Consider the following 72,089-nt stretch of genomic DNA (forward strand, 5'->3'; position numbering starts at 1 on the left):
ATAAATTTTAAGATGACATTCCATTTCCATATTTAGGACTGGAGAAGACACTTGGCCCATGTACCAAAACCTTGGCTATATGACCAGGGATAAGTATGCTAGTGATAGGAGAAAAATAGCATAATTATACTGTTTATCAAATCTGAATATTGCAAAGTAATTCTAACTCCCATAAGAAATCTAATAATAACTAGAAAGAAGGAATTTAACCTACAAAAACCTTATGATTTGGCATTTTTTCAATTGACAAATAATTCCACATCTGCACACTAATAATATATAGCTCTATTCTACCTTCAGGGCAGACAAGAGTTTCTGTGTTTAACTCTGCCTCTGGCTATATTGGCTGGCCAAGTGTCATAATAAGAATGGTAAAGCATACCATGAAAATTCAAGACCAGGATTAGAAGTAAAAAATGCACCATAGATTAGCTATCAGATCAATGTTATTGTTTAATAATATTGCCTAATCTTGGGCAGAAATCATCAATTTGGAAACAAAATTGATGGTTCCATAAGACATTATCAGACTCCTGAGTGAGCCAAAATTTTATATTTTTCTTGGCTCAAACATCACATTATCAAAGTAAAGCTTTATGTGTGTTTGAGACCAATGGTTTAAAATCCAGTTTTGCACATTTAAGCTCATTGTATTGTCTTACTTCAAGACTTAAAGGAAAAAACTTTACACATTTAATAAGACTTTAAATGTTTTCAATTTAATAATTGGTTTATTGTACTAGTCCTTAGTAGTCAATCTTCATATCCACATTTTTATTTCATCAACAATCATCTCAGACACACCTTCTAACAAGACTGACTTAAAATATTACGACAGGAAACTATGCCTTCGGGAGCATGTTTATTGTGTTGAGATGATACATCAGGTGCTCTCTGAGCTACAAAGGGTAAAAGGAAATCCTCTCATTACAAACTGACAAAGGTAAAAGGTAAAACATTTTTCACAACAGCATGAACCACATACTCAGAAATAGATCTGGGCTTAATACAAATGACATAATTCCTAGTCATCTACGGCTACTTTTATAACTTCATACAGATAATGAATTAGGCTAAAATGCACTATAATATTTGGTAGACTTCAGGACCAGTATCCTTAGTACATCACAAAATACATTTTGATATCCCAAAGAAGCAAGACTTGCAAGTAGGCGTTTTAAACATAACTAATCTACAGCTACAAAGTTCTACTCTTGATAGCATTTACCTTTTTTGGGAGTCTCCCAGTCTCCAAAGGATAAAAGCAGAGAGTAGAATCAGTATAACATATACACAGAAGTCCGTATTGTAAAGGCTATAAAGATTTGCAGCACAGTGAGAAGATGCCTTCTGCTCCTTCACACTGCATACAAATTATGTGAATTATGTTGCGTATCTCTTGGTCCACTGTCTGGCTATCCTGTCATGTTCTGCTCTGTTGGTCAAATACTGAGTGGCTATGCTTCCAACCAGAGGATCCGCAGGGTTGCAGTCTGTCAAAAGGGAACAAATAGACAGCAAAACCTTTGAAATAGTCAAAGCAGGACTCCAGTTGTCTTTAAGGATGTCCAGACAGATGACTCCCTGACTGTTGATGTTGCAGTGATAGATTCTGGTACGGAAAGTGACCTTTGGTGGCTTAAATGGATAATCTGATGAAAATGTGATATCCAGAAAAAACACACCACCTTCATATACAGAACCTGGTGGGCCAAGTATATTTGATCTCCATTCATATATGTTATCTCCTTTAGGCCCAGCACTGCAGTTAGGAGGAGGATCAAGAGTTATTTCAGCTAGCTCCTTCTGAATTCTTTTAGCACTAGTGGATAACTTAGCAGTGGTTTTGCTAGAGAGTTTGGTGTTTTTCTTCTGTTGGGTGGCAGAAGGTTTTCTTTCTTCTTGTTCTTCAGGCTCTGGAGCGGCTGAGTCTCGCTGGTCCGCATCTGAACTGCCACTGCTGGTGCTGGGGCTCTCATCATCGGACCTTTGCCTATCACTTGACATCTTGCTGAAGTTGTCTCTTGGAAAACTTCTGCAAAGCTCCCAATGCCACCAAGGTTCCTCGCTCAATTTTTACATCGCGGACCGACATTTTGTCCAAAATAACGAAAAAAAAAAAAAAAAAAAAAGGAAACAGAGGAAAAACAAACAAACAAAGCCCCAAGAAGTACAACAAATTTCCGCGCCCGCGGAGGCGAGCCGCGGCCGGCGGCCACGCAGCTCCGCGGCCCTTTGTGGGGAGGGCCGCGCGGGGGCCGGGGCAGCGCTCGCCGCGCCGGGCGCCAAGTGATGCTGGCAGCCTGGCTGGCCCGGCCGCGGCTCGCGGACACCTGCGGCGCGGGCGCCCGGCGCGAACCGGAACATGTGCTTTGTAGACATCAAAATCTTCCTCCAGGGAGAAGAGGGTAAGATTTCTGTGGTCTGTGCTGCCTGTAGCTGTGCCTTGCCGGTGGCTGGGCATGGGTCTCTTCCCGGGCTTTCTAGAGATCTTGGGCTGCACGTGTCAGTGACTCAACTGTTGCCATTCCGTCCAGAGGTGCCCAATCAGCAGTGTCTCGCCTCCTGCCTGTGGGGTCTTCAGCATGTGCAATTCACAGAGGCTCCTCTCCTGGTGTCCGCCAGTGGCTGGAACTTTATTTACAGCCCTCCTATTGCCCTGTGTGTGTAAGGACTCTGTCGCCCAGTTGGTTGCTCCCACCCTCCCAGGCTCACCTTGGCCCACACTCAGCATACTGTCCCCACAGCAGGTGCCTTTCTCCTAGGAGCTCTTGGAAATGGGTTCTGGGTGGTGACTTCATTTCAGCACTGACAGAGCCACTGGTGGCCACAGATGGCCTGCTCAAGCTGGTGTTGGGGTGTTGGGATTCTACCAATAGATCCCTGTTGGGCAAAGATGATTGAGGAATTCATGAAATGTGGCTCATGGGATCATTATTTCATTGCATTGCCCAATATTGTTATATTAAAGACAGAAACAGCAGTTTGCAGGGTTTTGCCCTGAATGAATATGTGAACTCATTAGTTCGCCTACCAAGGGCTGCCTCCCCTTGGGAGGGCTCTCAAAGCTCCAGTACGGATGTCTTCCAGGAGGCTTCCCGATTATCTCAGGTCTGTGAGATCTTCTTGTTCTTGAAAGACAAGACAGGTAAATATCTGGCTCACAGGATGGGAGGCAGAGACAATGAGTGCCCTAGGCAAGAGACACACCCCTGTGGTTATGAACAATTTGTTTTGTAGAGATGGGCTTCCTGCTCTCTCCTGACTGTCTGCCTTAAGTCCACAATAACTAGATCAAAGATAAAAGAAATATAGAGCCACTATACCTCTTTGTTATTCCTCTTATAGGGCAGAGGAATTTGTAGGACAGAGGAAGGGCAGAGGAGTTTTTCCAATTGTCGGGAATTTACTTGGGTGGGGCAATGAGCTAACCGCAAACTTTTCCTTCTGGTCATTCCTTGCTTGCTACGCCGCTGTATGGGGAATTATGGGATGAGGTCATTGAAGCACGGGCGACTGGCCCATCAGGCAATAGAGGGCAACCAACCCGCCAATTATTTCAAAAGGCAATAGTGGGCAACCAGTCATTTTAAAGGTCAACGCATGATCCATGCGTAGTCAGCTTGTGCGCAGCTTGTGCACCATGGGGATAAAAGGCATGCCGTTGTTCTGGTCGGGGTCCTTGCCTGTGAGAGTGGCCACTGCGTTGGTGCTCTGGGGCTTGGACCCTGGCTAGTCAGAAAATAAACCTCCTCTTGTGTGATTGCATCCTCGATGTCTCCGCTTTTCTGTCCGGTGGGGCTGTGGAAGGTCGGTCCCTAACACTCTGTTAATTGATAACTATCTCTTAGAACTTAGAAGTTAGTCCTTGAAAGACTCTGTAACAGTTTGTTCACCTACATAAATTAGAAATTATTAGAAGTCCTTTGAAAAGACCCTTAACCCTAACCAAAACTACCTGTTACCCATAGCAACTGCATTACCTGGTATGTAAATCTGCTATTATGGCAACTGGTAATTGATATCTGTGATTATAAAAGCCTATGTGAATGTAACGTTAATGCTGCATTACCGGGGGAGAGTAGTGCAGACTCCTGAGTACCCTGCTTTATCTTAACTTCTTTATATAAATCTGTAAAACTATAACTTAGTCTCTGTGTATTCTTTTATTTCTATTATTCTCTCTATTTCCTATTAATTACTTATCCTCTGTGATGACAATTACCTAAGGGACCTGGTTTTACACGGGGGGAAGTAGCGGATCTCCTCGCAGCCTGCCCCCCATTCTCCCCCGCAGATCCCTGTCGCAGATCAGATGGGATCTGCAATACCTGTTCCCCTGGTTTTTTCCTCTCTCTGGATTAACTCCAAAAGAGTTGGTTTAGACCAGGCAGGATCCCTGTTTGCAGCCAGACAGGCCAAGGGAGCATGGGGAGGGGCCATACTTAGGTGGGTCACTGTCCTCAGACAGAAAAGCCTGAAGGAGATTCAGATCATGGCCAGCCCAGGGGCCGTCACAGCAAACTCCAGGAGAAGGAAATGTACGTTTGGGGTCCCGCTGTCCATCCTTCAGAGATCTCGCCACTTCCCCTCAGCGCCTAGGCCCAGACGCCCTGTTGCACCACCTTACGTTACAGAACCCTATTTCCCCAACTGCGTCAGGAATTACCAGACCTCTGCGATGCTGCGATACGGATCGCTGTTCTGTAGTAAAGTACTCCCGGGCCCGTGTTCCTCGGGAGCTGTGGACTGCGCTGCATCCCCTGATGGGGATGTGCAGTGTCCATGGGCTGGAAACCCCAGGAAGCCCTGCTCCACTCCTCCACCTCGCCTCCATTCTCACCTGCTTTGTTCTCTCCATCTTCCTCTCTCCTTCCCCATCCTCCTCCTCACCTTCCTCTTTGTCCTCCTCATCCTCTCCACGGAGGGATCAGGATGCAGAGGGAGGCCACGTAACATGATTACACAGGCAGGACAGACCTGTTGTTCTGTCCTCTTTGACCTCTCCGCTCCTTGGTCTTCGGATGTTGGCTGTCGTCTCGCCTGTGCCTCTGGTCCCACCTAACTCTCTATCTGTTTAAGACATTTCAAAGTTTGAAAGTGGAGAAGTACAAGTGGTTCTGTCTGGCCACAGGCACATGCCCGCATCTGATGCTGATGTCTGTGGTTGCTGCTGTGTCTCCCAGTGAGGAGAGTTGCACACTCGGGGCCTTCCTCTCCCCTGGCCCAGGCCTCGTCGTGTTGGCCAGTTCTCTCAACACCACTGTGCAGCCTTTCTGGAGTCTACAGCTGGGACTCGTCCATGCTACACATAAGCCACAAGCAACGTAGTGCCACTGCATCAGGACCTCTCTTTCCACATGCCAAGCTGTCACTTCTGACCTCCTCTCGCACCCTGCTCTTGGTGTGTGGCACTGAGAGCAGGTCTCCCTCCCAGGGCTCCAGGCAGGATACGGGCCTTTCTGCTCTCGGACTCCCATCCTGTCTTGAACCATTATTGATACTTCCTGTCCCAATATTCTCCCCTTCCTATACAAGCCTCCAAGACTTCGCCTTTTCTCTCCAGTGTCACTGCATATAGTTATGCGTGTATGGGTGTGTCTGGGCAGAAGCTCCGGAAGGCCATGGTGGCTGAAGTGGGAGGGGTATTGGAGCTGCGGAGCCACCAGGTACATGGGTGCAGGCCAGTGGCTTGAGTGGGGCTTGAGGGCCCAAAGCAGCTTCTGGGAGCTGTGCCAGAGGAAGGGGACAGGTGTCCAGTGGGAAGGATAGGAAGGGGCAGTATGCATACCACTGAGCTTTCCAGGGACTACGGAAGCAAATTCTCTGATTAACATATTTCAAAATTTGAAAGTGGAAAGGAAAATATAATTAGTAATCATGAGGAAGACTGAAGACAGAACACTGTACTGAGGCTGGTGCATTCTCATGGGGGTATAGACTAACACTTCTGAAACCACTTTAGTGTACACTGGGTTGAACACAAGAATTAATGGATGGCGGGGGCAGGAGCCAAGTGTCTCACTGTGGGTGAGGACAGTTAGTCAAGCAGGAAGGGTCAGCTACAATGACCCTTTTACTAATAGAGTAGAGCTGGACACACCAGTATAAACTCATGTTTATCTTATATGTCCACACAAATGGCAGATGTAGAAGTATTTATACACAAGTGTGTATATAAGGTGTATTAGTTTCCTGTTGCTGCTGTAACAAATCACCACACATTTAGTGAATTAAAATAACATTTTTTTTTCTCTTGGAGTTCTGGAAGGTAGAAATCTAAGATCAAGTTTTTGGTTGGGCTACATTCCTTCTGGAGGCTTCAGGGGACTGTTCATTTCCTTGCTGTTCCCAGCCTCCAGAGCCAGCCTGCATGCCTTGGTTCCTGACCTCTTCCTGGCATCACTCCAACTTATTGTTTCCATAGTAGCATCTCCTACTGTTCACTCAGATCCTCCTGCCTGGCTCTTAAAAGGATGTGTGTTGAGTTCAGGGATTTGGGGGCTGATCGAGCAGGAGACAGTACCATGGAAGGCAGTAGCACACAGGCTGTATCTGGGCAGTATTTGGACGGGGATGTATGAAAGGGGAAGTCCCTCCTAGCAAGAGAACTTCCAGGGACAGAAGCATGGGGCCACCACCAAGAAGGGGAAAAGGGCATAGGAATTCCCGAGGAAGACGGGGAAACAGGACAGGGAGCTTATTTGACAAGGTGATGTCAGTCAGATTCAAGGTGAGCAGTCTCTGGGTCAGAGAGCTCTCAAGGGCAGCAGTTGTTTGGGGTCTCTTATAGCTATAGAGCTTGTCTTATCTATGGTGGGTAGATGTTAGGGGCAGTTCTATGGGGTATGTAAACTGGTTCTAAATGTCTTCAAATATGTTTTTTGTACTATATTTGAAGTTACGGGATGTATGACAATTTGAGTTTGGCACCAGTGGTGTTTGAGCTAATAGTCCTATCCTGCTGTGAAGAATTAAGAACTTGGGGACCATTTCTAGGGCAATACACAGGTGCATTTCTGGCCCATTTCTATAACAGGACTCTTGTGATTACATTAGACCCACCATCATTATCCATGATAATCTGGCCATTCCAAGATTTTTCACTTTTTTTGTGAAAATTATAAAACTTTATTAAAATATATTTAAAAAGCCTAAATGGAGAGCTATACCATGTTTATGGACTGGAAGACAACATTGTAAATATGACATGCTTCACCAAATTAATTTATAAATTTATAAATATATATAAATTTATAAATAATTTATAAATTAATTTAACACAAATACAATAAAAATTCCAACAAGTTTTTTGGTTTCTTTGTTTTAGAACTTGTCAGTGTAATCCTAAAAATTGTATGGAAGAGCAAATGGCTAAGAATAACCAAGACACTCCCAAGGGGAAAAAAAAACAGTGATAATGTTGGAGGTAGAGGTGAGATTGGTCAACACTATCACAAAATGTGTAGGCATCTCATTTTTATCAAGATCTTTTTCTAAAGTAGTAATCAGGACTGCATAGTAGTTCCACAAGATTAGACAAATTAACAAGTGAGTCAGCATAGAAACCATCAACAGACCCGCACATAAAAAATCTTAATTTATGAAATATCCAGTGGTACAGATCAGTGGGAAAAGGTTGATCTTTTCAGTAAATATTGCTGAGACAATCACTTATCCATATGGAAAAAATATTAAATTGAACTTATACCTTACACTTTTCATAAAAATCAGTTCCGGTCAGACTCAAGACAAATGTGAAAAGCAAAACTACAAAACTTTTACAATGCGGTAAAGAACATCTTTATGGCTTTGGATAGGAAATGATCTCCCCAAACCAAACTGTAGTCAGCTTTATAAGATACTTTTCAAAAACAGTTACATCCTGCAGGACAAGGGACAACCTATAACATTTTATAACTTCCAAACTTCCCTCCCACGAAAGTCACTGTAAAAGTCAACAGTGTCTTTTGTTGCTGCTTTGAACAGGAAAAGTTTTCAGAGCTGGTGGACAGTTCAAATGAGGCATATATAAGCTTTTCACAGGCCAACCCTGACATGGAGGAAACAAACTAAAACCTTCAGGGTTCTCAACAGGATGAATTCACAAACTAAAAATAGGAATGTTGGCTCTTTTGAGTGACATCTGAATGTCATCACCAGAGAACCTGAGTTTTGTTACCTAACACAGTTGATTTCAGGGGTGGCAAGGACAAGTCTATGCTGATGGCATCACGGAAGGAGAAGACATGAAGTTTAGCTTCCCTACACTGTAAGGCTTCTGTGCCAAAGTGGCTAACGCGTGAATGTCAGAGAACTTCTCCTGGGAACAAGAACAATCTTCAAAAACAAACACAGAAAGTCCTATTTTCCCCCATTTCAATTCAGTTTCTGAGACGCACTCTATTAGTGGTATTTGCCCTTTCCACAAAAAACAACAAAGTGCCCTGTGCACTAACAAGATAACTTTAAAAAAATCCAAATCCTACATTTTTATAAAACTTGACTAAAATAATAGCATTTCAAACACTAGAATCACTAGAAGTAGAGAGCTATTAAAAACGTACATTCACTTGGCATCCCCAGTGCCTTCCACATTCTTGGACTGGACTGTAGAGGCATCTTGGTTTCTTGCAGGGTTGTTCCCATCCTTGCCAGCACCTGCTTTTCCCTTTCTTCCTTTGGGCAGCTTCTCTCCCTTGTTTGCAGGGGCCTTTTTAGGCCTGGGCTCTGGTTTTGCAGGGGCAGGTTTAGCAGACAACCGTGCTGATCTCTGTGGTTCATCCCTCATCTTGGCTTTATCATCTTTAGCATCTCCTTTGTGCCTTTCTCTTGGGCATGGTGGCTGTAGTGCTTGGCAGGTGGCTTTGCCAGTCCAAGGAGGGCTTGTCCTACTCACACTGCTCCTGGAAAGATTTCTTTAAGAAGCTAATCAGGAGAACAGGTGGCTGACTCTTTAGAGACTCGAGTCTCACGGCCATCTGAGGGGTGCTGGAATCCCAGCTGCGGCTCTGGCTGCATTGCTGCACTTGGCTTGGGAAGGGCCCACACAGACGCTGGGATAGTGGGAGAATATTCTTAACTTAACCATATGTTCAAAGTCCCTTTTACCATGTAGAGTAACAGACTCACATGTTATAGAGATTGCAAAGCAGATATCTCTGGGGGATCACTATTCAGGCCATCACATGTGATTCCGTGTGCACAGATATAATTCCTCACTCTGTCAGCTGAGAAAGCCTATAAGTGATGATATTCTGGGAGCAATGAGCAGCCCTAGAGCCCCGATGTTGGCTTCTAATATCATTCTCCAATAAAAGGAACCAGGGTTCCTTGGAGAAATGACTTATTCTGAGGAGGCAGGGATTGTACAAGATGGGCCTAGAGCACCTTGTAGTGCCAGTAAACACCCCCGCCCCAAACATACACACAAAATGATGGGAGTATGCCAAAGGGCACAGGAACACACTGAAGGAGCTCCCAATGGCTAAAGCTGAAATAATTTGAGCAACAGAATGAATGAAGTAGTATTGGATTGTAACCCAAACTAACAAAATAAATATCCATGAGTCCATACTTATATATAAAAAATGATCAGATATACAAATAAATAGAGAGAAGAGACAAATCAACTGTGTAGAATAATTCAAAATTTTGGGAGATATTCTACCCTAAGGAAGGTAGACAGTAACTGTCCCCTCCTTAAGTGTGTGCTGTGCATGGTAACCTCCTTCCAAAGAGTAGGGGGAAAAGAGCAACTTTACAGTTGAGAAGTGTGATAAACACTACCGGAGCCAGGTGATCAAGGTTAAGATGAACTGTGACCTCCTGTTGATCATATGCTTCCTTGATGCAGTGAGATGAGAATGGCAACTTACTTTGTTGATCGTCCTCTCAGAACCCTATAACCCCATTCTGATCATGAGAAAATCAACCAGCAAATGCCAATGGAGGGACATTCTACAAAATACCTGACCAGCACTCCCCAAAACTTTCAAGGGTCCTCAGAAACGAGGTAAGTTTGAGAAACTATCACAGCCAAGAGGACATGTCTATGAAATATAATGTGACATCCTGGACGTGATCCTGGTACAGAACAAAGACATTAGGTAATAAAGAAGGAAATCTGAATAAAGGATGGACTTCAGGTAATAATAATGTATTAATCAATATTGGTTCATTAATTGTGATAAATGCACCATACTAATGCATGATGAATAGGGGGAAACTGGCTGTGATATATTAGGGACCTCTCTGGACTTTCTTTACAACTTTTCTCTAAACTTAAATCTACTCTAAAATAAAATGTTTATACAACACACACACAAATAACCAACAAGAAGATCACTCCACAATCAGGTCTGAACACAGACAAAGCAAGAACATTGCCCAAGCCACAAAAGTCACCAAACATCTGCCATCCTAGCTAATGTGAGTTACTATTCCTGTGTACCAAATACAGCTTTAATCTCTTTCTAAGTCTTCACTCTCTTCACTCCTCCTTGATAAAATTTACTAACATATGCCATCATAAAATGACCTCCACTTCCTGATGGCATCCATCCAGAGCCAAGCCCTACTTCATTAAACCCTCCCCCGAATCACCCAGCTTAAGCCCAAATCCTATGAGTCTTTCCTGACACTCTCTTCCTTAGGGGCCCCATGTTTCCCTCATGGTGTGCAGTCTCCTTTTCTTCATTGAGTAATAAATTCATCATTAATAAATTCAACTCAACAAGTTCAGCTTGTTTAACCACAGGTGTGTTCCTGGTGGTTTGGGCTACAGAGTCTTGACAAGATTAAGAAGACTGCTCGAGTTTCTTGAAGAATGTTCTTCCCTCTCTGGAGACCTGTTCACCCTTCATAATGCCGCCACACCTCAGGGGGTCTGTTCCACCCATAGTCCTGGACCTATTTCCCAATTACCTTTATTCTTGGAGCATCAACCTTGCTCCCACCTCCAACTTTGCCTTCTCACAAACTGTTCTAGAAAAGGCGTCTAGCATGGTATCCAACCCCACGTGTTCTGCTGTAGAAAACTGCTCTCTGCTGTCCCAGCTCATTCAAGTTCACAGGAAGCTTGGAGGGTTTCCTGTGCATGGGCAAGCTCCACTGACAAAACGATTGGCAGTACCAGTGGTTTGAGAAGGCATTTTGGTGTTGGATCTCCCCTGTGGGCATGTAATTATGCAGCTATTTTTCCAGAATTCCAGAAAAGGCCTTTGAAGTGGAGGAAGTACTCCCACTGTTCAATGCCTGAGATGTTACACCTAGAGAACAACCTGTTCTAACTGAAGCTTCTGATCTACGTGCAAATGTCCACAGACCGAGGAGGATTCCCACTCAACTACACTTTAGCACTCATGAAGGATCTGAGGGTGGGTTTGGTATCAGAGAGTAGGGAAAAGCAGGGTCCTGAGCCCACAGGTAGGGGCAGGAGGGAAGTAGATCCGTAGGAGCGAGGGGGTGGGGATCAGGGTGAGTTGATGGAGATCAATGTGTGACTTTCCTGTGTTGCACAGGGTCCATCTGGCCCTGAAGTGTTGATGTGTAAGTATGAATGCTTCCTCCTTTTCTTGTCACTTTATGTCTGGTATCAAGGGGCAGGAGGATGAAAAAGGTGCAGCTGTTTAACATCCAGTTCAGGTTCCTTCTTCTGTTTCTTTGTTTGACAGGGCCGATTTTTTGATCATTAATTTTGTTCATTTGTAGTATTAAATATTTGCTGCATAAAGATTGGGCACAAATACCACATTAGTGTATTATTGGCGTCTCTCTTTTCATATCCTGCATGTTGATTGTAAAACCATCTAGAGAGACTGATAGCTGTCATATATTACAGTTTTTCAACTTCAAATTAATTTCATAATAGTACTAGAGCCAGAGAGGCTATGCTCCAAGAAGTATCTCTAGGTAGGTAATATTCTTTTTCTTTGAAACCCTGGGTCTGGTTGTTTTATTTATTGGATAACCTATCTAGACTTCACTTCCTTATGATCCATTCCCTGCTTCAGTAATTACCACCACCTCTGAGATGCCAAAGCCCCCCAGGTAGATTGAATGCCTCTCTGCACACGCCTCCAGGGCGAGCTGCACACGCACAGTGTGAGCGGGGACTGTGTGTGAGATGGGAAATCCGTGTCTCCGCAAGTCCCACTTCGCATTCAGAGCTCTGGCTTGAGTCGCTGGGCCTGTGTAGACACAGCCTAAACCAATGACCACATGAAGGAGCAAGCCAAGGTGCTGTCCAATGACTACAGGGGCATTAGTTCAGCCCATCTAAGACCATCCCCTCCCTCTCTCCCACAGCCCGAGCTCCCCGACCTGAAGTGGATGGGCAAGAGCACTCTGTCCTTCTTGTCTCACGCTTGGGGGAAGACAGTGTGAAGAAAGGGACGTGGCACCCTCCTGTCTCACCTGTGGGTCTCAGGATCCCTCTAGCTGACACAGTGTTAGAAGGATCAAAAATAGATCCCATTCTTCCAACCCTTTTCTCTAGAGCTGTGCTGTCCAATGCGGTAGACACCAGCCACATGTGGCCGTTTAAAGGTAACTTAAGGTCACATTGAATAAAACTTACTTAACATTAAGTTGGATTAAAATTTAGTTCCTCAGTCACACTAGTCACGTTTCAGGTGCTCAGTAGCTACATGCAGCTAGTAGCTATTGCACTGGAGAACATTACAATGATCACTCTACCAGTCTGAATTTCTGGCTGTTGCATTCACAGTCAGTGATTCTATGTGTAGATATAATAATCTGGCAACTTCATGATGCCTTCTGGTACAGTCAAACCCAAACATGTATATGTTAAAATTCATATCAGAGTATAACATTATAAATTACTATTTATCCTTTTCACTTTATATTTTTTCTAGACTTTACTTCACTGAAGGTTGGCAAACATTTTCTGTAAATAGTCAGATAATAATGTTTTAGACTTTGTGGGCCATGTTCACTCTATCAGTAGTTCCTATTCTTTTTTACTTGTAAACAATGTTTCAGTCAAGTTAAACTCATGAGGTGTGCAAAAACAGGCCATGGGCAGATTCGGCCTGTGGGCCATAGAGCAATATAGTGATGCTTTTGTTTGATGAATACAGGTGGGTTATGTTATCCTTCTTTTCTTTTTTTGTTTTTTTTTTGTTTTGTTTTGAGACAGAGTCTCACTGTCTTGCCTGGGCTACAGTGCTGTGGCATCAGCCTAGCTCACAGCAACCTCAAACTCCTGGGCTCAAGCAATCCTTCTGTCTCAGCCTTCCAGGTAGCTGGGACTACAGGCATATGCCACCATGCCAGGCTAATTTTATACATATATATATTTTTAGTTGTCCAGCTAATTTCTTTCTATTTTTAGTAGAGACAGGGTCTTGCTCTAGCTCAGGCTGATGTTGAACTCCTGAGAAATGATCCTCCTGCCTTGGCCTCCCAGAGAGCTAGGATTACAGGCATGAGCCACCAAGCCTGGCATGTTATCTTTCAATTTCATTGAAGAATAGTACCGGGTACATTATATACTCTTTATTATAGAAGGGGAACTGTGTCTTACAGGGATAGAAGCAACTGACCCATGTGCTGTTTCCAGCAGAGGAGAAAAATGAAAGGGACTGTGGGGAAATCCTAGGGCTGGGGAACCGCACAGAGACAAAATGTCTGGTCCAGTCCTAGCTGCCTCAGCTATTTCCTTGGGGCTAATTACAAAGATCCTGAACTCTTATCTTACCTGTAGCTCTGGTATCTCAAGGTCTCTCTATAAGTCTTCTATCAGTGACACAACTCTTTTTCTATTCTCTGGGCAGTGTTCCCTCACCCAGGTCTCTATCTCCATGGGCAGGATAGTTAGGAATTACTCCAATACCAGCAGCTCTAGGATTTGTTCCCTAGAGTGCACCTTTGGCTTCAGACATTGACAGCAAAATTCCCAGAGTTTGTTGAAAACCTCATGTGGTCTGGCTGCTTCTCTGTACGGGAAGTGCCTGAAGTGCTGATGGAAGACTTCACTATGGAGCCCTGATTCAAGGAGGCCTGGATTGCATAGCCCAGGGCCACAGCTGTGTCCCCCTTCTAGCAGCTTATAGTTCACTTGAGGCCTGAAATCTCAGATTCTAATTTGTTTCTCTCTGAAATTGTCAGGGGAAGGGAGAACCACCTATAGCTGAGGACAGGAAAACATGAGAAAGGAAAAACAATAGGGGTTACAAAAGGTCATATTTACCACCCTTAACTGACTTAAGTTTCACCAAAGCCCTAAAATAGCCATTAGTAACCTTTCAGGTCGTTTTGAGAATCTGATGAAAGCTACGGACTCACTTCTTAGAAAAATATGTGTACACATCCAGTTCTGCATTCAGTTTCCAGAAGGCTTACAAAATGCCCACATTTATCTGTGGACACTCTAGAACTGTGCTGTCCAATATGGTAGCCACAAGCCTCATGTGGCCATTTAAGTAAAAATTAGTTAAAAGTAAACATTTAGCTCCTAGCCGCATGTCAAATACACTGTAGCCATCATCGCAGAGACCTGGATTGGACAGCTTTGCTCTAGAATTCCACAGACCCCAGGCTAAGAACACTTGCCCTCAGGAGAACCTCGTGCAGATGTGCTGACCTGAGATCCCACTTCCAGTCTAATACTTGTGGTGGCCTTGTGTTTTTGAGTATAGGAAGGCCATAAAAGAAATGGAGAAGGAATAGCCCTGACAGTACATCTAGCTTTGAGTCACCCTTAGTGGCCTTCAACCAAAGAGACCTCAGCTAGAGCCATGCGTTGCAAGGACAGCAAACCATCAATCCCTCATTCTTCTTCAACGTATCTTTTTAGGGGCAACATTCAACCACACCAACTGCTCTTGTATATTTTAATTAGTCCAATATTTTATGTTTACTAATAAAAGCTTACTAATAAACCAACATTTCCTCTTACTTCACTGAGAAAATAAAGGCCATGTGACAGGAGCTCCTGAATGACCCTCCCGGCAACTGTCCTGGCTTTCTCTGCTTTTCCTCTTGTAACAATGAAGGAACATCTGAGCCCTCACCCAGGGCTGATCCCTCCACTGTGCACATGGTACCATTCACTCTTGCCTCCATGAGGACTTTGCTTCTACAGCTATTGCTCCTCTTCCTCCTCCATCAGCAATCTTTCATTTTTCTTCTAATGGATTAACATACAAACATACTCTAGAATCACCCATCTTAAAAAATAAATAGATAAATAGCTCCCATCTTTAAAAACTGCATAGATAAGTAAAGCTTCCTTGACCTTATCTCCTCTTCAGTTTCATTCCTCTGAACCCTTCTCCCCACAGCAGATGATATTTAAAGAATCACCTCCACTCACTTCCTGACTTACCATTCTCTCTTCATTCATCTATGATCAAGCTGTTATCCCCATCATGCTCCTGAAACTGCTCTTAATTTAAGATCATTGAAAATCTCCAGGCCACCAAATTCAATTGTCAATATTCTATGCTCTCATCACTCAATCTCTTAGCATTTGACATAGTTGATGACTCCCTACTTCTTAATATAAGTTCTTCTGTCTTCTATGTGACCACCCTCTCCTGGAAAGGCTCCTTCTCAGCCTCTTTTGCTAGATCCTCCTCCTATCAGGTTCACACTACAGTGCTCCACAGATCAGGCCCTGAGCAGCTTCTTGATCTACACATCAGCCCCATGGCATATAAATGCAGGTAACTCCCAATCCGACATACTTACTGAGTTACAGGCATGGATGTCCCATAGGCATCTCAAAGTTAACATGTCCTGAACTTTCCCCAACATTTGCTACTCCCCCTAAATATTCTCCATCTTAAAAAATGTCAGTTTAGTTCACCCAGTGAGTTAACATAATACCACTGCCATGACCTTTAGCTCCCTCCATTTTCTTTACCCACTCCATCCAATCAATTAGCAAAACCTATCGATCACCTCAAAACATACCTCTAACAAATTTTTGGAAAAAAAAATCATTGGATCAAATTGGTTAGTTTAAATTATGGCACAAAAGAAAGTAGAAAGGATAAAAGAAATGGTGGCCAATCAGACACATCAAAATGTGTCAAAAACTCTTCCACGTGGCCCTGTTGGCACACACAGAATTAACAATGGATGCTGCAGTGAAAGATTTCAGCAAAAAGCTAGCAAACAGCCTTCTCTGGCAAAGTCTGCAAAGACTCAGCCACCTCTGCAGGGATTCAAGCTCGTCTAACAGGGAAACTACAGGGAGATTCCAGCCCCAGGAAGGCAGGGTCCTGCTGAGAGAATACTGCTGACCAAAGAGAAGCTGCTTCCATATCACCCTCCTGAAAACACTGGGAATACACTCTCTGACAAGAGGTGCCTTCAGAGGATAGGAGAAAATGGGTGCTGGATCTGAGTGTAGGGTGTGAATTCTGCTAGGCCACTGACTAGTGGTGTACCTTCTCTTTATTGTTTATGTCCTTGACTCAGCAGTAGAATGGACATGGCAATGCTAGGATTTTTCTCATTGGATTTTTTTGTGAGGACTAAATGACATGTGTAGTCTTAAGGCCTTTAGCTCAGTGCTTGCCACAATACACATGCTCAACACAAAGTACAATAAAGGCAATTGCAAACAGGAATGCCATCTACTCCATTAAAACTCTCAATTTTTAACTGACTCCCCGGAACAAAATGCACACCTTCACAAGTATCCATGGACCAGTCATGTAGTGCCAGATTCTAGAGTGGTCCTGCCTGCTTCAAGGATACAGACGTGTTACTCTCCTACTTAGATTCAAAAGACCTGCTTGCTTCACTTTAAAATCAGGGAGATTGACAAATCAGGGAGTATTGAAAGTAATCTATTCATGGTCACTCCCATCCCAGAATCTCCTATTGCATACACTTACCGACTTTTCTTTATGACTCTTGTTACTAGATAGAAATTCTTATTTACTGCTTTGTTTACCAAAGTATTGTCTATCTCTTCCCACTTGTATGTCAGCTCCAGAACAGCAGAGATTTTGTTTGTTGTTCTTGTCTACTGGGCCCCAGGATCTAGAGCAGTGCCTGGTGCATGGTGGGTGCTCAATAAATACTGCAGGAATATATTGAATAAGAGAAGGGTAACATCTTGGGTGATTCCAGGCAACCTGTAGGAGGATCTGGTTTCCAGGCAAGTCACACCAAATCTGAATACTTCACTTTCCCACTTGCCTCTGTCTAAACAGTATCTGTCCTCTCTCCTGATAATGTTACAGCTGTCTGTAAACATAAGAGCTATAGCTCTGAAGACATGAGATCTTGTCCTAACTCAGTTTTTTCCTGGCTTTGTAGCCTGTAATCAGGATTTTGACAATGACAACAACTTGTAAGTAAAATCACCCAATAAACTGGGCTTTCTTTGATATCATTGACTTAACCTCCCTTGTGTACATGAGTTACATTATGGAGTAAATGTTATTCCTTCAATTAAAAAAGCTATATTGGAAATGAATATTTGATTAGTGTTTAGACAAACATTTCTACAAACATATAATGACAATACTTTAGATGATATGCATATATCAACAAGTATATTATTCATTATGATTTCATGATGGGAAAATTCCCATTTATATCTTTTTTTTCAGAACTTTCTTCTATCAGAGAATGTCAATGTTATCTTTTCAACTGTTGTCTTAGCTTGGGCTGCTATAGCAAAATACCATAGTAGGAGTGGTTTAAACAACAGACATATCTCACAGTTCTGAAGAATAGAAAGTCCAAGATCATGGTGCTGTCTGATTTGGTTCCTGGTGAGGGCTCTCTTCGTGGCTTGCAGATGGCTCACCTTCTGGCTGTGAGCCATGCAATAAAGAGAGCAAACTTTGGCCTCTCTTCCTCTCCTTGTAAGAAAACTAATCTTATCATGTAGGCTTTACTCTCATGACCTTATCTAAATCCAAAAACCTCCCCAAAGCTCCATCTCCACATATAGTTATATTGGGGATTAGGGTTTCAACATAGGAATTTAGGGGAACACTGACATTCAGTTCCTAACCACTATGAAGTGTGTTCTTTACACTGTCAAAATAACTTGCACCTTTTGTGTAGTTTCCATGGATTTTCCAAAATTAGATTATGCTTTTCACTATTTATATACACAATAGTCCCTCAAGTACCCAGAGTAATTGGGGAATGAAGTTTATGATCAATATCATTCATGGTTAATTGGGGCAATGCTCTTATAAAGTGAAACCACTCTAGGATGAGGCTGTCCCCAGCAGAGTGAACTCTCCTCTTCTCCTTTATGAAGGCAACATGAGTGCTAACCAATCTGAATCTTCAGCTGTGGATGTTTAGACCTATAACACTTGACCAATTCCAAGCTGCTACCATCAGCTCTGGTGTCAGCTCACTTGGAAAGATGCTTATGATGAACAAAAGTGTACACTCTCTGGTGACTATTACAATGGAGTGCATAACATAAAAGCTTTTAAGGAGTTCAAAAAGCAACAGAGAACTAACTTTCTCTCTCTCTCTCTCTCTCTCTCTCTCTCTCTCTCTCTCTCTCTCTCTCTCTCTCTCTCGGGAAGGGCACCAAGAGTAGGAAGGCAGGCAGAGACCCTGCCTAGAAATGGTTCCAAGGAGGCCTCCAGGAAGCCAGGATCCATGAAAAGAGGGAGTTATAATATAATGGGAAAGCTGTCCACAGTGTAAGAGTACATATAGCAGGTTGTGCAAATAAGTAAATATACTAAAGATGATGGAAGGCAGGGCTCTCCGTAGTTGCAAAGGAAGCAATAAACATAGAAAGATAGAAAGAGGAAAACATAGAATAAACCCTGTGTTCTTGAACTGTTACTGGAGGTATGAGTGTAAACTCAAGTTTTTGGATACACATAAAAATAAGGGCTTGGATTCTAAACACTATGTTGTCCAACACAAAAGAATAAGAATCCTTGTATATATGGCTAATGAAATAGAGTTTTTAATTTCCAACATAACAAGGGACCACATGTTAAACATGACAAAGAGAAATTGTTCACATTCACAAAACATCCTATAGGAAGATGTACAATCAAACTTTTATGCATCTCATTAACAACACTGAAATAAAACAAACTAGAATCTATTAAAGACACAAGTAGTACTACATAAAACCACAATCATGAGAGACTTCCAAGTGCCTCTATTATGAACAGCATTCAGAATCATGATGATAAGAACACTAGGTATAGTGGATTGGGCGCTGATTCAGTTCTAGGTATTTTAATGGAACTTCATTTTTTAAGAATCATTTCAGGCAGTAGGCCGGGATTGGCCCAAGGGCTAGACTTTCCAAATCCCTGCTTAAGGTCATTGTCATATTTCCTTTTAAACACTGCATGCATCTCTAAATGAGCTGAGAATCATCTGATGTCAGCACACCTGTAACCCCTTCATAGGATGCCTACTGGAAGCTCTACAGCAGGACACTGGAGCTGCAGAAACTCATGGTGGCAGGTCCTTGTATTTTCAGGCCATTTCTTTCCAACCTACAAAATACACATTTCAGACAGAGCCCATTACTTCCTGCTCCCGAAGTCCTTGTGCTACCATGTCATCCATTTAAGGAGACAGGTATGATGCCCTGAAGTGGATGAGATGATAAAAAACCCTTTTTTCTAAATTGTGGCAAGGAGGCTGGAGTTGACATATCCCTGAGGCAAAATATTCACAGTGTACCACTGCTGGACCTGCCTTACGAAAGCAAACACATACTGGGGTTTGCTATTAAAAAAAAAAGAATGAAGGAACTTTATTCACTCCCACAACTACAGTATCCCAGGTGATTATGTGATTCACTCACTCCAGTGAAGATGTTGCTGAAACAGAGCTGTGATTGAGTTACCATCTGATGGAGCTTCCCATAGTCCACTGTTACTCTCTAAGAACATTCTTCCACATCAACCAAACTGGGGGATTAAATGGAGATGTGGTAGAATCCATGGCCCATGTATCTCTCAAGTCCAACAATGGACTTTTCTGCATTCCTACAAGGTGTGGAGCTGTTTTTGAATAATGACTTTCACAGGGACATGGAGCTACCACAGGTCCCACTTGCCCCTTTTCATCATAGGAGCTACTGCTGCATGGGTCAGGAAGCCACAGGGGATATTAAAAGAATGTAAGTTTTAATTAAGGCTGTAACTCCAGCGTCTAGAACAGTGCCTGGCACATAAAAGGGGATCAGTGGGTATTTGTGGAGTGAACCAATGAGTGAAAGCCTAAACTCTACAGGATAGTCAATCCTCCTATGTTGCTATAAGGAGGGAAACTGGAAAACTGGATCACTGGCTGCCTGGGGGCTTCCACTGCACCTGTAAAGCAAACTCAGGACCAAACTCTAGTTATTACAGGAATGGGAGTTATGGTAGAATTATGAATCCCAGGAGTGGGAGTGAGCTCACAGCCACTTTCCAGTGATGCCCCAAAATCTGAATATATCCCTCCCCCTAGGTCACAGTTACTTGGTTAAATGCTCTGTTAGGGGAAGGCCAGAAGTTTCATGGGTGTATTCCTGAGGTTTTAGTAGCATCCTTCCCAGTGGGTAAGCAGCTTCCCTTTCCTTCGAGGGTTTCTGAGATTGCCCTCTTATTCATTCTGCAGATGGGCTGCACCTCTCCAACAAAGTGGATCAAGGAGGCTTATGTACAGCAGATTTGGGGTGTTTCTGTTTAAGAAAATCAACTGAGGTCATAATGGGTTGCCCAACATTTACTTGTAGGGAATGAGTGATGAATGAGCCACCGCAAAACATCAGTGGTAGTTTGATCATTCATTTATTGAACTGAATAAAATTTATTCTGCCCCTAGTATATGCTAGGCACTATTGTAAGTGTTCAGTGATGCATTAATGACAAAAATAAAACAAAAGACATCTTGCCATTGTGGAGATTGCATTCAAGCATGAGGAAGAAGGAAATAGTTAAACAATAAACATAACAAATTGTGCAGGTGATAGAAGATAAAAAATATCTATGGAAAAATTAAAACTAAACAGACAGCATAAGGGAGGTTCGAAACTGAAAGCAAACGGTAACTTTTAAATCATGCCCATTAACATGCTGGCCCTGCTGCCTCTTCAGTTACATGCTTTGCTTCCGCGGGTCACTTCAGGGCCACTCCAGGCCTCTGCCAGCACACAATTCACACCTGGTAATGGAAAACACGGGACTTAAATTAATGTGCAGTATCATTTCCAATAACTAATTCCCTTTGATAACAAGCCTGCTATATAGCATGCTTTGTAATTGATAGCACACTTCCCTCAAAAGTGTTCATACTCCCAAGTAACCTAGCCAGTATCTTAATTGGATTTACCAGGTAAGTCATATTTAAGATATTGCTTAGGCTTACTAAGCTAAGTTTTTCAATTAAACAAGGCCCTTTACTGCCCATAGACAAACAGATGAACAGGGAATGAAAATGTTTTGTTATTATGACCTTTGCACTGGGGTGATAGAAATTGCTCTCCAAATACAGAATGGCTGCATGCTCTCCACTATAACCACATTGACAATGTCGTATTTTTTAGGTATGTATCCAAAAGGAAGTTTCAGAGAATCCAACGTGAAAAAGATAGCACCATCTATTACCCCATTTCTTCCACGTAGACTGGTGATACACACCTATAAGCATAAATAATGATTATGCAATGAAGAAATGATTATGAGAAAGCATAATAAAATGTAACAAGCTCTGCACTTCCTCACCTGGCTCCAACCTGGTCATTACATCCAAATTATGAATCCCAACCTGGTGGACACATTGGCAACACCAGGGGTGCCTTGTAAAAATACCTATGCCCAGATGCCAACTCGGACTAATTAAGTCAGAATCTCTGAGGATAAAGTCAGGGTCCCTGATGAGTAACCTTGCTCTAAATATTACCCAAAAATGTCCATTACCTTCTATTTCACTTAATTTCCTACTTATTTTCACACTTGAATACCCAAATAATATCCAGTTTATACTGGTAGCTCAGGTCCTACAACATATTCTATTCAATTTTTACCACAAATTTTCTTGCATACAAATTGTTTTTCTTCCCATTGTTCTCAGTACATTCTAATAACATTCTAACACTAAATCAACCACACAATTTAGAATTTGATTATATGCTTGTCCCACATTGTTTTCTAATAAGAAATTAAGCTCCTTTTTGGCAAAGAATATATTTGTTCATATTTTCTAGATTTCCTAGCACACTCAATAGAATCCTAGGCACAAAAACTATCACTAAAGGTATGTTTGGCAGAAGCTATTGACAAATCCTATTAATACATGCAAACAAATTACCTCATCCACGTGCTTACAATTCGCCAGCTTCACTGAGTGTACCTTGATGTTTGAGGTATCCGGCTGAATGGAATACTCAATTTCTAAGCAGTCACCCTCATAAGGCACATAACCTAAAATACCCATGGAGAAATCTGAGTGCAATTATCTCTTAACTAGGTCATGTTAAACTTCACAAGTTACTTTGACATTTTAATACCTTCCAATACCTCCTGCTATTTTGAACATGTTTAAACAAACACATTAAAACATTTCTGTCAGAAAATAAGTTTATAATCCTTTAGGTATTGATCGTCCTCTACTGATTTAATAAAGTCAAAGGGGGAAAAGTGTCAACTGTGCAGCACAGCCAATCTAAGGAAGCAGCACAGGATTCGTTAAACAATTGGCCATATTCACAACTCCTTAGCGTGGCATTCAAGTACACACATAAGAGCACAAGTTTGAACTTGGCTGCCTGCATTTAAATCTTGACACTGCCATTTACTCAGTTTGCAACCTTGGTCAAGGTGTTTAACCTTTGTGACTTGGTTTCTTCATCTATAAAATGAGAAGCACAATAGGAGTTTTCATGATATAGAGTTGCTGTGAGAATTATACGATATGTGTAAAACTCATAGAATAATGACTGGCACATAGTAACCACCACATAAGCGTTGACTGGTATTAGTGATAGCAGTAGCACTAGGAAATATTGCTCCTGTAGGAATAAATGACTTCCCCCAGGTGTTGTGGTCAGCTGATGGACTCTTAAGTAGACACTTTACATTTTACAGTTGTAAACACAGAGTTTCAAACAGAATTAGACAATAAGCAATAAGTGAGTCACAGAGTAACAAAGCTACCTGAATGGACCTGGAGCAACTGGAAATCTCAAACACTCCAAGTGGGAATGTAAATTGGCATAACCACACCAGAAAACTGGCAGTCTCAACACAGTGAAACATTTCTATGCCCTAGGACCCAGCATTGTAGAATGACACAAGACACAATGCTAGACCTCTTCTCTCTCTGTGTTAATTTACACGCATTTCTTTGGCATGGGTTTACAGCATATCTTGGACTGATAAATCCCAAATGTATATACCTCTAGCTCTAACCAACCTCAGATTCAATTATCCACATGCCTGCATCAATATGAGATATCCAAAGCTGAGAAATTGTTCTTTCCTTATTCACCAAATTATGCTTATCTGAGCCGTCTATATCTGAAATTGGCAACACCACCCTTAGTATTGCTGCTCAAACCAAAAATGTTGGAGTTACCTTTCATTCATCTTTCCTTCACACCAAAGCTCCAATCTGTCAGCCACTACTTTCATCTCTAACTTAAAAATACATCAAGGGTCAAATCAATCCTTAGATCCTCTACTTCTAAAACTTCATACAAATCTCCATCATCTCTCACCAGGAATATTACAATGTTGCCTGAACCGAGTTCCTGACTCTGCCCTAGCCCCATATAGTCTCTTCAAAGCAGACAGAGTGAACCTCCTAAAACAAAATTCAGGTCCGAGTCCTGGTTTTACACTCAAGAAAATAAAAAAGCAAGCTGCCCAGCGGGGTTGAGCTAATCATTCCTTTTATACCCAAGCTGCATGACAGCTGCAATGGACCCAAATAGCAAAAGCAAAGTTTATCTTTGGGTGTAAACTATATAATATAACATATCTGCTGATTACAAATAGAATTCAACAACAGATACACATAAACATGCACACATACACACAGAGAAAGGTACAAGGTTACCTCCCATCCTAATGTTGAAGCATTTGTAGTATATTAAAAATAGTTTCCCTGTATACTTCAGAATTTTTCACTGATTAGAAATTAAATACTTATATGCATGAAAAATACATTCGTACATTACTGAATAAATTCAACAAGTGAACTCACAATAAATGATAGCAGACATTTTTATAAATATTACCTGTCTGTCCCTATATTGCACAGCATTTTCAATTCCAAAGGTCCAACTATAATATTGAAGAACCATTAACTGGAGCCAAGTACATTGTATTATAGAAGTAGTTGTAGTACCGATATCCTCTAAAAAATTAAGAATTACATTTTTCTAAGAGTGTAAATCATACCTTCAGAAACAATGTCCACAGAGAAATAAATGTTTTAATTAATGTAAATAATATTTTTCTTTATAGAAGTAACATAACCAACTACAACTCTAGTCCCTGGGTCTGATGATACAGCTCCACCAAAATGATCAGGCATAGCATCCACCTGTAAGATGAAGAAACTGTTACTTAAAAAATAACACAAATTTTAAAATGGAAATGTTTGTGATTAAATCATTGATGTTCAAAAAATATTTTAAACGACCTGTTTGAACACTGAGAATATATGTCACATGCCAAATGGATCATAGACATGAGATGATGGTGAAAATCATGCCTGTGTTTCCTGTATTGTTAAAATATATTTTAAAACATTAATTGCACACCAAAGTTTAATGCATACCAGTATTAGATTCAAAGAGAAAAAATACTGTTCTTGTCCTCTAGTAATTCCCAATTAAATGAGAATAAATTAAAAACATATCTGCTCATAAGCAAGTTGTGGTAAAGGATATATAACACATTCAGAAATGGTTTTTGTGAATTCACAGGAGGGAGAAAATTTCAGACTAACAGAAAATAAGAGCATTACCTGAAATAAGTCAGATTTGAGCTGGGTTGTGAAAGAAGAGAAAGATGTAACCAGGCAAAGGATAGGGGGTGAGATCAGGAAGACAGGAAAAAGAGAAGTTGGGGGAATAAAGAGCAAAATCATAACATTCACAATACAGGCCTGAAGGTAGAAACATAAGATAATGTTTAAAAAAACAGCCTCAATCGAGGTACAGTTTCTGAAAATACCAAGTCCAATTTAGGGCTTTAATTTATCTACAATAGAGAGGAATACAAACCTTTTTGCTCTTTGGAAGTGTGATAGTCACTATATTATAATTTTCGAAAATAACACAAATAATACATGCTCATTATAGTAAAAGTACAAAAAAACAGTTAAGCACAAAGCAAAAAGCAAACACCCATAATTCACATTCCATTGCCCTTGACTACATTTCGGTATTAACCCTGATCCCAAGTTTTTTGCTATGCCCAAATATATATGCCCTATTTTAAATGCAGATTAACATTATATTTACTATTAAAGTATCATATAATGAACACACTTTTAAAAAATGAGAAATCACTGAAAAAGTATTACTAATATGGAATCCCAATTAATGAATATACCACAATTTATTGACCCAAATCCACATTATTAGAAATGTAAGTGTTATTCTAACACATTGCCTACTTGCCTGATTTACCTATAGAATAAACTCCTAGGAATTTGTTCTTTAAATATTTCTGATGGAAACTTGAGCCATTGAGTTGTGTATCATTTTCCATGGTTTTTTAAATAGCTAAGTTCACTGCTACTCCCACTTCTGAACTGCTGTCTTTGCAGCTGTCAATACCAATATCACGTTTATTTCCTCTTCATTAACTGTCATACAGGAACGAAGGAAGACCAATCTCTCGTCCATGTATCTACCACCACTTGAGAGTCAGTACCCAAATGACGATCCATAGCATGCCCTGACCTCTCTGTTCCTTGATTCCACACTAGTCCACAGACATAGTGCAGGCTAAACCTTTGCCCATGGTACCTGTCAAACTCCCACTCTCCAGGTGCGGTTTCTTTATCTGTACAAACAACACCAACCCAACAGGGAGTGCAGGCAGATTCAAATGCTTCTATGAGAGACATGGAATTTCCATACAATAGAGGTAAAGTGGATTATCAATTAATGGTAAGAGACACCTGGGTAGCCGTGAATGAAATAAGATAAGGATCCTTCTTTCAGTCTGCACACCTACATCAAACCCAGGCTGCCTGAATGTTTAGATGTAAATAAACCAATAGCTTTCGGAAGAAAAGCTAAGTGAATATTTGTATAAATTATAAATTGGAACTACCCTCTCTAAGGATTCTCCCTGAACACAAAAGCTACACGGACATGATGGAAATATTTATAGTATATAAATATTAAACAGATGGAGAAGGGGCAGAGCAAGATGTTGGAACAGGACTCTCCCATGACTGTCCCCCAGCAGAAACATCAATTTGAATAACTACATGCATGAAAGTACCTTCCCTTGAACAAAAGATACCAGGTTAGAGTTCACAGTATCTGGTTATAGCATAACAATAAGAAAAGATGCACTGAAGAGGGTAGAAAGGACAGTTTTCCATTACCCACATCACTCCTCCCCAACCCCCAGCAGCACAGCATGGAGAGAGATACCATACACCAGGAGAAAAGACAGAGAAGTAAGTATAAATCGTTGCCTGGGAACACAATATCAGGTCTGGCATGCTAAAAAGCAGCACTGTACAAATGCCCCTACCTCCTAATTGCAAGAGGGTGTCTGCTGACTGAGTCACTAGACTCTCCATGGCACCAGCCAGGAATCTTCAGACACAGCTAAACGGACTCAAACTCCAGCCTTCATCTCTGCCTGGCAGCTATAGCGGCACTATGTTCAGAATAATCCACATTACCAGGCAGTACTCACTGATGGGGACTTGGATTCCAGCCTGGCAAGGTATCAGCCTCAGCAACTATGTGATTCCAGTTTGGTGCAGCATTTGTTGCTGCAGTCCTGAGCTTACAGCGCCCCCTAGTGCTGTAATGGCTATAGTGTTCACAGGCTTAAGGACCACAATATAGGACCTTCTACTACAGATTTCTTGACAGGCTTATTCCTGAAGGATGTCCCCAGTAAAGCCAGACTGCAAAAACTGAAATAAACATCTACTTCTTCAATACACATACATCAAGACATGACCACAAGGATCAAGAACAATCAGGAAAACATAACAGCTCCAAACCAAAGAAACAAGATAACAATGACCCTAAAGGGAAAGAAATGTATGAATTCTCTGACAAATAATTCAAAATATCTGTTTTAAGGATACTTTGAAAACTTCAAGAAAATACAGAAACAAGATTTAAAAATTTAGCATAAAGATGGAAATAATAAAAGAATAGCAAACAGAAATCCTGTAGTAGAAATACACAACAAACAGAATGAAAAGTACAACAGAGCATCTCACCAGCAGAATTGATCAAGCAGAAGAAAGAATCTGTGTACTTGAACACAGTGTATTTGAAAATACACAGTGAAAAAAAGAATGAAAAGGAATGAAGAAAGTTTATGCAATATATGCGACAATATCAGAAAGGCCATTGCATGAGTTATTCTCGTTCAATACAGAGTAGAAAATGATAAATGGATACAAAGGTTATTTAAAAAATAATATCAGAAAACTTTGCAAATCTGGAGCAAGATATAACTATTTAAGTACAGGAAGGTGTAAGGTCTCCATTCAGATTCAGTGCAAATAAGCCTACTCTAGCATATTCTAATCAAATTGTGAAAGATCAAAGAGAAAGAAAGGATCCTGAAAACAGTAAGAGAAAAGAAGTAAATCACATATAAGGCAGTTTCGATATGTCTAGCAGCAGACTCCTCAGCAGAAATCTTACAGGCCAGGAGAGAATGAGACAATAACATGCCAGGAAACAGTGGGATGATGTATTCAACGTGCTGGACGAAAAAAACCCTGCCAAACAAGAATAATGTACTCAGAAATGAAAGGGAGACAAAAACTTTCCCAGACAAACTACGCCTGAGAAAGTTATTCACAACCAGAACTGTCATAGAAGAAACACTAAGGACAATTCTTCAAGCAGAAAGAAAAGGACACTAATGAGTAACACAAAAACATCTGAAAGTATACAACTCACTAATAAAAGTAAGTACACAAATTCTGAATACTTGAACAATGTAATGGTGGTATCTAAATCACTTATATCTTTAGCATGATGATTGGAAGAGAAAACCCGTAAAAATAAAATAACTATAATAATTTGTTAAGGTATATACAATATAAAAAGTTGTAAGTATAAAAATTCAAAATGGGGATGAAGTTAAAGGGTAGAGTGTTTTTATTCTGTAATAAAAGTTAAATTGTTTTGAGCTTAAAATAACCTGTTATAACTATATCTTTGTAAGCTTCATGCTTACCATGAAGGGAAAAAACCTATAATAGATATATTGAATATAATAAGAAATCAAAACATAGTATTAGACAAAATTTGTTAACTATAATGAAAGATAGTAAGAGAGGAAGAAAGCAAAGGAAGATCTACAAAAGAAGTAAAAAACAATTAACAAAATGACAATAGTAAATCCTTACCTGTCACTAAATACTTTGAATATAAAAGAATTCAATTCTCCAATTAAAATACATAGAATGGTTGAATAGATAAGAAAACAAGACCTAACTTTAAGGTGTCTATAAGAGACACACTTCACCTTAAAGGACACTCATAGACTACAAGTGAAGGGATGAAAAGAGATATTCCATGTAAATGAATACGAAAAGAGAACAGGAATACCTATTTTCTATAAAATAAAATAGACTTTAAATCAAGAATTGTAAAAAGAGAACAAAGAGCTTATTATATAATAATGAAGGGGTCAATTCATAGTAAGACTATAATAATTTAAATATATATGCAATCAACATAAGAGCACCTAAATATATAAAGCAAATACTAATAGATCTAAAGGGAGAAATAGAAAGCAATATAATATAGTAGGGTACTTAGATACCCCCTTTGCAGAAATGGAGAGATCATCCAGAAAGAAGATCAACAAAGAAATTTCAACTTTAAAGTGTACTCTAGATCACATGGACCTAACAGACATTTACAGAACATTCTATATGACAACTGCAGAAGACATATATCTCTCAAGTGCATATCAGACATTCCCCAGGAGAGATCATATGATAGGCTACACAATAAGTCTTAACAAATTTAAAAAGATTGAAATCATACCAACTATGGCTTCTGACTACAATGGTATAACACTAGAAGTCAAAACCAGAAGGAACTTTCCAAATACATGGAAATTAAATAACATCCTCCTAAATAACCAATGTATCAATAAAGCAATTCAAAGGGAAATTAAAAAATTTATTAAGACAAACAAATATAGAAATACAACATACCAAAACCTTTGAGATACCTCAAAAGCAGTTCTAAAAGTGAAGTTTATACCAATGAACACTTATATCAAAAAGAATCACTTAAACAACTTAACGGTACATCTCAATTACCTAGAAAAACAAGAAAAATTTAACTCAAAATTAGGAGAAGGAAGGAAATAATAAAGATTAGAGCAGAAACAAATGAAATAGAGATGAGAAAATGATATATAAGATAGAAAAAAATAGTTGTTTTTTTGGAAAGAAACAAAATAGACAAACCTTTAGTTATACTAAGAAAAAAGAGAGAAGACTCAAATAAATAAAATAGAAGATAAAAAAAGAGACATTAAAACTGATATCACAGAAATAAAAAGGATCATAACAGACTATGATGAACAAATATAAGCCAACAAAATGGATAACTAGAAGAAATGGATGAATTCGTGCATACATACAACCTACTCACATTGTAATAGCTGTAATGTCCCTATTGTAGAAATAGCTTACAGTAAACAAAATTGTTGTAATCTCATTAAAACTTAAAGAAGTTCCAAATAAAATCATGAGGCTGCTTTACAATTCTCATAGTTGCAAAGATTTCAGAGCAATAATATTTCTACAATTGACAATATGGGCAAACAAGCAGTCTCACAGCCTACTGTTGAAAAAATCAAGTAGTACAATATAGCTAAAGGATAATTTGATAATAGCAATTGAAATGGTAAATATTTGGACTGAAGTGATGCTTACAGGACTCTGTAAATCTACAAAAAGTTAATGAATTATACTCTTAAGAGAATTTTCTAGCATGTAAATTATACCTCAATAAAGCTATTTTTTAAATGTTTAAAATGAAAAAGTCCAGGCTTCACCAGTATACAATATACACATGTAACAGAATTCAAATTGTACCCTCTAAATTATTAAAATTTTTAAAAAGAAATAAAGAAGAAAATATAAATAAATAAAATGTTTTAAATGCACATCATTTGATATAGCAATTCTACTGCTGTGAATGCATACTAAAGAAAATGTTTCTTTTTTTTTACCTGAAGAAAGGAAGTATAGGATTATATGGAGTCTAATAATTATCATTTTAAACCATATTGTATAAATACTAGAAGAAGAGATGATTTTTATGTTTTAAAACAGAAATCAATACATATATTAGGGCAGAAGAACCTATAGCTTCAGGGGAGTGGGACTTCAAATTCCAGTTTACATCTACCCTACCAGTTACGCTAGAGAGAGGAAAGATTGAAAGCCCACTAGGATAAGATACAATCCCCAAACTCATGCAAATCTTACTCTGATTGCTTTCAATCCACGAGATGTTTTATTAGCTTTAACAACTGCAGTAACTTTTTGTCCAACTATTAGAGGCACATTGCCAGTCACAACATCACTACTGAAGTAGATCGACTCATCAATCAAGCCGTAATCGCAAAAGAAACTTGTCACAACTCCTTGCACAGTTTTCAACTCGATGTCATCTATGAGACAGGTAAACAAAGGTCACATTAGTTAATCTCAAATGCAAACATTGATTACAAATAAGTCCTACACTGACTATCTGTGTGGGCATATTTATTAACTTTTAACTATTTATTAACTTCTTCTATTAACTTCACCTGCCAATCAAGGACAATTACAATTTCTGCTTAATAGGGTTGTTGTGAATATTAACAGACACATAAATGTCAAGTGTCCAGAGCCGTGAGTGCATTGCACAAGTTAGCTGCTATCATAGTATCTACATATAGTCTTTAAGCTTCCTCTAGTATTATACCCCTTCATCATTAACACCAACGTAACAGCGGCAGGTTCTACAGATTTTTTTTTTTTTTGAGATAAGGTCTCGCTCTGTTGCCTGGGCTAGAAGTCAGTGAGGTCATCATACCTCACTGAATCCTCAAACTCCTGGTCTCAAGCGACCCTCCTGCCTCAGCCTCCCAAGTAGCAGGGACTACAGGCTCACACCTCCACACCCTGACAATTTTTTTCTTTTTCTTTTGTAGAGACAGGGCCTCCCTGTGATGATCAAGCTGATCTCAAACTTCTGGGCTGCAGCGATCCTCCTGCCTCAGCCTCTCAAAGTGCTAGGATTCCAGGTGTGAGCCACTGCGCCCCCGTAAGATTCTTAACATTTCATCAGAAAAAGCACAAAAATATATTCGGAGATTTAAAATTACCCTGAAACTACATCCAATTTTTTCTTTCCTTTTCTTTTAGTTCTGCAAAAACTTATCTGCGAAGTCATATTTTGAGTTCGACCCTGGCAGTCTCCCTGCACAACGAGTTCCCTGTCCTCCTATGGGACCAGACATAAGAATCTTCCCCTTGGCTTCAAATACATGCCCATTTGGGATACAAGAACAAATTGTCTCCCAAATTGGGAGGCTCACGCCCACTGGAAATATATATAAGTAGGCACCTGCTGCACCACCTTGTGGGGAAACGCAGAGGCAGTACATCCCCCAGAACCTTGTCTGTCAACACCTCCCTGCTCTGGACCTACATGAGAGTTTGGGGCTCAGGTCGCTGCAGGCCTAGCTCTCAGGGACTGGGGACTCGGGATGCTCCCCCATGCACACACACAGATGGAGCCACCCCGCATGCAGCGCTTGCCTGAGAGCCCACAGCCTCAGGTGAGGGGTGAGGAGAGCCCCTAGGGTGACGCAGCTTGCTTGGGGGACAAGGGAACACACAGAGAGTACCTTGTGGGAGCCCCTGCTGCTGCATGCACTCTTCCTCGGCGGGGTCTGCCCTCTTCCGGAAGAAGGCCAAAACCGGGTTCAGAAGCCTGAACATAGTCCCGTCAGCACCAGCAGTCTGGGCACCTCGTGTGTCAGAAGAAGCACGAGGCCTCCTCTGTCGGGAGCTCTAAAGTCACAGTGGCACCCCCAGGAACCCGCCTCCTGCTTCTCTTCCTCAGACTCTGTGAGATAGGACCCAGCCGCTAGTGAGCTGCCCTCAGGAGAGCCAGGGATGCTACAGCCACCCTAGGAGCTCCCAGCGCCCCCCTCACTCCCGCCCCTGAGGCTGTGCTTGCCCAGGGCCCGCCCCCACCTCCATCCAGCCAATGAGGGTGCAGTGGGCAGAGACGTGGGCCCCTGTGGCCACTCAGAGGCAGCGGGCCAGGACATCGTGGCTCCCATCAATGCTGAGGGCACCATTAGGATGGCCTCGGTAGAATGGCTTGTGGGCTGGGGTTCAGTGTGTGCTTTGGGGCACAGGGGGTCTTCTGTGGGATTCCCTGGGAGGACTGGGTTCCTGAAACCCAGGCTGTGCAAACAAAAAATCCAGCACTATCCCTTCTATTCCTGGTGCTTAGTATAAAAACTAGTCACACAGAAGGTCAGTAGTTACTCCACCCAGGGATCAATTTTGTATATGAAGAGGACGGAGGTTCCTGTGGGTATGTAATGTTTTAGTGATGACAGATGCGTGTCTTTTGTATTGACTCCCTTTTTGAGCCCAGTAGTAATTTACGATATAATTCTTTGATAATCATTGCTACCACTTACTCATTGCCTACCTAGTTTTACCAGTTACTCTACTGTATATATTACACGAATATATTATATATAATATATATATTATATATATGTATATATACGAATATATTATTCATTCATTTAATAAATATTTTTAATACTAACTATGAGCTGGACACTGTTCTGGGCACTCATAATTAGTCAGTGAATGAAAGAGTCAACCATATTGATCCTGTAGAGGTAATTTTTCACAGGAGGAGGAAAAGGGAGACAATAAACATAACAAATAATAAAACACATATAATAATATACTGAAAAGTAATAAATGCTATGGAAAAGTATAGCAGGGAAAGAGAATGGATTGCATTTTGGAATAGGGTGGTCAGTGTGGCCTCATTGGAAAGCAATAGTTGAGCAAAGTCTTGAGGGAGATGTTGCAGTTCGCCAGGCAGATCTTTGGGGAGGAGCTCTCCAGACACAGAGAACAGCCTGTGCAAAAATTGTGAGGCAAGACTGCAGCTGATGTGCTTAAAGAAAAGCTAAGTGATTGGAGCAGAGGGACAGAGAGCTAGAATAGTAAGAAATGTGGTCAGGGAGATAATACAAATTCAGGATGTGTGGAGCCTTGTAGGGCACTGTTAAGTTCTTTGGCTTTTACTGTTCATGATGTGTGAAGTCCCTGAAGGGTTTGGAGCCTTCATGGAATCCTTCCAGCTGCTTGGCTGTGCACAGGCTGTAGGGGCCAAAGCATGAAGCAGGGAGACCAGTTAGGAGGGAACTGCTGTAATCCATGGGGACTGTGGATGATGTCTATATGTCCTCCCTCTCCTGCAGACAGAACAGGCAAGGGAGTTACAAAAGATAAACATCTGGTTGAGGATATGGGCAGGGAGGGCCTCAAGAACCAGGTAGGAGTGGTGCTGGGGCATCAAGGGGAGATCTACAAGGAGAGGGTCAGGAGTTCCCAGTGCACTGGGCTGAACATGTTCACTGGACTTAGGGAATCATCAGGCATTTTGGGAATAGATTGGGGCAGCAGTAGCTCATGAAGGCAGCATAGAGATTGTGGCCTGTCCTTTCAGCAAGTGTCAGCATGAAAATCTTGAGATGGAGGAAGGATGCTGAAGGCCAGGATCTTCTTTGTGGTGTTAGTAATAGCTAAAATTTATAGAGCATATACTCTGTCCTGGGCATTGTTCTGAGTCCATTATGTATGGCAACTAATTCAATCCTCAAAGCTATACAAGACAGGTATTATTATTGCCATTTATTAGATGAGGAACCTAAAAGAAAAGGCAGTTGGAGGACTTGCCTGAGGGCCCCAGGCCATTGAAAAATGGGAGTTGGGTCCAAGCAGCTTGGTTCTGTGATTGGTTCCCATAAGCACAGTGTCACACTGAGCAACCTGAGCCTGGTTACCTGTTGGATGAAGGAAACATGCTCATATTCCTTCCTCCTTTCATTCAAGAAATGCTCCCCAGCAAGCAATAAACACCCCAGAGAGAGGTGATGGTTGATTGATCATTTTTAAGTTAGTGTGTGTGTGTGTGTGTGTGTGTGTGTGTGTGTGTGTGTGTGTGGGCACGCAGTGGCCAGCTTCTTTTCCTGTCCTTGTGCTCCATGTAAGCTGTGATTCTTTCTTTGACTTTCTCTCCAAATTTGGAGCAGCGGTTTGCCCTGTGACATCAATTCTCTAAAGAATCTGAAAAAGTTGTTGATTTTCAGTTTGTTCATCATTTTTCTTGTCATGAAGATGAAAGTGACGACTTCCAAGCTGCTGACATGTTGAAACAGAAACTTGGTGTTTTGTTTATGTAGATGCATGTTCTGCTTTTTAGAAGATATATGCTGAAAATTCTTTGGTTAAAGTGTTATGGAAGTTTGAATATGTCTTTGAAAAGGTTCATCACAATGTTCATCACAATATGTGATATCATTGAATCTAGATGGTGGATATTTGGGTTTTCATCATACTATTCTTTCTGTTTTGCCACACATTTAAAAGTTTACTTGATATCAGTTTGAATGTTAAAAATTGAAAGTAAAACAAGAATCGAAGCAGGTGAAGAAACATGGAAATAACTTTTTCTCTGAGGGAAAATATTATCCTGGTGAGTTTTGATATCTTTACCTGTAAGGTAGAAGAAACCAGAGCCATACAACATGGGGTCTCTAACCCCTCCAGCAATAAGGTAGCGCCCCACGTTATTAATGCATAATGATTTATGAGAACAGGAAATGGACTTAATATTGGGTGGAGTTATAGCTTGGTTTCAAATATCCCAGGTAGTGTAATAGACATGAAGTTTTGCACTTGGTTTTTTTGGACCCCGTCTAGTAATTTTGGACACCAGGCATTTGGAATGAGCAAATGAAAATCCTCTCTGGAGTAAGGTACTTTGGTTCTAGGGTTCAAATTATTTTTAAAAATATATTTTTAAATACTATCGACAGCAGAAGTAATATTCTGAATTTAAAAAGTTAAAAAAAGAAGTACAATGATATCTATTCAGAGAAGTAAACAAGACTCCATCATTGCAAACTAGCAGAAACAGTATGCCACAGAAACAAATCGCCTAAGAATTCAAATATTAGAATTACCAAAGACAATAACACAATTATTCTTACTGTGTGATGGTTAATTTTATGTGTCATCTTGACTGAGCTAAGGAATGGCCTGAGAACAGTTAAACATTAATTCTGCGTATGTCTATGAAGGTGATTCCAGAAGAGATTAGCATTTGAATCGGTAGACTGAGTAAAGAAAATGATCTTCACCAGTATGGGTGGATATCATCCAATTCATTGAGGGCCCAAATAAAACAAAAAGGGAGAGGAAGAGTGAATTCACTCTATCTTCTTTAGCTGAGACATCTATCTTCTGCCTTCAAGCATCAAAGCACCAGGTTCTCAGGCCTTTCTACTCTGGTACTTATACCAGCAGCCCAGCTGGTCTCAGGCCTTGGACTTTGACTAGAAGTTACACTATTGGCTCCCCTGGTTCTCAGGCCTTTGCACTTAGACTGAATTACATCACAGGATTTCCTAGTTCTCTAGCTTGCAGGCAACAGATTCTGGGAATTATTGCCCTCCATATTTCTGTGAGCCAATTCCCATAATAAATCTTACACACACACACGCACACACGCATCTCCATAGCCTATTCGTTTGGTTTCTCTAGAGAACACTGACTAATACAGAATTTGGTACCTAGGGTGGTTTTGGAGGAACAGAATTTATGGATAAGTTTTCTGCAATTGGGTTTCTGGAATTGGCTCTCTAATCTGATTAGATTTAAAGATGCTAATGACTCTATTTTTGGTAGTAAAGAAAGCACTGATAATCCATGGAGTGAACTAATGATAGAGATACACAAAATACTTGCATTGGATACTCCTAATCAACCACTTATAAGAAGTAAGGAGGTAAATGACTTTGTAAATAATTTCAAACATTTTTGGAAAACTCATGAAAATGATGACATTGCTTGGTTGTTCCTAATGTCACTAGACAAAGTGATGAAAGAAAAGAATGAGCTCAGGGATTTGAATTCTTAGCAATAGACTTTCACTGTTCTACCTCAGTGGTATATTGATTTTCCAGCCCTATGTCATAATTTAGTTCATATGGATTTTGATCTCTTTCCCCTTCCACAAGATATCACACTGGTTCATCACACCGGTGACATTATTCTCATAGGACCTAGTGATCAAGAAGAAGTAGCAACTAATCTAGACACATTGGTAAGATATTTGCATGTAAGAGGGTGGGAAATAAATGCAACAAAAAATCAGAGGCCTTCTCCTCAGTGAAATTTCTAAGTGTCCAGTGGTGTAGGGCATGTCTAGATACTTACTCCTTCTAAGGTGAAGGATAAATTGTTGCATCTAGCCCCTCCTACAACCAAAAAAAGAGTTGTAATGCCTAATGGTTTCTGGATTTGGGAGAGAACATATTCCTCATTTGGGTCTGTTACTCCTGCCCCTTTACTGAGGAATGGTAAATTCTCTCTGTTTTTTGAGGTGGGCTATCCATCTTCTGCCCTCTGACATAAAAACTCCTGGTTCTTAGGCCTCTCCAGACTCCAGGGTCTATTCCAGTGATCCCTGCCCCCCAGTTCTCAGGCCTTTGGACTGTGACTTATACCATAAGCTCCCCTACTTCTCAGGCCTTTGGACTTGGACTGAATTACACTCCTGGCTTTTCTGGTTCTCCAACTTTCAGATGGAAGATTGTGGGACTTCTAGGCCTCCATAATAGAGTGAGCCAATTCCCATCATATGATTTCTATGGGCCCTCTGGGAAATCTCAAAGAGAGCTCTAATGTAAAAGGCATCTTAGATATTATTTTTCTGATATGATTTTGGAATGGTGTACTAGGAAGAACACTGGCTCCTATAAAATACACATGTGAATATTACCTTAGATGGCAAAAGAAGCTTTGCAAATGTGATTACATTAAAGATCTTGAGTTGCGAAGATTATTTGGAATTATTGAGTGGGTTCAATGTAATAACAAGGATTATCATAAAGAGAAAGACAGGAAAGCCAAAGAAAGAAAAAGAAATGTGATCATGGAGGTAGAATTCAGAGCAATACAGGGCCACAGCCTAAGCAGTTCAAGCACCCCATAGTATGTGGAAAATGCAAGGAAATGTACTAATATGTCCTCCAGAAGGAACATAGCTCCATTAACACTGTGGTTTTAGCCCAGTGAGAACCTTCTGGAATGGTAACCTCCAGAAATGTAAGATAATAAATTTGAATAGTGTAAAGCCACTAATTTCTTAATGTAATAATATAAAATTATATGGAAGGCGGGCTGGGCTCAGTGGCTCGCGCCTATAATCCTAGCACCCTGGGAGGCTGATGCGGGTGAATCGTTTGAGCTCAGGAGTTTGAGACCAGCCTGAGTAAGAGCGAGATCCTGCTCTACCCAAAATTGAAAGAAGGTAAAATTGGACAACTAAAAATATACAGAAAAAATTAGCCAGGCATGGTGGCGCATGCCTGTAGTCCCAGCTACTTGGGAGGGTGATGCAGAAGGTTTACTTGAGCCCAGGAGTTTGAGGTTGCTGTGAGCTAGGCTGACACCAGGGCGCTGTAGCCCGGGCAACAAACAGAGACTCTGCCAAGAAAGAAAGAAAGAAAGAAAGAAAAAGAAAGAAAGAGAGAGAGAGAGAGAAAGAGAGAGAGAGACAGAAATTATACAGAAGGCAAAATTTAGAGCTCTAACAAAGTGATCACATGATTAAGAGAGGCATATATGACCTGGAGAACCATGAATGATGTAGCTTAACTGCCTATTAATCAAAATTACGAGGTCAACACTTAAAAATAAATATGGAAGGTAACACAATTATCTTAGCTCCTTTAGAAGTGAGTTTTTTTTTGTTTGTTTTCTAATAGTCAGGGCCATAACAGAGTAAACACAAAGCACAGAAAGATATGGAATATCTGTTATTTAGGGAAAATTACTGAATATTCTAACTCATTTTTCATTTTAACAGAAAGAATCACATTATAGATTTTCTTAAATACAACATATAACAGTAAAGAATTCACAAAACGTTTTGTTTAATGAATAAACTCCATCAAAAGTGAGCCAACTTTGACAACATTTTTATATATCCCTTTCCTATTTTTCAGACTCATGGTATGCAGGTACTATAATGTGCCATGGCAAAAAACATTCATTGCCTCAACCTTTCTGCAATTTGCTGTACACTCTCAAGTTGTGTCTTTAACCATTATTTTTCCTTTTCTGGAAAAACATGATCCTTTAGGAGAAGAAATACACAGCGAAGCCCTATATAACCTGTCTTTCTATTACCTCTCTGACCACATTGCTTACTATTTTAGCTCTCACTTCTTCTCCAACCATATAGCTTTTTCTTGAAAATCGCAGGCATGTGCTTGCTTAAGAATCTTTACACAGACTGCTCCTTCTACCTGGTTAGTTTTTCCCCCAAACAGCAGCATGGCCAATTCCGTTGCCTTCTTTAAGACTTTGCTCACCTACTGCCTTGTAAAGATGCCTACTCCAATTACCATATTCTACAGGGCAGTCTGACCACACCCCCACCATCCCCAACTCTGGTTCCCCCTTGACCTGCTGTATTTTCCACAGAATTTATTATATTCCAACATACCATTTATTTTGTTATTTAAGTTTATTGTCTCCCTTTCCTTCCTGCTGTGAGAAAATTACCTCCACTGGGCTAAGACTCTTGCTTCTTTTCTTAACTGATTAATTGTAAACACCAAGAATGGTGTCTGACTTACGGTCAGTACTCAAAATATATTTATTAAATAATTCAATAAATACAGTAATGCAATATGTATAGCAGAGTAATTGGCTGGAATAATTAGGTAAGCGATGAATATGTGGTAGAAATGATTATCAAAGAATTCTATGATAAATTAATATCAGGCTCAAAAAGGGAGTCAATACAAAAGACACGCATCTGCCATCACTAAAAGATTGCATAGCCACATGAACCTCCCTCCCCTTCATATACAAAATTGACCTCTGGGTGGAGTAGCTGTTGACCTCCTTCTGTGTGACTAGTCCTTATGCTAAGCACCATGAACACAAGGGCTAGTGCTAGATTTCTTGTTTGCACACCTGGGTTTCTAGGGACCCCCACAGAAAAGCCCATACCCAGTGAGCACACACTGAACCCCAGTCCACAAGCCCTTTTCCTGAGGCCATCCTAATGGCAACCTCAGCATTGATGGGAGCAGCAGGATGTCCTGGGCCCTGCCCCCGAGTAGCCCCAGGGGGGCACGTGTCTGCCCACTGCACCCTCATTGGCTGGATGGAGGTGGGGGCGGGCCCTGGGCAAGCTCGGCCTCAGGGGCGGGAGTGAGGGGCGCGCTGGGAGCTCCTAGGGTGGCTGTAGCATCCCTGGCTCTCCTGAGGGCAGCTCACTAGCGGCTGGGTCCTATCTCACAGCGTCTGAGGAAGAGAAGCAGGAGGTGGGTTCCTGGGGGTGCCACTGTGACCTTAGAGCTCCCGACAGAGGAGGCCTCGTGCTTCATCTGACACACGAGGTGCCCAGACTGCTGGTGCTGACTGGACGATGTTCAGGCTTCTGAGCCCGGTTTTGGCCTTCTTCCGGAAGAGGGCGGACCCCGCCGAGGAAGAGTGCATGCAGCAGCAGGGGCTCCCACAAGGTACTCTCTGTGTGTTCCCTTGTCCCCCAAGCAAGTTGCGTCACCCTAGGGGCTCTCCTCACCCCTCACCTGAGGCTGTGGGCTCTCAGGCAAGCGCTGCATGCGGGGGTGGCTCCTTCTGTGTGTGTGCATGGGGGAGCATCCCGAGTCCCCAGTCCCTGAGAGCTAGGCCTGCAGCGACCTGAGCCCCAAACTCTCATGTAGGTCCAGAGCAGGGAGGTGTTGACAGAGAAGGCTCTGGGGGATGTACTGCCTCTGCGTTTCCCCACAAGGTGGTGCAGCAGGTGCCTACTTATATATATTTCCAGTGGGCGTGAGCCTCCCCAATTTGGGAGACAATTTGTTCTTGTATCCCAAATGGGCATGTATTTGAAGCCAAGGGGAAGATTCTTATGTCTGGTCTTGGGCCAAATCTGGCTGTCTGGAATGAGTCTTAAAAATGAAGTTCCATTAAACTATCTGGAACGTAATTTGGGCCCAATATATTGTGCCTACCCTTCTTGCTATCATGATTCTGATTGCCTCAATAATAGAGGCATTTTGATGTTTCTCAACATGATTGTGGTTTCATCTATTACTACCTGTACCTTTAATAAATGTTGCCTTTTTGTTTCACTGCTGTTATGACATGCATAAAAATCTGTACATCTTCCTAAGGGATATGTTTTGTGTCTTTAAACAATTCCTACTTGTCATATTTAACTTGTGGTTCATTATTTTGCCTGAAATTAAAAATTATATTTCATAAGCTATATCTATAAGGATCTCTGTTCCTTTGTGTAAAGAACATAGTGTTTAGAATTCAAGGGCTTATTTCAACGTCCATTGGAATATAATGAGTTTACTTTCACCCATACCTCCAGTGTCAGTCCACAAAAACAGGATTTATTCAACATCTTCCTCTCTTTCTACCTTTCCATGTTTATATTGCTTTGTTCACAACTATGGCGAACCCTTCCTCCCATCATCTTCGGTATACTTACTTATTTGCATAATCCTGCTGTATACCTTCTCACACTGCAGTCAGGCTACCCATTATGTTCTAACTCCCTCTTTTCATGGACCCTAGCTTCCAGGGGGCCTCCTTGGAACCACCTGCCTTCCTACTCCTGGTGTGCTCTTGCTTTTTGAACTCCTTAAAAACTGGTTTATATTTACCACTTCATTGTAATAGTCACCCAGGACAGCATAGACTTTTGTTCCTCTCCAGCATCTTTCCAAGTGAGCTGACATCAGGACCGATGCGCTGGCTACAGGAGTGTAGTGTTGTTGTCTTGGGGTTGGTAAAGGAGTAGAGATCTAAACATCCACAACTGAGGACTCAGATCTGTAATCATTTATGTTGGTCTCACAAGGGAGAGCAGAGTGTGCTCTGCTGAGGTAGCCTCAGCCTAGAGCAGTTTCAGTTCATAAGAGCATTGCCCCAGTTAATTGTAAATGATGCTGATAAAACTTCATTTGGGAAATGGGCATTTATTGAAACCTTAAAATCTGTACCCCCATAATATGCCAAAATAAAAAAAATAAAATAAAAAAATAAAAAAATAAAAAAAAAAAGACTTCATTTCCTGACTGCTTTGGGGACTTGAGGGGATAGTGTATATACAAATAGTGAAAAGCATAAGCTTATTTTTTTGAATTCCACTGAAACTACATAAAAGGTGCTAGTTATTTTGACAACGTAAAGAACACACGTCACAGTAGATAGAGACTTAACATTTGTGTCCGCCTAAAATTGACAAGTTGAAGCCCCTAACCCCCAATGTGATCTTATCTGAAGATGTGGCTTTCGGGAGATAATTAGGTTTAGATGAGGTCATGAGGGTGGAGCCCCCATCCTAGAATTAGTGTCCTTATAAGAAGAGGAAGAGAAACCAAAATTTGCTCTCCCTCTTCCCTATGAAAACACAGTGAGAAGACTGCACTTCTGTAAGCCAGTAAGAGGGCCCTCACCTGGAACCGAATCAGCCTGCACCTTGATCTGGAGTTCCAAGCCTCCAGAAATCTGAGATGTAAATATCTCTTATTTAAGCCACACTGACTGTGGTATTAATATTTTGTTATAGCAAACCAAGAAAATAAAACAGTTGTAAAGCTAACATTGACATTCTCTGACAAAAAAAGAGATCTGTACTCATTGAGTTTTGAAAACAATATATAAATGGGAAGTTTCCCCCATCCATTCAATTATAATGAATAATATACTTACTGATATATGTTATTTAAAGAACTGTCATTATATGTTTATAGAAATGAATGTTTAAACATTAGTTAAATATTTATTTCCAATATAACTTTTGTGATTGAAGGAATGACAATTTACTCCATGGTGCAACTCACATACACAAGGGAGGCTGAGTCATTGATATCAAAGAAAACCCAATTTACTGGATGATCTTACTGACAAGTTGTTCATTGTCAGAGTCCTGAGGACAGCTACACAGCCAGGAAAAAGCTGAGTTAGGACAGGATCTCGTGTCTTTCAAGCCAGCTGTAGCATTATCAGGAGAGAGGACAGATACTGTTTAGACAGAGATAAGTGGGAAAGTGAAGTATTCAGATTTGGTGTGACTTGCCTAGAAACCAGATCCTCCCACAGGTTTCCTGGAATCACCCAAGATGTTACCCTTCTCTTATTCAATATATTCCTGCAGTATTTATTGAGCACCCATCATGCACCAGGCACTGTTCTAGATCCTGGGGCCCGGTAGACAAGAACAACAAACAAAATCTCTGCTGTCGTGGAGCTGACACACAAGTGGGAAGAGATAGACAATACTCTGGTAAATATAGCAGTAAATAAGAATTTCTATCTAGTAATGAGGGTCATGAAGAAAAGTCAGCAATTGTAGGTGATAGGTGGTTCTAGGATGGGAGTGACCATGAACAGATTCCTTTCAAATGTAATTGTAGGTTGATGCTTACTTGTGTTCAATGACATAAATATTACTATAACCTGTAAATTTTCATTGGGTTTTGTAAGATAAGGGACCCTGATAGTCTGAGGTTTGATAACGTGTTTTCTGGTTCTCTAATGTGCAGTGTTTGAAAACTCATTCCGTAGTGCAAATGCTTATCTCATGTATATATTAGGAGACTGCAGTGCTGGTATTTGGTTTGAATGCCTTATTTCTTTCACAGCGCTTATTATTACTGAAAATTATATTTTACATATTGAGTGCATTTGTCTCCTTTTACCACTTTGAGAGATAAGTCCCGTGGGGCAGGGATCTTGCCTGATGTGTTCATTGTTGTATCCATTAGACATTTCAGACCTGACACAGTGAGGTGCAAACAGGAGGCACTCAACAAGTATTTGACGTAAACATGAACTAATGAAGGACAGTGCCCAAACAGTGAGAAGATAATTTACAGAATGGAAAAAAACTACTTTCAAAGCATATATCTTACAAGGGAATAGTATTCATAATATATTTTGTCTTCGTACCACTCAACAATAAAAGACAAATAACATAACTAGAAAAGGCGTAAAGGAACGGAGGAGACATTTCTCCAAAGAATATATACAAATGGCCAAAAATACATGAAAAATGCTCATACCATTCAATTCCCTATGGTATCCATCAGGTATACACAAATCAAAACCACAGAGGAAAATAAAAAAGTTCTATGAAGAAAACGACAATGGAGAGACAAGTTATCAAATCCTCTGGGACACAGCTAAAGTAGTTCTGAGAGGAAAGTTTATCTCCATAAATGCCTATAACCAAAAGACAAAAAGATCACAAATAGACAATCTAACGAAACGACTCAAAGAGCTGGAAAAAGAAGAACAGACCAACCCCAAACCCAGCAGAAGAAGTGAAATCAACAAGATCAAATCAGAACTAAACGAAACTGAAAACAGGGAAGCTATTCAGGAGATTAATAAGACAAAAAGTTGGTTCTTTGAAAAAATAAACAAAATTGACACACCATTGGCTAAGCTAACGAAAAGCAGAAAAGAGAAATCTCTAATAAGCTCCATCAGGAATAAAAAAGGAGATATCACAACTGATCCCAAAGAGATACAAGATATAATTTATGAATATTACAAAAATCTTTATGCACACAAACTTGAAAATGTGGAGGAAATGGACAAATTTCTAGAAACACACAGCCTCCCTAGGCTCAACCAGGAAGAAATAGATTCCCTGAACAGACCAATCTCAACAGCTGAAATAGAAACAGCAATTAAAAATCTCCCTAAAAAGAAAAGTCCCGGTCCAGATGGCTTCACACCCGAATTTGACCACACTTACAAAGAAGAACTAGTACCTACCTTGCAGAAACTATTCCACAACATCGAGAAGAATGGAAACCTCCCCGACACCTTTTATGAAGCGAATATTACTCTGATACCAAAACCAGGAAAGGATGCAAAAAAAAAACAGAAAACTACAGACCAATATCCATAATGAATATAGATGCAAAAATTTTCAACAAAATCTTAGCTAACCGAATCCAGACGCTTATCAAAAAAAAATAATCCATCACGAACAAGTGGGCTTCATCCCAGGGATGCAGGGATGGTTCAACATACGTAAATCTATAAATGCAATTCACCACATAAACAGAAGCAAAAACAAAGACCACATGATTCTTTCAATAGATGCAGAAAAAGCTTTTGACAAAATTCAACACCCTTTCATGATACGAACACTTAAGAAAATAGGCATAGAAGAGACATACCTAAAAATGATACAAGCCATATATGACAGATCCATAGCCAACATCATACTGAATGGGGAAAAATTGAAATCATTCCCACTTAGAACTGGAAACAGACAAGGCTGCCCACTATCTCCACTTCTGTTCAATATAGTGCTGGAAGTCTTGGCTACAGCAATCAGACAGGAAAATGGAATTAAAGGTATCCAAATAGGGGCAGAAGAGATCAAACTTTCACTATTTGGTGATGATATGATATTATATCTAGAAAACCCCAAAGATTCAACCACAAAACTCCTGGAACTTATCAATGAATTTAGTAAAGTCTCAGGATACAAAATCAATACACAGAAATCAGAGGCATTCATATAAGCCTACAACAATCAAATTGAGAACCAAATCAAAGACTCAATTCCCTTCACAATAGCAACAAAGAAATTAAAGTACCTAGGAATATACTTAACCAAGGAGGCAAAAGACCTCTACAGGGAGAACTATGAAATACTGAGGAAGGAAATAGCAGAGGATGTAAACAGATAGAAATCCATACCATGCTCGTGGAGCGGCAGGCTCAACATCATCATAATGTCTATACTACCCAAACTGATCTACAGATTCAATGCAATACCTATTAAAATCCCATCAGCATTCTTCACAGATAGAGAAAAAATAATTTTATGCTTCGTATGGAACCAAAGAAGACCCCAAATATCAAAAGCAATTGTAGGCAACAAAAACAAAATGGGTGGCATTAATATGCCAGATATCAAACTATACTACAAAGCTATAGTAATTAAATCAATATGGTATTGGCACAAAAATAGGAATATTGACCAGTGGAACATATCTGAGAATCCTGATATAAAACCAACCTCATATAGCCATCTAATCTTTGACAAAGCAGACAAAAACATACGCTGGGGAAAAGAATCCCTTTTCAATAAATGGTGCTGGGAAAACTGGATAGCCACTTGTAGAAGGCTAAAACAGGACCCACACCTTTCACCTCTCACAAAAATCAACTCACGCTGGATAACAGACTTAAACCTAAGGTATGAAACTATTAGAATTCTAGAGGAAAAAGTTGGAAACACTCTCCTAGACATAGGCCTAGGCAAAGAGTTTATGAAGAAGTCCCCAAAGGCAATCACAGCAGCAACAAAAATAAATAAATGGGACATGATCAAACTACAAAGCTTCTGCACAGCCAAAGAAATAGTCATGAAAGTAAACAGACAACCTACAGAATGGGAGAAAATTTTTGCATCCTATGCATCTGATAAGGGACTGATAACTAGAATATACTTAGAACTCACGAAAATCAGGAAGAAAAAATCAAATAACCCCATTAAAAAGTGGGCAAAGGACTTGAACAGAAATTTTTCTAAAGAAGACAGAAGAATGGCCAACAAACATATGAAGAAATGCTCAACATCTCTAATCATCAGGGAAATGCAAATCAAAACCACAATGAGATATCACTTAACCCCAGTGAGAATGGCCTTTATCAAAAAATCTCCAAACAATAAATGCTGGCGTGGTTGCGGAGAGAGAGGAACACTCCTACACTGCTGGTGGGACTGCAAACTAGTTCAACCTCTGTGGAAAGCAATATGGAGATACCTTAAAGCGATACAACTGAATCTACCATTTGATCCAGCAATCCCATTGCTGGGCATCTACCCAAATGATCCAGTGACACTCTACAAAAAAGACACCTGCACTCGAATGTTTATAGCAGCACAATTCATAATTGCAAGGCTGTGGAAACAGCCCAAGTGCCCATCAACCCAAGAATGGATTAATAAAATGTGGTATATGTATACCATGGAGTACTATTCAGCTCTAAGAAACAATGGTGATATAGCACATCTTATATTTTCCTGGTTAGAGCTGGAACCCATACTACTAAGTGAAGTATCCCAAGAATGGAAAAACAAGCACCAGATATATTCTCCAGAAAACTGGTATTAACTGACTAGCACCTAAGTGGACACATAGGTACTACAGTAATAGGGTATTGGGCAGGTGGGAGGGGGAAGGGGGGTGGGTATATACATACATAATGAGTGAGATGTGCACCATCTGGGGGATGGTCATGATGGAGACTCAGACTTTTGAGGGGAGGGGGGAAATGGGCATTTATTGAAACCTTAAAATCTGTACCCCCATAATATGCCAAAAAAAAAAAAAAAAAAAAAAAACCACAATGAGATATCACTTAACCCCAGTGAGAATGGCCTTTATCAAAAAATCTCCAAACAATAAATGCTGGCGTGGTTGCGGAGAGAGAGGAACACTCCTACACTGCTGGTGGGACTGAAAACGAGTTCAACCTCTGTGGAAACCAATATGGAGATACCTTAAAGTGATACAAGTGAATCTACCATCTGATCCAGCAATCCCATTTCTGACCATCTACCCAAAAGATCCAAGGACACTCTACAAAAAAGACACCTGCACTCGAATGTTTATAGCAGCACAATTCATAATTGCAAGGCTGTGGAAACAGCCCAAGTGCCCATCAATCCAAGAATGGATTAATAAAATGTGGTATATGTATACCATGGAGTACTATTCAGCTCTAAGAAACAATGGTGATATAGCACATCTTATATTTTCCTGGTTAGAGCTGGAACCCATACTACTAAGTGAAGTATCCCAAGAATGGAAAAACAAGCACCAGATATATTCTCCAGCAAACTGGTATTAACTGAGTAGCACCTAAGTGGTCACATAGGTACTACAGTAATAGGGTATTGGGCAGGTGGGAGGGGGAGGGGGGCGGGTATATACATACATAATGAGTGAGATGTGCACCATCTGGGGATGGTCATGATGGAGACTCAGACATGTGGGGGGAGGGGGGGAAATGGGCATTTACTGAAACCTTAAAATCTGTACCACCATAATATCTTGAAATAAAAAAAAAAAAAAAACACAGAGGAGGAATAAACGGGGGATTAGTGGTGGCCTCCTGGCTCACTGCTCCCAGAGAAGGAGATGAAGAACTCGGACAGCTACACACAAGTGGATCACTTTTCTCCAAAAACAGCATTGTGAATCTGCAGAAAAACAGGGTGGGACATGCAGCACAGGTGAAAGGGAGATACCGTCACAAAGATTGGAGACTGCGAGACATACAATAAGGAATAGAGCCTGGGAGGGTCATCCTAGTCCGGCCAGCTCCTTGTGATCTGACCCACAGGAGGATGCCCGGCTCCCCCACAGACCTCCACACCCACTCCTACTGGGACGTGCCTGGAGTCAGTGCAAAGCCGTGGCTCGGAATGGCAGGCTCTGTGGAGAGGAGACAATAGTGGGAAACATTTTGAACTCTTCGGTGCTCTGTGCTGGGACCACGCTGGGTGGGGAAGGGACTGAGTGGTTACTTCCTGCGACCCCAACTGCACCAGGGAGTTTGGACACAGGCACCTCGCCTCTGGCAGGCAGCGGGACCAGAGCGCAGGAGGTGAACGCAAAAAGGGGGCTCTGTCCATGGAAACCGCTGGCCATTTGGCGGGCTCTGGGTGGGACTAAAAGAGCAGGATCCTCTGCTAAGCAGATGGGAGACTGCAGGACTGTGATGCAGAGGGGACAGCTGGCGCTCTGTTGATTCTGCCCGCTGGACCAGCATCTGCCAACTCCTGAATGGTCGCCCCAACGATAACTCTGCAGGGGAGGGAAACACCACCGTTGGGGTCCTTAGCCTGGAGACACTACAGTGTGCGGTGGTTTCAAGCAACACCTCTGCCCCACCCCAGGGACTTTCGTGCCAGGTGAGGTGGGCTCCACCCTTAGAGGTGGGGAGAAGCGAGAACGCCGCTTTCTCTGTGCAACTGCCACGAATCTGTGGGACTGGATGCCAAAAACTCATTGGTGGCCTGTTGATTCAGCCCCCAGACCAGTTTAGGTCATCTAATTAGAACACACCTCTAAGGGCTTGCTTTCCTGGTCCAGGTGGGCGCCAGCATTGGAGTTTGTGGACAGGGAAGGAAAATCATAGCCAGACACCTCAGCAATTGCACCAATTGACCCCTTCCATCACGAGGCGCTTTTCAAGTGTGGTGAGAGAGCCCTGAATAACATGTTAGCGGCTCCCCCTAGCGGCAGATCAAGCAACCACAGAAGGACACAAACCCAGGCTTGCCTGCACCAGCTGCAATCTATCTTGTCTCTACCGCCACCTTAAGGCGGAAGACGGTCCAAGTAACTCTTGGGAGTGGAAAGGCCCCTTCCAAAGACTGCTGGATTTGTAGACTCCATCTGGGGGACCAGAGCCTACCATTAAGACATCAGATTACTTCAATAACTGGCTTCTCCACAGAAACTACAATCAATGACAAGGTAACCTCATAGCGTAACAGGGTGACTTCCATCTCAAGCTTTTAGAGGGCAGTGGAGTCACACACACAAGTGCAATCCACCACTTGGGAATTTAAACTGGGGGACCAACTCACTAGTCTCAATTGGGAAGAGGTGAAGACAATAGGTCAGAGGCAACTCAACTTGCTAAAATACCCCTAAGACAATACAGGCCGACCATGCCTCTCCTCAGCACTGTCAAGGCACAACCCTTCGGGATGTGCACATAGGGCCATAAATCAGTTATAGCAACCCCAGTTCTCCACCAGGTAATGTGAATGAAAAGAATCAGTAAAATAATGCAGGATATATGAAACAACAGAGAGAAAACTCACCTCCAAAGGAAATCATTAGATCCTCAACAATGGACACCAACTGAAACACAATGATTAAAATGACAGAGGAAGAACTCTGAATATGGATTGTAAGGAAACTCAATGGAATTGAAGAGAAAATAGAAACTCAATACAAAGAAGCCACAGGAATAATACAGGAAATGAATGAAAACTTTTCCAAAAACATTGAAATATTATGAAAGAACCAAACAGAAATATTATAAATTAAAAGAGGCCTTCAAGGAACTACAAAAGACAGTGGGAAGCCTTAAGAATAGGGTTAATCATGCAGAGGAAAGCATCTCAGAGCTTCAGGGAATGCTTGTGCGTTAAACAAATCAGATGAAGTAAAAGAACACAAAAGCAAGAGACATGAACAAAAAATACAAGAACTGTGGGATTATGCAAAGAACCAAACATAAGAATTATAGGCACCCTGGAGAGAGATGAAGAAAGTACGCAAGGGCTGAAAACATCTATTTCTTGTAATAATGAAGGAAAACTTACCTTGCCTGGACAAAAATCTAAATATCCAGATATAAGAAGCACACAGAATACTGGGAGACTCAATGTGAAAATGCAATCACCATGTCACATAGTTATGAGGCTGACCAAAGTAAACATGAAAGAGGCAGTCCTTTGAGCAGTAAGACAAAAAAAGCAGGTAACCTACAAAGGAAAACCAATCAGGCTAACTGCAGACTTCTCAACTGAAATCTAACAATCCAGAAGGAACAGGGGACCCATCATCAATCTTCTAAAACACAATAATGGCCAACCTAAAATTCTTTACCTATCAAAACTAAGCCTCATCTATGAGGAAGAAATAAAGACTTTCCCAGACAAGTAATCACTGAAGGAATTTGTGAAGACCAAGGACTGGCCCTGAAGGAAGTGCCCAGAACTGCATAATATACTGAACAGCACGATAGGCACCCACCAAAGTAAAATCACTCAAGAGTTAGAGTCCACAACCCTGATGCCACAATGGCTTGAGAGGTAAAACAAAACAATAAGAATTTATCCAACAGTATGAACAGAAATCTACCCCAAATATCAATGCTCTCAATAAATGTCAATGGCTTGAATTGTCCACTGAAGAGACATAGACTTGCTCAGTGGATAAAAAAACACAAGCCAAGTATCTGCTGTCTCCAGGAAACGCATCTTACCCACAAAGATGCTTTCAGACTCAAGGTAAAGGGTTAGAAAACAAACTTCCAGGCAAATGGAAACCAAAAGAAAGCTGGGGTAGCTATTCTTCTCTCAGATGACATAAAGTTTAAAACAGCAATAGTATAGAAATACAAAGATGGCCACTATATAGTGGTAGAGGTAAAAATCCAGAAGAAGACGTAACAATTCTTAATATTCATTCACCCAACACAGGAACACCCAAATACATAAAGCAAACCCTGTTTGATCTAAATAACATGATATGCCGTAGTAGCTGTGGATTTCAACACCCCACTGATGGAACTGGACAGATACTCCAAGCAGAAAGGAAGCAAAGAAACAAGGACTTAAACAGAGCTCTGAAACAAATGGGTCTAACAGACATCTACAGAACATTCCACCCAAATATAGCTGCATATATATTCTTTTCATCAGCCCATGGAACCTTCTCTAAAGTCGATCACATTCTAGGCCACAAATTAGATCTCAACAAATTTAAACAAATAGAAATAATACCGTGTACCTTTTCAGACCACAGTGGTACAAAATTAGAGATCAATTCCAAAAGAAACACTCACCACTTCACAAAGTCATGGAAATTAAACTATCCATTGCTTAATGACTATTGGGTCAAGGAGGAGATCCAGATAGAATTCAAATGATTCTCTGAACTAAATGATAATGGGGATACAAGTTATCAAAATCTGTGGGATACAGAAAAAGCATCCCTGAGAGGAAAACTAATAGCATTCAATGCTGACATCCAAAAGACAAAAAGTTCACAAATCAACAAACGAATAAACAGTCTCAAGGAGCTGGAAAAGGAAGAGAAAATCAATCCTAAACCTACCAGAAGAAAAAAAATAACTAAGATCAGAGCAGAACTAAATGAAATTTAGAACAAAAGAACTATCCAGAAGATTAATGAAGCCAAAAGTCGTTTTTTATTAAAGAAGTAAACAAAATTGAAAGCTCTCTTGCCAGATTGACAACAGCTAGAAAGGAAAGGATTATAATAAGCACAATGAGAAATGAAAAATGAGAGGTCATTACATACATCGTGAAAATAGAAAAGAGTTTCTTTGAATACTACAAAAATGTATATGCCTAAAAACTATAAAACACAGAGGAAATGGACAAATTCTTAGAAACACACAACATCCTGAGGCTCAATCAGGAAAAAATAGAATTCCTGGACAGTCCAATATTGAGCACAGAAATTGAAGCAGCAATTTAAAATCTTCCAGCAAAAAGAAGTCCTGGACCAGATAGGATTCACACCAGAATTTTACCAAACTTACAAAGAATAACTCATACCTATACTGCAGAAATTATTCCACAACATTGAGAAGGATGGTATCCTCCCCAGCTCATTCTACAAAGCCAATATCACCTTGATACCAAAGCCAGGAAAGGACACAACAGAAAAAGAAAACTACAGACCAATATCCCTCATGAATATAGATATAAAAATCCTCAACAACATCTTAGCAAACCAAATCCAACCGCACATCAAAAAAATAATTCATCATGTCCAGGTGGGCTTTATCTCAGTGATGGAAGGGTGGTTCAACATATGCAAATCTATAAATGCAATCACCATATACATGAAGGCAAGAACAAAGACATATGATTCTCTCAATAGATGCAGAAAAAGCATTGGACACAACCCTGCACACCTTTATGAGAAAAACTCTTAAAGAAAAAGACACAGATGGGACACATCTTAAAATTATGAAGGCCATATATGATAAACCCACAGCCAATAACATACTCAATGGGTAAAATGGCAAGCAATCTCCCTTAGAACTAGAACCAGGCAAAGTTTCCCACTATCTCCGCTTCTATTCAAACAGTGCTGGAAGTCCTTGCCATACCAATCATACAAGAGAGGGGAATTACGGGCATCCAAACGGGGGCACAAGTGGTCAAACTCTCACTCTTTGCTGACAATATGATATCATATGTAGAAAATCCCAGGATTCAACCAAGAGACTCCTGGAAATTATAAATGAATTCAATAAAATCTCAGGATACAAAACCAACACACACATATCAGTGCCATTCTTATACAACAATACTAGTCAAACCAATAATCAAATAAAAATCCCAACACCTTTCACACAGCCATCATAGAAAATTCATTATACCAGAATATATTGAACGGAGGAGGCGAGAGACCTATATAGGGAGAACTATGAAACACCGAGAAAAGAAATTGTATAAAATGTAAACAGATGGAAAACCCTACCATGCTCATAGATTGGAAGAATCAATATTGATAAAATGTCCATACTATCTAAAGTAATCTACAGAATTAATGCAATCCCTATCAAAATACTATCATTTTTTACAGATCGAGAAAAAAATAATTCTAAGCTTTGTATGGAACCAGAGAAGACCTCGTATAGCCAAAGCAATCTTAAGCAAAAAGAACAAATTGGGAGGCATCAACTTACCAGACTTTAAGCTTTACTTCAAGGCCATAGTAACCCAAACAGCATAGCACTGACACAAGATCAGAGATATAGACCTTTGTAACAGGACTGAGAACCCAGATATAAAACCATCCTCATGTTGTCATCTAGTCTTTGACAAAGCAGACAAAAATATCATCTGCGGAAAAGAATCTTTATTCAATGAATGGTGCTGGGAAAACTGGATAACCACATGCAGATGATTGAAACTGGAGCCCCACCTCTCACCTCTCACAAATATCAACTCAGGATGGATAAAAGACTTCAACCTAAGGCGTGAAAGCTTAAGAATTCTAGAAGAAAATGTTGGGAAACTCATATGGACACTGGCCTAGACAAATAATTTATGAGGAAGACCCTAAAAGCAAACACAACAGCAACAAAAATAAATAATGGGACCTGATCAAATTAAAAAGCTTCTGCACAGCCAAGAATACTATCATTAGAGTGAATAGACAGCCTACAGAATGGGAGAAAACATTTGCATGCTACATATCGAATAAAGGGCTGATAACATGAATCTATATACAACTTAAGAAAATTAACAAGAAAAAAATCAACAACTCCATAACAAAGTGGGCAAAGGACATGAAACAAAACTTTTCTGAAGAAGACAGAATGATGGCCAGCAGACGTATTAAAAAATTGCTCCACATCTCTAATCATTAGGAAAATGTAAATCAAAACCACAATGAGATATCACATAACTCCAGTGAGAATGGCCTTTATCAAAAAGCCCCAAAACAGCTAATGCTGGCATGAATGTGGATACATAAGAACACTCTTACGCTGCTGGTGGAGCTGCAAATTAGTACCACCCCTGTGGAAAGTAATTTGGAGATATCTCAAAGAGCTAAAAATAGAAATACCATTTGATCCAGCAATCCCACTACTAGGCATCTACCCAAAGGGAAAAAAGACATTCTATAAAAAGACATCTGCTCTCGAATGTTTAGGGCAGCACAATTCACTATTGCAAGGATGTGAAAACAACCCAAGTGCCCTTCAATACATGAGTGGATTAATAAAATGTGGCATATGCATACCATGGAATACTACTCAAGTATAAAATGGTGAACTACCAACACTTATATTATCCTTTATTTTGGTTTATTTTTTTAAAAAAAATTTTTATGTCAGCATATTATTGGGATACAAATGTTTAGGCTATCGTAAAATACTGCCGTTGCCCCACCCAAGTGAGAGCTTCAAGCATATCCATCACGCCGCCGGTGCCCACTGCACCCATTAGGTGTGTATATACACATCCTCCCCTCCACCTCCCACTTGCCTGACACCTGATGAATGTTGCTTCCATATATGCACATAAGTGATGATCGATTAGTGCCAATTTAATGGTGAGTACATGTGGTGCTTGTTTTTCCATTCTTGTGATACTTCACTTAGTAGAATGGGTTCCAGCTCCATCTAGGATAATGCAAGAGGTGCTAGTTCACCATATATTTTTATGTCTGAGTAGAACTCCATGGTATACATATACCACATTTCATCCATCCACTCACGTGTTGATGGGTACTTGGGTTGTTTCCACATGTTTGCAATTGTGAATTGTGCTGCCATCAACATTCTAGTGCAGATGTCTTTATTATAGAATGTCTTTTGTTCCTTTGGGTAGATGAACAGTTATGGGATTGCTGGATCAATTGGTACTTCTACTTGTAGTTCTTTGAGGTATCTCCATACTGCTTTCCACAGAGCTTGTACTAGTTTGCAGTCCCACCAGCAGCATATGTGAGTTTCTATCTCTCTGCATTCACGCCAACAGAAGCTCCCCATTTTAAATGGCTGCAAATCCTTTTCACTGCCTGCAATGGGCCATGTGCAGAGCAATTAGCCCTTATCATCTGCCTTCATGGTAATGGCCATCTAGGGAGCCAAATACGGTTTGCATGTCTCAGAAAATTAAGACACTAGCCCAGGGAATCAGTGCTAGTAAGTTACAGAGAAACACTGTCCAGACAGGAACAGAGAATGATGGCTATAGAATGCCTCTCAAGCAAGGGATAAGAATCCAGTAATAAACCTTTGTCAAAATTCAGATGTGGCCTGGATGTCTGACTCCATTGGCCCCCTAGCTGATGGGGACCATTGGCCAAGTATATGGTGCCTTCCTTCAGCTCAGCTCTGTATGAGAGAGGGGGTACGAATTAAGGTAGCCATGGTCTCAGGAATCTGGAAGTACATGGGCAAGAAAGTACTGCTGGCAGAGGTTCTCTGAGATGTCCCCCTACAGAAGTCAGGGAATAAATGTATAGTGCTGGTTCACCCTGCCATCCTAACTCTCTCAGGGAGATTCTAGGTTTCAGAGAGAAGTACCTGATCTGGATGGAGGGGGCTGGGGGCATGGGTAAAGAGACATTACAGGAGAGAAAGATGTCTTAACTGCTCTCAAGAAGGAGGTAGGACTTACGGGAGAATAAGATTATCTTGGCTTTTCTATATACATCATCATTTTTCCATAGCTTGATCTGCTGTAGAAAGAGGTGAAAACCATGGTTTCAGTCTTTCTAGGATTCTTGTCAGTCCATGTTTGGATGACATAAAGAAGCCTTCAATTCTATGAGAAAGCTACTAGAGCTCAATTTCTGCAGCATGGATTTGCCTTTGCTGGCTGAAAAAGAGCAATGCATGCTGTCAGGTGTGATATGGGCTCACATGACTCTCTTGCAAAGAAGAAGCTGTTATGGGGCCAGATTCTCATTTTGCATTTTTCCTAAAATGTCTTTACTTCTCAGCTGATTTAAATTGTATTGCTTCCATGTGTTCCTGAGGAATTTTCTTAGGCCTACGAATAACACCTCTTGATAAGCTCACCACTCACCCTCTCATTTTCATAAGCAAGTTGTGGTAATATAGAGAGACTTCTGAACATGATCTGCTTTTTCTGGCATGTTGTTCTAATTCTCTTCCAGAGAGTCTGTCCTTAGCTTTACTTTCTTCCACACTCACGTGGCTCAAATGCCTTGTTTAACTCACACAGGAAAATGCTGCAAGTGGGAGTTTACTCCAGTTGACTACACTGTGCATCATACTGCTGTCTGAGAAATGAATACAGCGAGCACCTCACCCTTTAGGAAAAGCACGTGCTGGCATTGGTGTTACCTGGTGTATGAGAAATCCTGAGTTCCACGGAAGGATTGGCAATGGCCTGTTGTCGGACATTGTGCTCTTACACTAATCTGCTAAAAGAATGATTTCTACACTACAGAATGATAAGATATTAGGAGTCATTAGGAATTCTGTGTGTCTGACTGTTTGCTGGCACATATGAAGTGACTAGGAGGAACAACAATGTAGTACGTCATAATTATTTGCCATGGTGAGAATAGCATGAATTCATGTCCCCCAAATTCATTGGCTGAAATCGTAATCAACAGGGTGATAGTATTAGGAGGCGGGCCCTGTAGTAGGCGATTAGGTCCCGAGAGGAGAACCCTCATGAACGGGATAGGTGCCCATATAAAGACCCTCCAGAGACCTCTTCTGCCCCTCCCACCATGTGAAGACACAACAAGAAGGCACCATCTATGAGACAGAAACCTAGCCCTTACCAGCAACTATTTTTGCTGGCACTTTTATCTTGTACGTCGCAGCCTCCAGAAATGTGAGAAATAAATTTCCGCATTTATAAGCTACCCAGTGTATAGTATATTTTATAGCTGCCCAAAGGGATGAAGACACCATTCCTGAAACCTGATTGCATATATGGGAATATAGCCTGAATATTATCCAAGTGTATATCCGATAGCTTGAATCACTTTTGTATTGACTAAACACTGCTCAGTAATGGAAATGGTTACATGAATCACTTTTATAATGCCTGAGACACAGTATTCTTTAGATGAGATTAATATTTAAACCATCAGACATTGAATAAAGCAGATAACCCTTCATGAAACGTTCCAATCAGTTGAAGACCTTAAGAGTAAGAGACAGGTCTCCTAATTTACTGCAAATTAGTGCAACCTTTGTGGAGAAGAATTTGGAGATACCTCCAATAACTAAAAATAGAAATACCGTTCAATCCAGCAATAGCACAATTAGGCATCTACCCAAAAGAGCATAGGACGTTCTATTATAAAGACATCTGTACCCGAATGTTTATGGCAGCACAATTCACTATTGCAAGGACATGGAAACAACCCTAGTGCCAGTCAATTCATGAGTGAATCATTAAAATTTGGTGTATGTTCACAATGGAATATTACTCAATTCTAAGAAACGACAGTGAGCTAGCACCGCTTATACTATCCTGGATTAAACTTAAGCCCATTATCCAAAGTGAGGCGACACAAGATCAGGAAAATGGACTCCACTTGTACTTCCCATCAAATTGGTACTGACTGATTAAAACTATGGTGCTCAATGGTGGTAGCGTTCACTAGGGATTAGGGGGTAGAACCACATCTTAGGGATGTGATGAGCATTGTGGAGGAAAAGGGCATACCTGTAACCCTTCCTAGGGAGAGGCAAAGATATAAAACGTAACCAAAATGTAAGAAAAAAAAAAAAAAGAAAACCATTTATCGGGTGTCGGGCAGGTGGGGGGGGATGGGTATATGGTTACATAATGAGTGCGATGCACACCACCTGGACGATGGAAACGCTTGAAGCTCTGACTCGAGGGGGGAGGGGAGGCAAGGACAATATATGTAGCCTTAACAACATTTATACCCCCATAATATGATGAAAAGAAAAAAAGACAGGTCCCATGAAGAGGAGTGAATTTTGCGGGCAGCTGGCCTTTGTACTTGAGCTGCAATGTCCTGTCAATGCAGAGTAACTTCCTCTGTGCCTCCTGAATCCTCATGGGCAAGGCTGGAGATCCAGACACCTCCCAGAACAGGTTTCAGACTAGCTTTATAGCTCCTAATACTTGTAAGAGGATATAGGCACTCAGACTATATCTGTTATTATAGTTTCCTATTTATCTGTGAGAAGCCGTTGATCATTTGCCAATTTGATGTTCTCAAAGGGACACTACCACTGCCTCAAAAGGACATTACTGGCACTCTCTTAAAAGAGGGTATTGCACATAATGAGTGAGATGTGCACCATCTGGGGGATGGACATGAAGGAGACTCAGACTTTTGGGGGGAGGGGGGGAAATGGGCATTTATTGAAACCTTAAAATCTGTACCCCCATAATATGCCAAAATAAAAAAAAAACATAAAAAAAAAGAGGGTATTGCAGACACAGCAGAGACGGGCTGCATAGTATTTGAGCAACTGAATTGGTGGAAGGATAAAGCCTCAGTTGCTTTTATCTCCCTCAGTGGGCTCCTTGGTCTGAGGTCTGTTCTCACGGATTCAGTGTCCTTAGATCCTGACGCCTGCAGTCCAGGTCGGATGGCCATAAGTCTGGGAATGGAGCCATATTTCCAGAACCGTGGATCCTTTCTGTGTGAGCACACATTCCAAGGCACGTGCGTAGTCCTAAGTTTGGGTGCCTTCTTTCTAGAGAAAAACAAGCTTTATGAGGCCCTTATTGCTCACAATATCATATTTGTGGTTTCTCTCTTAGGTAGACTGCATTTTGCAGATTTATGGAAATGTTCAAACATGTGAAAGTGGAAAAATATTTGTACTCCCATAATACTTTGAGATAAAACATTCATCAAATTATAATTCTCAAGAGAGTGTTTTGTCAATGTTATTTAATCACATAAGTGACATTTTATATTTCATTGTTTATAAATATTGTGCTACAATTTGAAAATATATCCTGTTTTGCAATAAAGAATTTTGTCAACATCTAAAAAAAAAGCTTTCTGCTAAAAATAGAAAATAAGTAAAGTAAATCCGTACCATCAAAACGTGGCTCTTTGAAAAGATTAATACAATTCTGAAAGTCTAGCTAGGCTAACTGGAAAAAAAATGAGAATACACAAATACTAATATCAGAAATGAAATGAGATCATCACCAATGTTTCCATGGACATTAAAAGGATAATAGGTAAACAACTCTAAGCCCACAAATTTGATAACCTAGATGAAAAGAAGCAATTCCTAAAAAACCCAAAGCATAGAAACTCACATGAGAAGACACAATCTAAATAAGCTTATGTCTACTTAGTAAAATGAATCCATAATTAATAACCTCCCAAAACAGAAATCACAAAGCCCCGCTGGGTTCAGTGGTAAATTCTACCAAACTTTTAAATTAGAAATTACGCTAATTCTCTGGAATCTCTTCTAGGAAATTGAATTACAAGGAATTCTTCATAACTCATTCTATGAGGCTAGCATGAACCTAATATCAAAACCAGACAACGATGATATATGGAAGGAAAACTATAGACCGATATCTCTCATGAACATGGCTGTAAAAATTCTCTATGCTAGCAAATTTTTATAACAATGTTATAATAGCAATATACAACATGATCAAGTGGGATTAATGACATTTGTCAAAACCCGTAAAATGTGCCACACAATGAGTAAAACCTATATAAATTGTGGACTTCAGTTAATAAGAATGTATAAATATTGGCTCATCAATAGTAACACATATTCCACATTAGCGCAAGATGCCAACAACAGGGGTGACCGTGGACGTGGGCATATGGGAACTGTCTATACTTTTCACTCAATTTTTCTGTAAATCTAAAACTGTTGGAAAAATCATCAATTAACATAAAAAATTAAGTTGGGTGTGTAGATTAAGTGGACAGTTGACAAATAACCTAAGACTTTGACTGCAAGGTAACAAGTGTGCGTGTGTCAGGAGACTAACAGAGTTATCCAACGATGTGCCCATAATGTCCCTGGTCCCATCACGTTCTTAGTAGATGCTGTGGGGACCTGCTGCAGCCCATACACCTGTCTAATCACCTCCCCAAAGCTCAGAGCAGTGAGCTCTTCTCTGAGATTGTCGAATTATATAAAATGTGGTTTGCCAAAGAGAAGGACTCATTAAGTTGAATATGGTTGGATTCCCTCCAAATAGAATGCAGCAAAGTCTACACCTTCACCATTACACTGGGCAAATTTGGAAAGTAAATGAGAATTGCAAACTGCTCTACAGAATAATAGTAATGAGAAAAATGGTAATCCCTAACACTTGTGAACTGATGAATAATTAAAGTGTGACTTCATACCCATGAATACGATCCTAGAGCCATTCTGTGAGGGAGTAGAACAAGTATCTTTCCTCAGAGATGCAGAAACCAAGACTCCTTGGAGTAACATGACTTGCTCAAGGTCTTGCTGGTCCTCAGGAAAAACAGACACCCAGTGCTTGGCCTTTTGATTCTTAATCTAGAATGCTTTCCATTTGATCACAGCAAATCTTGGCACTTAATGGTAGCAGAAGTGAACACAAAGGCTTCCTAAAATACCCATGTTTGTCAGGGCTGCCGTAACAAAGTACCACAGAGTGGTTTAAACAACATAAATTTATTCCATAACACTATGCTACCCATAATGTCATAGTTCTGGACTGAATCCACTCTGGTCTGGCTCCCTGAAACTCCTACAATAGGCCTGCAAGTCTGTTTTGTCTTCACTTGCATCCGACAGACATGTAGAGGCCACAACTTTCTTGTATTGGGATTCTTGGTGTCTGACTCCCATTTAGCTGTCCCCGCCCTACAATCTCGCCTTAGCAGAAGTAGAGGCAAGAACATAACACACGTCCTACTGACTACAGGGAAATATAAGAAAGAATTGGAGCCTTAGTAGGATAAACGTGAAAGTAGGGGCTCTGAGGAGAAGCAAAGGAGAGGGGACCAAGGTATATGACATAAAAAAGAAATATTTTCAGCTAACAAGTTGTTGAGAGGCTAATTAGAAAAAGGTAAATATATGCAATCATTTATACACTGAATATTCAATAAGCACCTTTTGTAAGCCAGGCACTGGGTGTGAGACAATGAACCAAATGTGATGTCTTCCATCTGGGACCTCACAATAGCCTGAGAAGTGCCAACAAGTGAAAAATAAGTTGAATTCAGTTAAGTGTATCAATAGTCTTGTCACTACCCATTAATATGCTGTCTTGTATTAGGTAGAAAGTTTTGTCAAGTCTAACCTGAAAAATTATGGCTTCCACAAATAATTTAAAAATCAGAGAAGGTCAAATTTGTTATTTTGGATTTTATGCTAGAGGGGCCTGGCAAGTGGTGAGTGTCCAGTTCTTTTAAATATTGTCCAGGAATCTAATGTAACCCAGGTTCTGGGCCAAGTGCTACAGGTGAATACATTGACATCACTCACCGCAAAAGAGCCTACAGTAAAATGGAAGCAGAGTGTAACTAGAAAATATATCTTATAAGAAGTGGTATAAGAGAGGTGACCACTGAATGCTATTAGAGCAGAGGGAACATATTTAAAGCAAACTTGCAGGAAGGAAAGGACTTTTCAAAAGACACGATGAACTTTCAACTGTGTTTGAAGGGGGGAAAGGAATTTACTATGTTTTATAAAAGTGGGGATACGTGGGAAAGGACATTTAGAAGGAAGAATAATATTTGAACAAGGTATATATTGTCAAGAGAGTGTATTAAGCATATTGATTTGTCCAGAAATTAGATATATATGTGGAATAAGATGATGCCAGAGAAGTGGGCAGAGGCCAGTTTGCAACAGACCTTGTGTCCTAAACTAAGGCATTTGAAATTCACACTGAAAGTGTTGGAGAGCTCCTGAAGAATTTTCAACCAAGAACATTTTCATAACTGCAGCTTGTTCTACTCTAAAAGCGTTGTGCATGATGGACTGAAAGGAACAAGAGTGGAGGTAAGAAAGTGAGGAGGCTAGAGGGACACATGCAGTTTGCCCAACATCACAGCAGCCATCAAGGTACCAACTCTCTTCCCCATTCTAATATGCTGCTCAGGCCACACAGGTGCGGCTCATGTGCCCTCTTCTAACCTCAGGAGTGGACATGTGACCTCAGGCCTGCATAATCAAAATACCTCTTTGTCATCTCATCCCCTGCCCACTTGGGCCACAGTGATGGATTTGGGGTTGGGCATGCATCTTTTGCTATTTTAAGAAGATAGCTTTTGCCGAAGTATATGAAGAGCATTCTTTGGAATGGCTAGCTGAAGGTCTTGTGTGCGTTCAGGGCTGCAAGTGGCTGCCTTCCTACTATGAGAAGCTGCCTATTGGAGACAAAGGGTGGGTAAAAAGGGCCCTGGTGAAATCATATGAACCTTTGCATCCAGGAAGCCTGGAAAAAATTCTACTCTTGTGACTTCTCAATTACATAATCTAATAAATTCTTTCTCTTCCTCCTACATTTCCTTTTCTTTTTCTTCTTTTTTTCTGTTTCAGCTAGTTGAAGTTGAGTTTCTTACACTGAAAACTCAAAGTCCTGATTCATACAACGTTCACTATAGTAATCCAGCTGGACAAGTAGGCCAAGTTTATTTTCCTTTCTAAATAACTAGTTGAAAGATGATGTTGAAATGTTTATGGAACATGTACTGTCGCCAATCACTGTGTCAGGCACCTTCACACGTGTCTTATTTGATCCTAATAAGCAGCCCTGAAAGGCAGAAACTATTATCCCCATTTTGAAAATCTGAGAACAGGCTTAGAAAGGTCTCTTGGTGGTAAAAATATCTGAAGGTATCTATTCCAAAAAGTGAGCACTGGCAATTTGGTACCAAAGGAGTTTTATTTAATATTTAAATTTAATATGCAACGTGATTTTCATTAAAAATTAAATTTTTATGAAATGCTAAATAAATATATGGAAGCCTTGGCCCACATCATAAACCAGGATGACCTAGATATAAATTCCAGTCTTCCCAAGTCCCTTGACCCCACATTATCTTTCTTTAAGAGATAGTCACTTAGGCCAGCGGGGAATTGAGGAGAACCATTAACATCAGAAAATAGTTTTCATCTGGCCTAGCTCTGACTAGGGCCACTACTCTAAGCCACACACCTTACTTTGTTCTGATATCAGATGGGCACCAAGGCTAAAAGGCCACAGGGCTCTCCCTGCCATTCTTAGTAAATCAGTTCTCAAAGTCTTCAGACCTTCTTGCAGAGCATTCAGGTATATAGGGTTGTGACTGAGCAACCACAACAATGGGCCTCCCTTTAGGCCCTGGGCCAGTATGGCACCAAGCTGAAAGCCTGAAGTTCACATAAGGAAAGTCAAGAGTCTATTCACCACTACCATGTGCTTTCTAGAAAGAGAGAGATACCTGGATGATGGCCCAGACTGCCTCCCTCATCATTTCATTCTATATGCCTGTATTGAGAGGATCAGCAGGAGGAGAGGTATCAAGTGCTTGCAAGGTCTCCAGGTCTGTACTGGCATTCAGGCCTTCCTCTGCTACTGGGAATTCCTTGACAGAAGACATTGCAGTAGTGGGTACTCAGGAGAGAAGCAAGTACAATGGGGCGTTTCTCCCAGGGTAAACATCGAATCCTCTCTTCCTGTTCTAGAGTAAATTTTCCTGAGCCCTGGGGTTTGGTTGTTCATGCAGACAGAATGGTAACCTTGAAACTGTTCCTAACTCAGAAATTCTCTTTGAGCTGCCTTTAATATTTAGAGTACCTAAATACTCTTATTTTCCATCTCTCCTGAGAAAGAACGAAGAATGAGAGTAGGACTTATGGGTATAATATATTTTCCAAGGACCTTATACCTGAAGAATTTAGATGACTGAGGTTGGGGAAGATCTAAGCGATGAGATAAATACAGATAGACAGCTACAGATATCTGACAGCCATAGTTTTATTCTTTTATTTATAACATACTCATTATTATCCCAAAAGAGAACATATCACTCTTGAAATACTTGAAACATGAACACCAACCTAGAAACACAATGTGAAACAAGTACACATACCATTTAATTTTGAATACAAAAAATAAAATAACATAAAATAAAATAATATAAAATATTTGTTATGTAACAGTTTTACACTAGGCACTGAAGACACAATGGCGAATAAGAGAGACAGCTTAGATTCCTTTCCATGAAGCATGACATGTACCCCTCCAAAATTTTATGTTGAGGACAGATTTCTATGATTGGGTGCCTTATACTTTTGTATTCTTTCCTCACTTATAGGGCCAAGCTCCACATGGTGACTTTCCTCAAACTAAAGATGCTGGACACACTTCCCTTCTCCTGTGGAGTTTCTGGTGTCTAAGAAGGCTTGACCGCCTGCTAAAGTTTCTCTTGCATATGCTACATGTATAAGGCTGCTCACCTGTGTGGGTCCTCTGGTGTTTAATAAGGTGGGAGTTCTGAACAAATCTTTTACCACATTCCTGACATTTAAAGGGCTTCTCTCCTGTGTGAATTCTTTGGTGTGTGTATAGATTTGTAGTACGACTAAAGCTTTTCCCACACCATGAGCATCTATATGGTTTTATTCCTTGGTGTCTCATGAGGTGCTTATTAAGATCTGAACTCCATCTGAATCTGCTATCACACTGTTGACATTTATAGGGTTTCTCTTCAGTGTGAATTCTCTGATGCTTAATAAGGTCAGAGCTAACTCTGAAGCTTTTCCCACATTCCTGACATGTAAAAGGTTTCTCTCCTGTGTGGCCTTTCCCCTGAAGATCTGTAAGTCTTGGAAGCTCTTCTTTACAAGTTGAAAGTTTCTTTCTTTTCTTCCTTGGAAAAGCTCGACACCGTTTCTGAACCCTGTGTGTATCACCATGATTTTCCTCATTCATTGTTGTCTGGGCAACTTCCATTCTGGCCTTTTCTGATACTATGCATCCTGGTATTTGGATTTCTGATACAGGAACAGATGTAGGCTCATCGTTTCCAGTGTGTTTTTTGAGCATTAACCCTGTTAGAATAAACAGAAGAATCAGCCATCTGTATCTCAGTACAAGAAAACGACACAAATGGAGAGAAAAGTCAATGATGATTGCTTTTTAAAAAAATACAAGAACAAGTGATTTCTAGTCCATTTCTTCTTGATCCTCCCCAATAGGCATAACAACAAACCCATTAAATAATGCTAGAGATAACACAAAGAAAATTCTAAAAAGTGTTAAGGAAAAGACAAACTGGTTTAGGACCCCAGAACTAGAAGAATAATGTAGCAGGCTGTCTTACATCCCCAAATCCAACAGAAAAAGGCAACCCAGATTCAAGGTTTTCCAACCCTCAACCTATCGACAGAAGGCTGCCTGGGTAGGTTTATTCCTTCCCCAGCATGAATGGGAAACCTGACAACATCAAGCAAACCAGACATCACTGGCAAAGGGGATCAGCCTGGAGTCCTGTCAACAGTAAGTGGCAAGGAGAGGAACTTGCCTTCCATACTGGACTAGAGACTCTCCTCAACCCCCGCTGAAAGATACCAAGATGTACAGGCAGAACTGGCAATAGGGACCCTGCCATATCAAGAGAAATGTATGGGAAGCCTCTTTAACACTGTAGATATGAAAATCCCTCCACTGAATTGGGGACACCAAAGTAGGCAGGCAGAACTGGCAAGAGGGAACCAGCCACAACAAGCGGCCTGGGCTATGAAATCTCTGAATTCTCATGGGTCTGAGACTCTCCTTCCCCACTGAGATACACCTTAGCCTAAGAAAATGCCTTCCACACCCTCAGGCAGCTGCAGCAGGGACCCATGGGAGCCCCACAAGTAACAGATAAACCAAGGAGACCAAAATAACACCATAAAGGCTCTGAAAATTAACACTGGAAGCATACCCTACAAAAGTAGGAAAGAACCTCTATGCTAAACTGAAACAGGGTGACTGCCCGCTAAAATAAAATATTATTTAAATAGGACCCAGACTATCCTAACGTAACAGACAAAATGATCAAGTAAGCCATGGAAATATGACAAAAATGTAATCAAACTAAAAATCAAAACTGAAAACCTAAAGACATGTGGAAATGAAACCAAACACTTCTAAATAACCCATGGTTCAAACAGAAAGTCTCATAGGATATTTAAAACTAGAGTTAATGAACATAAAATTACAATATATCAAAATATATGGAATTGAAGTTGAAGAGGCACTCAGAGGGAAACTTATAGCTCTAAATGTTAACAACAGAAAAGAGGAAAGGCCTCAAACCAGTAATCTAAGTTCCTACCTCAAGAAACTAGAAAAAAGGGAAAATAAGTCCAAAGCAGAATGAAAAAGGAAATACCTATGAGGCCAGAAAGGATAATCTATAAAAAGCATGTTCTTTAAAAGATTAGTAAAACTGGTAAACCTCTATCAAGATGGACAAAAATAAAAAGAAGACACAGATCACCAATATCCAGAAGGAAATAGAGTATATCACTACACATTCCACAGCAACTAAAAAGATAAGGGTATAATATCATGAGCTTCAGGTTCATGAATTTTAGAAGTTAGGGAAAATAGAACAATTCCTTGAAAAACCACAAACTACCAGAATTCAACCAACATGAAACAGATAACCCCAATAGCACTATGAGCATTAAAGAAACTGAATTCATAATTTTAAAGCTTCCCCAAAAGAAATCCCCAGACCCAGATGCTGTCACTGGAGGATTCTACCAAATATTTAAAGAATTAACAATTGTATGCAATCTCTTCCAGATAAGAGGAGGAAATATTACCCAACTCATTTTTTAAGGACAGTATTACCCTGACACCAAAACCATACAAAGTACTAAATTAAAAACTATACAAAGTACTAAATTAAAAAAACAAAAAAAAAATGGAAAAACCAAAACTACAGACTAACATTTCCCAAGAATGTAAATGCAAAAATTGGTAACAAAATATTGACAAGCTCAATGCAACAATGTATAAGAAGAATGACATACCATGACCAAGTGGGATTCATTACAGGTGGTTCAACATTTGAAAATCAATCAACATAACCCATCTTACCAACAAACTAAAGAGAAAAGATCATATGTTTCCATCAACTGACACAGAAACAGTAATTGACAAAATCCCACATGCATTTATGATATAAAAAAACACTCATAAAGTTAGGAATTATATCAACTTGATAAAGAATATCAACAAAAAACTCCTAATAGGTAATGGCGAAAGACTGAATATTTTCATGCTAAAATTGGGAACAAGACAAGGATGTCTGCTGTCACCACTCTCATTCAACATAGTGTTAGAGGTTGGATCTAATGCAATAAGGCAAGACAAAGAAATAAAAGGCACTGTAGATGATACGGATTGCCTATGGAGAAAATCTCAAGGAATCTACAAAAAATCCCCCTGAGAACTAATAAGTGAATTCAGTACAGTCACAGGATAAAAGATTAAAATACAAAATCAATGGCATTCCTGTCTACAGACAATGAATATGCAGAAACCAAAATTAAAAATAGTATCATTTATAATTGCTCCAATAAAGATGAAAAGCTAGGGCATATATTTAACAAAACATAGAGAGTATACGTATGCTGAAAACTACAAAAAGTTACTGGAAGAAATCTAAGGAGACCTAACTTAATAGAGACATACTGTGTTTGTGGATTGGATGAATCAACCTTTGATAGTAACGATGTCAATCCTCCTCAAACTGAAGTATAGCTTTAATGCAACTTCTGGCAAAATCCCAACAAAGTTTATTATAGACATAGATAAGCTTACACCAAATTTACATGGAAAGTCATAGGCCCCAGAATAGCTGAAAGAATGTTGACAAAGAATATAGTGAGAAGAATCACTCTGCCCGATAGATATTAAGGCTAGCCATACAGCTACAGTAATCAAAACTGCACAGCATTGGCAGAGCGATAGACACAGCTCAGTGGAACAGAATAGATGTACACAAATGAGCCCAACTGATCTTTGCTGAGACAGCACAAAAACAATTCAATGGAGGAAGGACAGCCTTTTCAACAAATGATACTAAAGTAATTGGACCTCCATAGGAAAAAAAACAAAAACAAAAACAAAAAACAAACAAACAAAAAATCCCAAAGAAAACACTAAACCTCACACCTTATATAATAATTAATTCAAAATGAATCAGGAAGCCGGGCGCGGTGGCTCACGCCTGTAAGCCTAGCACTCTGGGAGGCTGAGGCGGGCGGATTGCTCGAGGTCAGGAGTTCAAAACCAGCCTGAGCAACACCCCGTCTCTACTAAAAATAGAAAGAAATTAATTGGACAACTAAAATATATATATACAAAAAATTAGCCGGGCATGGTGGAACATGCCTGTAATCCCAGCTACTTGGGAGGCTGAGACAGGAGGATCGCCTGAGCCCAGGAGTTTGAGGTTGCTGTGAGCTAGGCTGACGCCATGGGACTCACTCTAGCCTGGGCAACAGAGTGAGACTCTGTCTCAAAAAAAAAAAAAAAAAAATGAATCAGGGACTTAAATGTAAAACATCAAATTATAAAAGTTTTAGGAGAAAACACAGCAGAAAATTTTAGGGATAGAGAGGTAAGCTAGTTGGAGTTCTAGACATGACACCAAAAACACAATCTATAAAAGGACAAAAGGGAAAATCAGTTCTCATCAAAATTAAAATCTTTTACTTTGTGGAAGCCCATGGGAAGAATATAAAGATGATCTACAGACTGGGGAAAAAATATTTGCAAACCCTTTATACAACAAAGCACTAGAAACTAGAATATATAAAGAATTCTCAAAACTCAACAATAAAGCAAACAATCCCATTAAAATATGGGCAAAAGACATTTAACTGAAGAGAATACAGAGATGGCAAATCAGCACATGAAAAGATATAAAACATCATTAGCCATTAAAGAAATGCTAATCAAAACCACAATGAGATATCACCACACACCAATCAAAATCGCTAATATTAAAATAGTACTGACAGTAAACACTGGCAAGGATGTGGAGAAACTGGGTCACTCATACATTACTGGTGGCAACATGAAAATGATACAGCCACTGTGGAAAACAGTTTGGCAGTTTTTTATAAAATTAAAGATGTATTAATAATTACCATATGAACCAGCAATTGCGCCCTTGAGACATTTATCCCAGAGAAATGAAAATTTATCTCTACACAAAAACTTGTACACAAATATTCATGGCAGCTTTATTCATAATAGCCAAAAACTGGAGACAGCAAAGATATCCTTCCTTGGGTGAATAGTTAAACAAATGGTGGCATATCAATACCAAGGGATGCTGCTTAGCAGTAAAGAGGAATGAACTACTGATATATGCAACAATTTGGATGCATTTCCAGGGAATTACTCTGAATGAAAGAAGCTAATCCCAAAAAGGTACACACTTGATAATTCCATTCACATAACATTTTTCAAATGACAAAATTTTAAGAATGAAGATCAGATTAGTGGTTGGCATGGGTTCGCAGGGTATGGGAAGGAAGTGTGCATGGTTTTTATTATTATTATTATTTATTTTAGCGTATTATGGGGGTACAAGTGTTAAGGTTACTTATATTGCCCATGCCCCCCTCCCCCACGTGCATGGTTTTAAAACGGCAACAGGAGGTATCCTTGTGCTAACGTGACTGTCCAGTATACCTTGGCTGTGGTGTGGAATACACAAACCTTCACATGAGATAAAATTGTACAGAACAAAAACACACACAGACACACACACACAACACACACATGGATACAAGTGAAACTAGAGAAATCTGAATAAGATCAGTGGATTCTATCAATATCCTAGTTGTGATATCATACAATACTAGTGCAAAACTTATCACTGTGGGAAACTGGGTAAAGTGTACATGGCTTCTCTTTGTATTACATTGTCAATCTGTATGTGAATCTAAAATTATCTCAATAAAAACTTCAACTCAAAAAATATAGGAGCAGAATCTTAAAATGTTAAGCCCCTGTTAAAGGTTACTAGAAGGGATGTTTCTCCTCTTCCCATGTATATACTTACCTGTGGGAGACTCTGTAAGACTATCCCTGAACTCTTGGAGACCTTGGATCTATGGTTCTTCCCCTTGCTCTAAACAGATCACTTTAAGTTCAGGATGCAATAATAATGCTCTGAGAATAAAACCTTGAGGTCATGGACTGTCATCTTAATTCTAGAATACCGTCAGGTAGAGTGAATGACACTTTTATACTTTCTCTTTTACTCAAAATATTTAAATGGGCAGAATCTTGGATCCAATATCTTCTTTATACTCCACTGTGGATGTGGGTAGATATGCAATGAGCAAGCTAAGAAGTAAATGTAAGGCAGATAGATGGAAACAACATAGGGAACGGGAATCCCGTTACACTGAAGTAGACTTGGCTAGACATGATAGTGGCTTAGACAAGGATGGCAAAAGTGGAAGAGCTTGAGACATGGTTGGATTCAGGATATAGTTTGAAGATAGAGCTAGGAGAACTTGCCAATGGATCAGCTGTGAAGCATAACAGAAAGATGGGAGTAAAGGATGACTGACAGGTTTTTGCCCTTGGCAACTAGGTAAATGGTGGTGCCTTTTACGGAGATGGAAAAGATAGGACAAGAGAGGGTTTGTAGGGTGGAGGCAAGGGTATGATAGATCAAGAAATCTATTTAGAATATAGAAGTGAGACATGTATATTTATAAAAAGCTCCCCCGGTGATCTAGGTAAGCCTTTTCTTTCCCCCACACCATCAAGCTGAGAACCAACCAGATATTAGAACACCGGGACTCTCTCACAGGGTCCATTTTCCATAAACTGAGGACATAACATATTACTCAATTTCTACACAGAGGGAAGGAATATTTACCTACAGAGATGGCATTCTCATAGATATCCTGCATAACGTTAATGTAGAGAATCTTCTGAGAGGTATCCAATAATTGCCATTCTTCCTCAGAAAAATACATAGCCACGTCTTCAAACGTCAAACTCTAGAGAAGAGAATGGGCTGTACTTTAGTACTTGCCACTATAGAAGTTGTCCTACTACCCTACTCTGAATTACGCAGTAGGTCAGGGGCAGAAGAAGTTAACAGCACAAGATTTAGGGGAAAAGAGCGAGATAGCAGAAAGGGAGAGCCAAAGAGGATCAGTAAACAGCCTAGGAAGTGCCCAGTTCCCACTGTGCCAAGCCTAGTTGGCTAGAAGACAGCGGGGGCTAACACACCTCAAAGCACCTGCTGGACACTATGGGTCGTAGTCAGCAGGGGCAAGCAGACACAAGGCCATGTTCAGGTTGCCTGAAAAAGCTGGAAAGTACTGCTCACCTGGGACTTAGGCAAGACGAGCTCAGAAGCCATCTTCTGGTCTTTGGTGCTTTTCTGCTCAGAAGGGGCTAAAATCTGTTGAGCATGCACAGCTGTAAGTGGAAAAAAGCCAGAGGTAATTTCTCTTTCCTGTTTACCAACATCCTGAGCTGATTTCTAAAATACATCAGCATGCCTTCAATAAAGATAGGTCGCCTTGACAAGCGTGTGTGTGGTGCCCAGAAGTGGCCTTCTCATTGTAAATAAGAACCAAATATCTGCCACTCATAGACGTGGTTCCCCAGTTAGTTCACTTGTCTCCAGATTTCATGAGAGAAATCAGAAAGAGGAAATATATTAATTTTCCTCTCATAAAATAAATTGTTTATTGAGCTGGGCGAAAATTAAAGGTCTGAAAATGAAGCACTTAGATCCCCAGTGTACAGTAGGAAATGTGGAAGATTTTTGCCTTTTATTATTTTTTTCTTGCTGTACACTTTTCTTCACATTCTGCTACTGACAGCTCATGTCTGATCCCAATTTCTCCTGCAACTTGTGAAAGGGAGGTGGCCCCACCTGTCCCTGCTCCATCTTCTTCTCTCCTTTCAAATTTGAAAGGAGCAGAGTCCACAGTGTGAGTATCAGGGTTCTGTGGTCTGGATATTTCTGTTCCCCAGGCCAACCCCCCCACCTTCACCCACCTTTGACCTACGGTACTTCCACCTGGGAGACATCACAGCTGCTAGCACGGCTGTGTACCTGGGAATTTCCCATGACACTCTAGCTGAACCAATTACTATCACAGCTCCCAGGAGAAAAGAATTCTGATGAAGCTCCTCACCTCTTTCATATACAGGCTGGGTTTCTTTGTGAGTATTTCCGCCCAGCTGTTCTTGTAGTACCTGGTATGTATTCCAACATTCTTTCTGGAACATGACC

General features: G+C 40.4%; 3 protein-coding genes and 2 pseudogenes across 3 annotated transcripts in view; all 5 read right to left on the reverse strand.

Moving 5' to 3' along the window:
- Window positions 1-849: 849 nt before the first annotated feature.
- LOC142865833 (ubiquitin-conjugating enzyme E2 E3 pseudogene) lies at window positions 850-2,055 on the reverse strand (annotated as a pseudogene).
- Window positions 2,056-8,569: 6,514 nt separating this feature from the next.
- On the reverse strand, window positions 8,570-12,535 carry LOC109730285 (high mobility group nucleosome-binding domain-containing protein 4-like). Its single transcript, XM_020285220.2, has 3 exons — window positions 12,418-12,535; window positions 8,976-9,056; window positions 8,570-8,865 (listed from the first exon to the last, which is right to left on the reverse strand). Exons 1-3 carry the CDS (start codon window positions 12,533-12,535, stop codon window positions 8,570-8,572), a joined length of 495 nt encoding a protein of 164 aa, XP_020140809.2.
- Window positions 12,536-13,545: 1,010 nt separating this feature from the next.
- LOC142865805 (zinc finger protein 449-like) lies at window positions 13,546-15,370 on the reverse strand (annotated as a pseudogene).
- A 6,058-nt stretch (window positions 15,371-21,428) lies between these two features.
- Window positions 21,429-32,169, reverse strand: LOC105860570 (cancer/testis antigen 55). Its single transcript, XM_020284862.2, is given in 5 exon segments — window positions 21,429-21,620; window positions 22,291-22,403; window positions 24,384-24,528; window positions 30,667-30,851; window positions 32,076-32,169. Coding segments are annotated over 5 exon segments (729 nt in total).
- Window positions 32,170-64,022: 31,853 nt separating this feature from the next.
- ZNF75D (zinc finger protein 75D) overlaps window positions 64,023-72,089 on the reverse strand; it is an 11,894-nt gene continuing 3,827 nt past the window's right edge. Inside the window, exons 3-6 of the mRNA XM_075999316.1 lie at window positions 71,992-72,089; window positions 71,172-71,263; window positions 70,713-70,836; window positions 64,023-64,854 (exon numbers count right to left, since the gene is read on the reverse strand). The exon at window positions 71,992-72,089 is cut by the window's right edge and continues 176 nt beyond it. Coding sequence (XP_075855431.1) covers window positions 64,145-64,854; window positions 70,713-70,836; window positions 71,172-71,263; window positions 71,992-72,089 — 1,024 coding nt within the window. The 3' untranslated portion in view covers window positions 64,023-64,144. The remainder of the gene's footprint in view (window positions 64,855-70,712; window positions 70,837-71,171; window positions 71,264-71,991) is intronic.

Source organism: Microcebus murinus, chromosome X (genome assembly GCF_040939455.1).
Source record: "Microcebus murinus isolate Inina chromosome X, M.murinus_Inina_mat1.0, whole genome shotgun sequence".
In the NCBI taxonomy this organism is placed as follows: Eukaryota; Metazoa; Chordata; class Mammalia; order Primates; family Cheirogaleidae; genus Microcebus; species Microcebus murinus.

Excerpts from the sequence above, each read along its gene's own strand:
- LOC109730285 (XM_020285220.2), bottom strand. The coding sequence starts at position 12,535 with ATGTGGCTGGTGTCTACCGCATTGGACAGCACAGCTCTAGAGAAAAGG. Across the intron at positions 9,057-12,417 it reads AGGGATCCTGAGACCCACAG|CGTCTGTGTGGGCCCTTCCC; the intron begins GTGAGACAGGAG and ends CCACTATCCCAG. Across the intron at positions 8,866-8,975 it reads CCAGCACCCCTCAGATGGCC|CCACCTGCCAAGCACTACAG; the intron begins GTGAGACTCGAG and ends GGACTGGCAAAG.